Below are 72,089 nucleotides of genomic sequence, written 5' to 3' on the forward strand. Positions count from 1 at the left end.
GGGACACGCTGACACTGCACCGCACCACTCTCTTGTAAACCGCGCTGCCTCGTGATGCAGCGATGCAGGCCGGCGATAACGGTGCAGCTGTTATCCTGATGAGAACCTGGGACATTTATGCTTCCCCGACAACTTCTGTGGTCTCCTCACTCTCAGGTGACCCAGAACTCTCAAAATAATCTGCCGAACTCGGGAACTTGCCAGCCCAATGGATTGGCAGATCTTCCATCTGTGGTTTTTTTTTTTTTGGTGGTGGTGGGGAATACTAAGAAATACATTCTCCTCGAGAGGGTTATAACTCAAATGCATTGTGTTGGGGCTGGAACCTTTTGGTGATGCTCATCCTGGCAGGAACAGCTCATGACACTCAGAACAGGTGACTGGACAATCTTCTTCCAGGGATAAATACAAATCCCAGTCCCCTAAACACACATTTAATATGAAACTCCAAAGGTTATTCAAACTCCTCTGTTGGCTGCAACGTTTAATAAGAGGTCCATTTTCTGTATCTGACATTAACCATAATAATGCTGGGGAAGAAGGAGTCCCAGAGACTGAGCGGTGGGATGCAGAAGACTTTGGCTTCTGGGTACCCAGGTTAAAGCAAACACAGCCTGGCGGGGAGTAGGTGTGGGCAAACACAGCTGTGTTTAGAATGCGCTGATGTCTTGGTCTATTTTTCCAATATTTGTGCTTTGAAAAGAGCTTTCTGCTTGAAATACAGCCTCTCTTGTGCTTGGGGGTCGCATGTGTGGTGGGAGAAAGTTATTCCATCTCTATTTCTGAGGTTCTCAGGGACCGGCTTTCTTCAAGCCATTTTCCCCGCTTTCCCACCCCGCAAAACCCATTTTCTCTGGTTTCAAACTGCTCTATTCTGGAAGAGATAATCGCGAAAAATCTTCTGACCCATTTGCTTGCAAATGCTTTTCTTTGGTAAGAAATATTTGATATTCTTAAAGCTCTTGCCACATAAAGTAGGGTGATTTTCGAATTCTATTTGATCCTTCTAAAAGCTGGCTAGCCTTGTTCTCAGAAAAATTGTAGCATGGGCACACACACACAAAATAGTTCTCATTCCTGATGTTATTTCACGTTTGTAGGCTGTGGCTCACAGGACTATTTGGATGAGAGGGGTGCCTCAGTGTGAGGCTAAAATCACCAATGGCCTTCTGCTTTCTTTCTCCAGAGAGGGTGGGGCAAGGGCAGTCCCTGGCTGAGAATTTGATGGAATCTTTGCATTTAGTAATTTTAAAGGCTGAGTCGGCACTGGTGTAGGTAAGGGAGCTGCAGTTGATATCTACACCTATATTGACCTATCAGTCATACATATACGACTTATCAGTGGCTTGGATTTTTATTTCCAGGTGACCATGGGGCACAATTTGAATTTGGGCATGGGGGAGGGTTGGTGAGGAAGGAAAGGTACTGGTTTTCATAATTATATAGGCTATTAATTTCACAGTGAGAGAGGCAGCCTTGCAGACTATTAACCTAAAATGATAAAACAGTAAGTTATTTTACCAGCCAAATAGGTTTATTTGAGAACAGCAAAGAATTGTGATTTGGGACTTGCAACGATGGTGAGCCACAGGCATGTCTGGTAAGCCAAGGAGAGGAAAACTCTTTTATAGAGAAGGGGGAGTGGAGAGGGGCTGTTATAAACAAAAAGTCCACTGGGGGAAATCGAGAGTTCCAAGTATAGTGACTTTTTATTGGTTGAGTGGTGACACTCTTTCACTGGCTGAGCTGTTGCCAGGCAAGGGGAAAATCTTTCTTCCTTCTGCTGGTAGTAGTAAAGTAGTGTCACTCTCTGCCAGAGATGCAAGGTACATTTCTTTCTTTTGAGATCTGAATCGACATTGAGTGATATATGTATGAGAGCTTCCCCTTCTGGACTCCTGACTCCATTTTAGTGAGGTTTCTCTTTATTTTCACATTTTCCCCTTTTGATCAAGATCTTTCTAAAAAGTATTGCTGATCGAGAGTCAGGTTTTATTTTGGTTTTGTTTTTATTTTTTTGAGGGGGCACCTGCTGTATGCGGAAGTTCCTGGGCCAGGGATTGAAACTGCACCACAGCTGTGACAATGCTGGATCCTTAACCTGCTGTGCTACCAGTGAACTCCCTTGATGTTTTTAAACTAGCAGTCAGTGGCCCTTTGTTGGTTGATGCTAGGAACGACCTTTTCTGGGTGTTGTGCTTCATGTTGGAGGGAAACTATACAGGTTGGAAAACTATTGTGGTCATGTTTGAATAACAAGGAAGGGTAGGAGGGAGATCTCTTAGGCAAATCCCATCTAAAGCTTGTATTTTGAATACAGCAAAGACACACTCAAAACTGAAGGAACTGAGTGCTTTATGAAGACATGGTGCAGAAATAAACATGAAGAATTAAACAGTATTGTTATTTCAAAAGAAACTCCATGAACCAAATGTTTTAGCAATAATACAGCCTATAGGTTGCAAATACAGAAACTTTGAATTTAGATAATCCAGAGTAATTTTATGATCTAGATGAAAGATATTTATAAATTCTAAGCCTTCTAACAGGTCTGGTCAGGATGTCTTGGGAAAGCTATCTCATTGGATGTCATCTGCTTCAATTCTGGGAAATCTTTACCTTCAGATAAACAGATGGTGTGCAGGTCCAGGGAGGATTTGGTACTTTCTTTAGATGGTGTCGTGTAAATTCAGGAGTCTGTTCCCTGGAGTTTGGCAGCCCAAGGGTTGGTTACCAGTACCTGGTAGGGGCCCTTCCAGCAAAGTTCAAAAGAGTCTTTTGGAGATGTCTTTTCCAATAGAGAACATTTCCAGGTTGAAAGGTGTGATGTTTAAGTTTTCATATCCTGAGAGCTGACTATGAAAGGATTGCTTTACCAGGGCATGGTTATTTTCTACCTTTTATTTTTTTGGTCTTGCCTATGGCATGTAGAATTTCCCAGTCCAGGGATCAAACCTGAGCCACAGCAGCGACCTGAGCCGCTGTAGTGACAACCCTAGCTCCTTAACCTGCTGCACCACAAGGGAACCTCAGGGCATAGTTATTTTTAATTAAAGCAATTAGGTGTTTATAATTATTGAAGTATCTCTTTTTATCAGCTGTGGATCAAAAGAAGCAGGGATGGGTGCATTGGGCATCCTGTGACTATCTCAAAGCCTGAGAATTTATGAGGTCTGAAAGGGGTGGATTAGAAGAACAAATGGCAGTGCTTTTGGTCTCTATGAATTTTGCTTATTGGGTCTTAATAGTGCTACTACTATTCGACTAACCCATGGATTGAGGATGGTAGGCACAGTGCAAGGGTAAAACCAGCCAGTCAGACTTGGGGAAGTACCTGACCACTAAATGGGTTCCTCCATCACTAAGAAGTTTGAGAGGGGTTCCCAGGTAGGGATAATTGTTGTAACAAGATATTAGCCACAGAAGAAGCAGTGGCCTAGGTACAAGAGAAAGCTTCAGTCCAGTGAGAAAACACATAGATCATAATTAAAACATGTTTCTGGGAGTTCCCACTGTGGCACATCGGGTTAATGACCCAGCTCCTCTCTGTGGAAGTACTGGTTCATCTCTAGCCCAGCGCAGTGGATTAAGGCTCTGGCATTGCTGAGGTGTGGAATAGGTCACCCCTCTGGTTAAGATTCTGTTCCTGGCTCAGAAACTTCCATATGCTAAGGGGGTGGCCAAAAAAGAAAAAAAATATTTTTATGTCCATAAGATGGGGGCAGCTGAGTGAAATTCATTTGTCAAACCTTGTATGGCCCATTAGGCAATTCAAAATATCCAGGAGCAATGTGAACTGGTTTTCCTGGATTGTATTTTGAGTTGGCGGTTCAAGTGAGGTAGACACCCTTTGTGGCATCGTTCATATTTTCACACCAGTATTGGTTCATGAATGCTATTTTGTCAGTAGACCAGTGGTTCAGTGTGTGTACAGTGGTAAGGAGTGGGGATCTTTTTTTTTTTTTTTCTTTTTGAGGCCATACCTGTGGCATATGAAAGTTCCTGGGCCAGGGGTTAAATGGAAATGCAGCTGCTGGCCTACGCCACAGACACAGCAATGCTGTATCCTTAACTCATTGAAGCGAGGCCAGAGATTGAACCTACATCCTCAAGGACGCTATGTTGGGTTCTCAACCCACTAACCCACAAGGGGAACTCCAGGAGTAGGAATCTTAATGGGAAGTTGTGGGGAAAATGGAGTAACTCAGGCTCTTTCCGCCTAGCCGCCATGTTGTTCTTGGTGAGGAATGACGCAGCAGATATTATGTAAGGATAGCTACACATGTGCATGTGCAGTAGAGAATGATGACAACCACCTCTTATGTAACATTTTGGCAAATTGCCTGCTTTGTTCTGTACCAGAACAGAAGGCCAGTGGGACTTTCTGCACCACTTCTGCAGATTATGAATCAGTGAAGGGATATCTGACCCATGCCCAGTGCCTCGGTGCTTCTTCAGGTTGCCTGAATCCAGATTGAACCTGCCTGGTCTCAAGAGACTGCAGAACAGAGGTGCGCTGTGAATTTTGCCAGTATCACTGGAGATTTTGCCCCTAAGAAGGGTAGGAGCAGTTTCAACAGGAACAAATGATCAGCATTTCCAGAATTATCTCCAGTACCATCAGAGAAAATAAAAGATGTTAAAGCATCATTTAATTCACCTGGCTGGCTATTTTGATGGCTGTGTTAATTCTAGATTTGATGCCCTCTTTTGAGAGAGAGAGATCTGGCATGATAGTTTTCTAAGAAGAAAGAATTTTCCAAGAAGAAGCCTAATAAGTGGAAAGAGATGGAGGAACTAAGGAGAAAAGGGTGTGCATCTCTCAATGGGCCTGAACAGTGGGGGACAGGTTCTGAGACAGGAATCTGTTGGGGTTCGCTAGGGATCCCCACTATTTGAACTGCTTTAGTACTCTGAGGCAGGGGCTGCTTTATAGCAGTGGGATTAATCACCAAGAATGTGGCTCTAGGAGTTCCCGTCCTGGCTCAGCAGTAACGAACCTGAGTAGTGTCCGTGAGGACACTACTGGCCTTGCTCAGTGGGTTAAGGATCTGGTGGTTCTGTGAGCTGGGGTATAGATCACAGGTACGGTGGCTTGGATCCCGAGTTGCTGTGGCTGCGGTATAGGATGGCAACTGCAGCTCCAATTCTACCCCTAGCCTGGGAACTTCTATATGCCACTAGTGTGGCCCTAAAAAGCAAAAAAAAAAAAAAAAAAAAAAAAAAAAAAAAAAAAAAAAATTGCTTCTAGAATCAATAAAGACAGAGCAAGATTCACAGATTCATCCCCTATCTGGGGATTGTTTCTCTGAACTGACTAAGGGAAAAACTGTCAGGAATCCCTGTAGTTCTTCAGAGCCCTCTCATTGGTTATTAGGAAGACAATGGAAAGGCTGACACCTTTAAGTTTGTAAGAAATGCTTAAATCTCTTCCCAATGTCATGGCTCTTTACAATGATAGCAGCAACTGGAATGTTTTGGGTTTGAATTAGGGACTTTCATTTGTCAGAGTTAAAGATTAAGACTTTAGCAGTCTTTCTTCTTGGTGACTCATCTAGGGTATGAGTGAGCTGATTTGCCAAATTAACTAAATCTGGAATGGATCTAATTTCTCATTCCATCCTGGCCCTTTCAACTAAAAGGGAAGATCCCAGTTCAGCCAGTAATAAACATGAAGTTAAAGGCTACTCTAGTGGAAACAACATTTGAAGGAAGGTCAGAATTTTCTTTGAAGACAACCTGAAGTCGATGACAATACTTATGAACAGGTTAATCAGTTTTTTGTATGCAAGTGAGAATTTTGTTCCCATCAGCGGGCTTAGGAAAAGCGACTGGAATTGCTTGGTGGAGATTTCCAGTGAGTCCTCTGGCCTCTTGTCAAGTTATGGGTTTGCTTTTTTAATCCCCTCCAGGAAGTTCCCATAGAGCTAATTTCATCAAGTGTTGGGCTTGACCCTCACCAACAAGCATGTGGACTAACTGATATAAATCTGAGAAACCATGTTAGTAGATATAAATAACTGTTAAATTCCTATTTTTTTTTGTTTTTTTGTTTTTTGTTTTTGTTTAAGGGCTGCATGCAGCATATAGAGGTTCCCAGGCTAGGAGTTTGGGGTTGAATTGGAGCTGTGGCCATTGACCTACACCATAGCCACAGTAAGGCGGGATCTGAGCCACATCTGCCACCTATGCCAAGCTTGTGGGAATGCCAGATCCTTAACTCACTGAGTGAAGCCAGGGATCGAACCCGAATCCTCACGGATACTAGTCAGGTTCTTAATCCATTGAGCCACAATGGAAATGCCCTAAAATTTAGTTTTGATGATTTCAGAGCCATGGCTATCTCCTGCGGTTTTAGGAAAGTCATGTTTGGGAAGTTTAAAACTTTCCTGTAATGGCCATTGATGTTCTAAATTACTTTTGGTTAAGTCAGTCCGTTTAGTTAGAGCATGAGGAGGGACCACGATTTTTAAACATAAAATCAGCCAGGGACCCCGAAGAGGGTGGGACCTCAAAACATTTAGATAACTGAGATCCCATTTTTCAGAAGTTTTTCTCTAGAGCAAAAGAATAATTCTTAAATATCCCACAAGCCAAATAGCAGCGCAGTTCTGATAGGAACAGCTTGATCCCAAAGGAGTCTGACTGAAGTCCAGCACAGTTCCAGTAGGAACAGCCTGATTTCAAGACAGTGAGGCTGAAATGCCAAATGAGTGCTCACAGACGAAACAAGTCCTTAACAGAGAAAGATAAAGCCTTTAAAACAGTGCCTAAATAAACCCCAGAGAGCTTCAAAATGCAAAAGAGTGGAACTCAAAACCAGGAGAAGAACTTTTGCTCAAACTTCAGGGTCAGTTAGAAAGCAGTGAGCTCAGGGGGCTCTGTGGGTACCAACACCTCTTTGCCCAGCAGCCTTAGAGCTGTTGGGGGTCTTCTCTGAATCTCAGTGGAACCTCTATGTAATATTAAGCTAAAAAAAGAAAACTGCCTTTTTTTTTTTTTTTTTTTGCCATGCCTGCAGCATGTGGTAGTTCCTGGCCTAGGGACTGAACCCATGCCACAGCAGTGACCCAAGCTGCTGCAGCAACAATGCTGGATCCTTAACCTGAAACAACAAATTATTTTAACAGCAAAATGTGTTTATCTGGGAGCAGCAAAGAAGTGCAGTTCGGGACATGTGACTGTGGTAAAACATGCTACTCCAGCAAAGCAAAAGAGAGGAAACTCTTTTACAGAGGAGAAAAGGGAAGTTGGGAGGGCCTGTTGTAAGCAAAATTTCATTGGAGGAAACTGGGAGTTCAAAGTGTAGTGAGTTTTTATAGGTTGAGTGGTGGTATGCTTTCATTGGCTGAGCTGTTGCCAGGCGGCGCGGTGGGGGTGGGGGGAATCTTTCTTCCTCTTGCTGGCAGTAATTAAGTGGTGTTACTTCCTTCTGGAGAGGCAAGCTACCTCTCTGTGTTGGGATCTGTAGTGACATTGAGTGGGATGTGTATGAGAGCTCCCCTTTCTGGACTCCTGCCTCCATGTTGGTGAGATTTCTATTAATTTTCATAAGACTAGAGGGCAGGAGTTAAATGAATCATCCAAATTTGGAAGAGGGAATGCAAAATGGTAAGGTAATATAGAATGGGCAGATATAGCAGGCAGCTCAGTTTTGTTTAGTGTGTAAAGTGGTTTTTTTATTTTTAAAAAATCTTTCTTTTTTTTTAATTTTTAATTTTTTTTTTTATTTTCCCTCTGTACAGCAAGGGGGTCAGGTTATCCTAACATGTATACATTACAATTACATTTTTTCCCCACCCTTTGTTCTGTTGCAACATGAGTATCTAGACAAAGTTCTCAATGCTTCTCAGCAGGATCTCCTTGTAAATCTATTGTAAATTGTGTCTGATAAGCTCAAGCTCCCGATCCCTCCCACTCCCTCCCCCTCCCATCAGGCAGCCACAAGTCTTTTCTCCAAGTCCATGATTTTCTTTTCTAAGGAGATGTTCATTTGTGCTGGATATTAGATTCCAGTTATAAGTGATATCATATGGTATTTGTCCTTGTCTTTTTGGCTCATTTCACTCAGTATGAGATTCTCTTGTTCCATCCATGTTGCTGTAAATGGCATTATATCATTCTTTTTTTATGGCTGAGTAGTATTCCATTGTGTATATATACCACATCTTCCAAATCCAACCATCTATTGATGGACATTTGGGTTGTTTCCATGTCCTGGCTATTATGAATAGTGCTGCAATGAACATGCGGATGAATGTGTCTCTTTTAGGTAGAGTAAAAATCTTTCTTTCTTTCTTTTTAAACTTTTTCTTTTTAAGGCTGTGCCTGTGGCATACGGAAGTTCCTGGGGTAGGGGTCAGTTGGAGCTGCAGCAGCTGGCCTATGCCCCAGCCAGAGCAATACCAGATCTGAGCCACATCTGCGACCTACATTGCATCTTGCTGCAATGCTGGATCCTTAACCCACTGAGCGAGGCAAGAGATCAAACCCGTATCTTCAGGGACACACTTTTTTTTCTTTTTAGGGCCGCACCCGCAGCATATGGGAGTTCCCAGGCTAGGTGGCAGTTGCCAGCCTATGCCACAGCCACAGCAACGTGGGATCCGAGCCACATCTGTGACTTATGCCACAGCTCATGGCAAGGACAGATTCTTGATCCACTGAACAAGGCTAGGGATTGAACTTTTATCCTTATGGATGCTAGTGGGGTTCTTAAGGTGCTGAGCCACAAAAGGAACTCCCACGTGTTTGTTTTTAAGTTGAAGTAGTTGCCAAATTACAAAACTCTAGAGACTTTATATAGAAACCCAAACTTCTGTCTTCTTTTAAGCAGTTGGAAGATCTGGCAACACTGGCTCCCCAGTCTGCATGGTAACAGTTGGGGAGGTCGGTAGAAGCTGCTGCCTTTAGGCAAGGATGCCTTACCTAGTTTGCTATAGTTTTGCACCCAGACCATCTCACTCATTGGCATTCACTGTGTGGCCACTCTAGGCCTCTCTTGGCCTGAGAATATCTTGCCAGACTCTTCTGTGGAGCTTGACGTGCCAAAGTCATCACTGACTTTCTGCTCAAGCCTCACTTTCTTTGGGGCATTATTTGAGATGAATAATTTAGATTTGGTAGAACATGTACCTGAGAGGAAGGAGATAGATTTTAGAGTGAGACTAACACCCACGGGTAGGGTTTCTTGAACGTAGGTGAGGAGCCTTAGTCTGGGGTATATTTGTATGTGCTATTAAAGCTGTGCTGTGCTAGCACTTATGCCCTGGCTTCTCGGTGGCTTAACACAGTGAGGGCTTGCTCCTTGCTCATGGCACATGTTCTTTCTCATGGAGGGTGGGCAGCCCTTCTGCATCTTGTAGTGATGCCGTCAGGAACCCAAGGTGACAGCTGGAGGAGAGAGGAAGTTTATGACCAGGTCTGGAAGGGGCACACATCATTTCCAACCCTGTCCCATGGTCTAGAACCCAATCTGGGGCCCTAATGTGGCAGCAAGGTAGGCTGCCCATGGAGTCTTCCTGTGGGCCCAGGAAGAGGAAAAAGAAACAAGATCGGCAAGTGCCTAGCATGGCCTCTGTAGCAGAGGTTAAGGGAAGGCTGGTGTTTGGGAGAAAGGCCAACCTGAGGAGAGGAGGGCGGGGTGAGGAAGCAGGAGGTGCCCCTCACGGAGGAGGGGTGACCTCTCTGGGTCCGTCTTCCCGAGACTGTGGGGAAATCATCTTTAGCACAGAGCTTTGTGTTCTCTTCCAATGTGTAATTGGCTTTGATTCCCCCAACCGTTTCGGGGAAGCTGATACGCATCCCTCTGTGGCCTCAGGTCAAGTGATGCAGAGAAGAAAGTGACAGCACAATGGAGGAAGTGCTGCCTGCCCGCAGCCTTCTCTGCTGACTCCCTAGGGAAGCAGCTGCAGCCATCTGAAGTCTGTGTCCAGGAGGCCCGGGCAGGGACCAGCCACAAAGTGAGTGGTGACCGGCAGGTCCCACAGCAGGGAGCACTTCCCAGTAGAGAGCTCAGGAAGGAGGTAACTGAAGCCTCCTCTTTGTTCATGTCTACCCTAGAAAGCAGACCTTTGTAAGAGGGATGCTCATTGCCTGGGTCCTGCTTTACCATAAAAACAGCTCAAAACCCAGGTCTTCCAGTAGCCTTTAGGGCTGACTAGTACTGTTGACCGAGTGCCTGCACAGCCAGGCACTTCCCAGCTGAACACTTTGCAACCTTGTCTCATTCATCTTCATAGCAACCACTTTACAGGTGAGGAAACAGAGGCTAAGAGAGATTATTGAGCCCGAGGTCACAGAGCTGATGCATGGCACAGCCAAGAGTTTATCTCAAGTCTGTTTGATTCTAAAGCCAGTCTTATACTTTCCTGACTAGCAGTGGGTTACTTGCAGTTAACACCCCTTAAGGGATCCCCAGGAAATGGGCCTCTGTCCATGACTAGTTTAGATCTTCAGACCCTATCCCAGGATCTTAGGAGGCTTGGGATTACTTCTGGGATTCAAGTTGGAATCAAAAGTCCTGCTTTGGGAAGTGTTTTAGAGGCTGGATGTCCTAAAATTCTGGGAGAGCTTAGACAGGAAGTGTTCTAGTTTATTGAGGAATTTGTAGCATTTCTTGATATAAATTTGACAGTGGCCTAGAGATTCTGGCCTAAAATAGATGAAAAAGAGAAAAAAAGGAAGAAGAGAGAAAGGAAGAAATATATAATGTATGTAATATGCAATACATAATATTGTATAAAATATATACAACATACTCATAAGTAACATGATTCAGTTAATATTTAAGTATATATGCCTATATAGCAGGCTCTCTATGTACACATATATATACACACACATTCACTCAAATTATATATATAATAAAACATACACACACACATATATATGCACACATATACATGTGTGTACATGTGTGTGTGTGTATTTGGCCACGCCTGCAGCACGAGGAGGTTCCTGGGTCAGGGATCAAACCTGTGCCAGAGCAGCAACCCAAGCCACAGCAGTGACAATGCTGGATCCTTAACCTGCTAGGCCACCAGGGAACTCCAACTCTCACTCCATTTCTGTAGCAGCTTTTGGACACTCTTCTTTGAATGTGCTGGTGCTGGTGGGAATGCTGAGCGTCAGTACTCATGTGCAAGTTGAGATCAAGGTCAACCGTCAGGTAGGCTGAGAAGCAAGTGAGGAGAGGGCTCATCTCAGAGGCCAGGAACAACTGGATGACACTGCAGGCCTGTTTACATGCAGTATGACAGGGGCCTGACTCTTGAAAGTGGTAAAATGTGGATTTATAGAGTAAATAGTTCAATGTGATAATGCCTTGGGATTACTTGGGATAATAGCAGTAGTTTTGCTCCTTGAGATCTGATGTTCTATTTGGATCTGTCTCATTAAAAACAAACAAAACCAAACAAAACAAAACTGGGAGCTCCTGCTGTGGTGCAGTGAGTTAAGGGTCCAGCATTGTTTCTGCAGCTGCTCAGGTTGCTAAGGAGGTGTGGGTTTGATTCCTGGCCCTGTGCAGTGGGTTAAGGATCTGGTGTTGCTGCAGCTGTGGTGTAGGTTGCAGCTGCTGCTTGGATTTGATCCCTGGCCTAGGAACTTCGATATACTGCAGGCGGGGCCAAAAAATAAATTAAAAAAAACAAAACACTGCCCCGCCACCCTGCCCCAAACTTTGCCTGGGCATGAGTCCTAAAGATGGGTACAGAGCTGGTGGTGTTCTTTTCAGGCACTTAGATGGATGATGACAAAGATGCAGAGCTGCTGATGCCCTCCCTCTGCCCTTCCCTTCTTTCCTTCCTTCCTTCCTCCTTTCTATCCTTCCTCAGTCTTGTATCTTTTCAGCACCTAGGCTTGTAAATTCAGACACTCAGTAGTAAAATTCAGCTTCTTTGGCATTCATTGTACCTGAGGAGTACCTATCAGCGTAACACACAGGGCCTCAGTGGTTTAGAAATGAATTAAAATCAGTAAGTAGGGAGTTCCCATCCTGGCGCAGTGGAAGTGAATCTGACGAGGAACCATGAGGCTTTGGGTTTGATCCCTGGCCTTGCTCCATGGGTTAAAGATCTGGCGTGGCCGTGAGCTGGGGTGTAGGGCACAGACGCTGCTTGGATTTGGTGTTGCTGTGGTTGTGGTGTAGACCAGCAGCTGTAACTCTCATTAGACCCCTATCCTGGGAACCTCCATATGCCTCGGGTGCGGTCCTAAAAAGACAAATGGACACTTGACATTGAAGGTCAATGAAAGCACCAAATTTTTCGTAGTTTCCTTCGAGTACAACATTAAAATGACCTCATTTCAGGGTGTGAGTTTAGTGCTTTTTTTTTTTTTTTTTTTTGCTTTTTAATGAAGACTTCAAGGTGTTGCATTAGGTAAGTCAGGTTGCATTATTTAAAATGCACTGTTTTCTAGGGGGTGGGGGTGGGGGTGGGGTGGTGGGTAGTGGTGATGGGGAGGGTTGGGTGGGAAGGGAGCAGAGGGCGTGTTGGAAATCAGAGAACATCCCTGACAGTTGAAGTGGAATCAATACCTATTTCTTCTTGGGATCCAAGTGTTATCGTTTAATTTCTAGGCATGGGGAGATGCTGGGCATTCCAATTAACCATCCCCCCGCCTTTTGCCCATACAGAGTGTGATAAACACTTCAAACTTAAAAAAGGGAGAGAAGCAAAAGAGAAACCATGAACTAAAATGTAAAAGACAAAAATCCTGTTGCCCTAAAGCTAGTTAGGCTCTTTTATTCAAAACAAAGGATAAGATAACTGCGGTATCCAAAGTCTAAAATGAGGCTGCTTCTGCTTTTTTATTTTTAAATTTTTTTTCCCACTGCTCTCATGGCATATGGAAGTTCCCAGGCTAGGGATTGAACCTGCACCACAGCAGCAACCCGAGCCATTGCAGTGACAATGCCAATCCTTAACCTGCTGAGCAGCAAGGGAACTCTGAGGCTGCTTTTAGAGAGTCAGCAGAATGAGAGGGGGTGATGGACAGGGAAGGGAAGCTGGAAGTCAGGGGCTGGAGTTGTGAGGCCCCTGAACTCTTCTCAGTGGATCCCATCCTTCCAAGAAAGCAGAGGGGAAGACTTAATATCACTTGGACCTGTTATTTGAAGACACCCACTAAATGCCAGTGACTTTAGTGACCTCTAATCCTTGCATTTATGTGACATGGGGATTATTTTCTTCATTTTGTAAAGGTAGAAATAGGGGCTCTGAGAGGCTAAGAAACTTGCCCACTTAATTGCTAACACCATCGGAGCAGTTTGTCACTTTACACATAGTAACTTAACCTTTGCCATCTCCCCATGATTAGCCCACTCTTATTTTTTTTGTGATTTTTTTTTTTTTTTTTTTGTCTTTTGTTGTTGTTGTTGTTGTTGTTGCTATTTCTTGGGCCGCTCCTGCAGCATATGGAGGTTCCCAGGCTAGGGGTTGAATCGGAGCTGTAGCCACCAGCCTACGCCAGAGCTACAGCAACGCGGGATCCGAGCCGCGTCTGCAACCTACACCACAGCTCACGGCAACGCCGGATCGTTAACCCACTGAGCAAGGGCAGGGACCGAACCCGCAACCTCATGGTTCCTAGTCGGATTCGTTAACCACTGCGCCACGACGGGAACTCCAGCCCACTCTTATTTACCCCATTTCACACATGAGGAAGCTGAGGCACCACAGGTCAAGGGGCTCATCCAACATCACATGATCAGTAAATGGGAGGGCGGGGACTCAAACCGAGTCTCTCCAACTCACCAACCTCACATGTTTTCCTACCTCACCCTGTGGCAGCTCAAAAAGCTGAGAAATAACATAAACATCACAAAATCCAGAAAATGGTATACTACTTTTATTAGTTTATTTTCTAGGATACTTCCCCCTGCTACTTTTGGGCAGTTTTTTTTTTTTCGCTTTTTAGGGCCACACTTGTGGCCTAAAAAAAGGTTGAGGTTCCCAGGCTAGTGGTCTAATTGGAGCTGTAGCTGCCAGCCTATGCCACAGCCACAGCAATGCAGGATCTAATCCGTGTCTGCGACCTACACCACAGCTCATGTCAACGCCAGATCTTTAACCCACTGAAGAAGGCCAGGGCTCGAACCCACAACCTCACGGTTACCAGTCGGATTCGTATCTGCCGAGTCATGACGGGAACTCCTGGGCAGTATGTTTCGATTGACTCTTTACATGAAAATAACTTTATAATATCAATTTCTTCTTTTTTGTTCCCAGGCTAGGGGTCGAATTGGAGCTGCAGCTGCCAGTCTATGCCACAGCTACAGCAACACAGGACCTGAGCTGCATCAGCGAGCTACACCACAGCTCGTGGCAATGACAGATCCTTAACCCACTCAGTCAGGTCAGAGATCAAACCTGCATCCTCATGGATACTAGTCGGGTTCTTAACCCATTGAGCCACAACGGGAACTGCATTGTTTTATAATTTTTTCGGCTGTGCCCCTGGCTTATGGAAATTCTCGGATCAAACCAGTACCAGAGCTGGAACCTGAGCCACTGCAGTAATAAGGCCAGGTTCTTAAGCTACTGTACCACAGGAAACTCTGACCAAAGCTTCATTTTATTTTATGCATTTTATTGATGCATAAGTCATGTGATGTTACATGCACACAAACTTGTTTGTATAAAACATAAGATTTTGGCCTATAATAAAGGAGTGATGAGAAATTCTATTTTGCACAATTCTCATCAAAGAAGAAAAAATATCCAGTGGCCTTTATAATTGTATACCATGCATTGTTACATCTATTCCTGACAGAAACTTTTATTTTGACTAGGCTTCAAGGAGAATTGAATCTTCTAGTTACAATTTTACTTGTCTGAAGACTAAAATTCTTTCCATAGGCTAGCTTCTGGTTCCCTCCATTTCAAATCTTACTTTTCTGTTATGCACACAGGGCCAGGTGCTCTACAGAGAGTGACAATACATTCTGGTTTATCTCGGTCAGTTCCAGCAACACCTGATGCCTTGGCATAATTATTAATAGGGACTTTTTTCCCTTCTCCCCAAAGTGTCCTGATGGGAACCCTTGATCAATTTCTCCTTTGATTCCTGGAGGAATGCTTCTGGAGAAGAAAGGAGGTGGCTTGGTCTTATCTCATGAACATGCTTTTGACTGGGCCTCCTGGTAGACCAATGATAGTAGTTTGTTTTTTCTTTTTAGGCATATGAACGTTCACAGGCTAGGGGTCGAATTGAATTTGTAGCTACCGGCTTACACCACAGCCACAGCAATGCAGGATCCAAGCTGCATCTGTGAGCGACAGCAGAGCTCACAGCAATGCCAGATCCTTAACCTGACGAGCGAAGTCAGGGATTGAACCTGTGTTGTCATGGATACTAGTTGGGTTCATTAACCACTGAGCCATGACAGGAACTCCCCACAAAGTCTTTAGCACCATTTAAGTCAGAGACATTTAATTTCCAGGAGACCCAGTTGGAACAAGCACTTGACAGACACTCAGCCAGCTTCTGCTGTTTAGAGACACTGACTATGCCACAAAGCTGTTGACAACACAGAGGACCCAGGAAATAGCACCCTTTTCCCTTTAGCCCTTTGTGTGTTGTTCAGCACAGCGTACTGGAGAATCTATAAGGAGATTAATGATACCAAGATCTAACAATAAAATGCCAGCCACATAGAGATACCCAAAGTGGATATAAAGTCTCTCCCATGATCAAATTCCTAGTGAGAGATTAAACTTCAATAATTAGGTCTCCTTGAAATTTCAAGTCCATAGAATATAAATTTAGACATATATAGCTTTTGCCCTGGAGTTAAACATTCTTATGTTAAAACCCCTAAATCATTGCTTCCAATTTCCTGTTCTGCTGAGTCCCTGGACCCTCCATCCCACCCCAGCACACACGCCAAGTATGATGCAGTTCAAGAAGCACCATTTCTGCTAGGATCTCCCTTATGGTCCAGAGTATCAGCTGAAGGCCAAGTGGACAAAACCTTTTGTAATGAAGCAGGACCCTAAGGGGCCTTCCCAGGACAGAACCACCTCCCTCCCCTCCATATCCTCTGCTTTAGCTCCTCTCTGAAGTACCTAGATACGAGTATCTGATGCACATTTCCTGAGTTGTCTTCCAGAGGCTAAACCACCACTAGATGGAAGAAGTTAACTACTTGATGACCATGAGCACGTAGCCCCCCTGGTGCCTAAGGATTGATGATGCTAACCTCTCTGACACCACCCTGTTACCTCACCATCAACCAATCAGAGAATTGTGCATGAGCTGATCACATGACCTGTACATCCTGCCCTCACCTGGCCTTCAAAAATGCTTTGCCAGAGCCCCTTTGGGGTCTTGGAGTCAGAGGCACTTCTTCTGTTTGTGTTGGTTCCTTTACAGTAAGTGCTGCTCTTTCCTTTAGCCCCGCCTGGCATCAGTAGCCTGGTTTTACTGCACGTGGACTGAGCAGACCCAAGTTTGGTTCAGTCACGCTTTTCCCTATTGGCTCTTTTGCCTTGGCTAAGACCCCAGTGTCTTAGTGTCAGGACAGAGTGGAGAAGACTGCTGCTAGAAGCCATCCAGCAGGCAGCTTTCCTGTCGTGGAAGCAGTCATTTGCCTGAAGATAAAGCCGCCGTAAATGGCAGGAGGAGTCAGAAGTTTTTCCCATGAACACAGGCCAGGGGCTTTCCTACTTCCTGTGGTCTTGGAGGCTCACAGACCTAAGGTTCCATCCCTATACTCTGGTTTCTCTTCAGATTGAGTAAATCTTTCTTCTTTTACTAAGGTTCCATACCTAGAGATTCTGATTAAGTTTTGAGGCAGGGCCTGGGGGTGTTTAACAAGCACCTTAGGGGATTCTCATGAAAACTGTATCCTCTGCATTTGATTGCAAATTCCTGGAGTGTATTCCCAGTTTATAGCATGGCATCTGGAACTTATTAGGCACTCACAGAATAGTTGTGTGTTGAATAAAACACTGTGAATCTGAAAGGTGAGAAGAGATGGCCAAGGATCTGAGGAAGAATTTCGTAACTACTGATAGTTCTCCTGAAGCTTTGTAAAAGGTAAGAGAGTCTTCTCCTTCTTAGAATGTATTTGGTAGTAAGTTCTCAGGTGTTAGGTTTTGACTTGAGGTAGGACTGGGAAGGAAGGGAGAAGGGACATTATAAAGTCAATTCCTTCTAAAATTATTGAGATAATATATGTATATCACATCATCATGTACAGTTGAACTGCGTTACAATTGTTTGTTTTGTTTTGTTTTTTTAAGGCCGCACCCACTGCATATGGGAGTTCTCAGGCTAGGGGTCGAATGGGAGCTGTAGCTGCCGGTCTACGCCACAGCCACGCTGGATCCTTAAGCCACTGAGCAAGGCCAGGGATCAAACTTGCATTCTCATGGTTACCAGTCCAGTTTGTTACAACTGAGCCATGGCAGGAACACCCATGTAACAATTTTATCTGTCAAATAAAGCTGAAAAATTCTTGGGACTGGATGACCCAAAGGTCTGTCAAGCTGTTTGTCAATGAATGTCACTTTCTGTTCAGACCAGTGCCATTAAAAAGTCAATTAGATCATGCATTGGATGCAGAATGTAATTTACTTTCTCGATGATGCATTATCCTACCGTTATGTAGCTACTTCTGATTTTAGCTCCACTTTGACTTCCAACTCTGTTCTGTTAGCTTCTATCACTTATGCCTTGATTTTTAAAAACTTAGGTATTCTGTGCGAATTTCTTTTCTCCATTGAAGTTCTTTGCTTCTTGTTATGCTTTGTTCTTTCTCTCTACCCCTCTCCTGCACACCTCTAACACAGGCAGTTACATCTCCACCGCCAATTTGATTCTCTAAAAAATCACCACAAATCCTTCGATTAAGGAACTTAGCCCAGAGCTATTCATATAGAATGAATTTTAAACTTTTACATGCTCCTAATACAAATTTTTCAGAAAGTCACAGATTTTTGCTTAACTTGACCTAGCCAAGGAGTCCTCAAACATAGGCTAAGGCATGTTTTCCTGCTAGTAGGAAAGCTGTTAGAAGGCTTAACCAGAATAAGAAGTAGTTATGCAGTAACACGTCACCCAAGGTGCTTGGCCCTGTGGCGTCGGGGTTGATAAGGCCATCCTATTGCATGTGGGAGTGAGAGCCTGTGGCTTACCAGCTGCCATCTCGGGGATCAGGTGAGGCTCCCCAGCTGCTGATTTGCAAGTGTGGATTCCCGCAGGGGAGGCTGCCTGCCTCCACTGTCATGTGGGCCACAGTGCAATCACTCTGCCCCAGCTTTTCATTTCTGAATCTTCCATTATGAAAAGAAAACCCGAATTCTAAGATGTTTCAGAAAACTGCATTCTTTGTAGGCATTCTAAATCTTTTGGACTTTTCTTCTTCCACCTGTGAAACAAAAAGCCAGTTCTAAAAATAACTCTGGGCACTGATGGTGTCACATTAGGAGCCAGTCCCCACCACCTCAGTCCCAGAGTCAACAGATGCATATCTTGTACCTTGGCCAATCAGAGAAGTTGGGTCTCAGCCACTGTACTCATCTGCTCGCTCGGCTGGTCTCCTGCAAAGCTATGCAAACCATACCCAGGAAGAGTTTGTTTTCATCCAAAAATTTGTTTCCCATCTTCCATCTGCATTAGTAGTTTATTTGTCTAGAAACCATTTCTCTCCATCTCTTCACTTGTGGTTCTCAAACATTAGCCTGCATCAGAATCACCTGGAGTGTGTTTTAACACAGCCCACCGGGCCCCACCCCTTGAGTTTCTGATTCAGCAGGTTTGGGTCTGGGGAGTCTGAGAACTTGCATCTGTAACAAGTCCCCAAGTGATCCAGCTGCTCTTGCTGGCCCAGGAACTGCACCTTGAGACTCACTATCCTAAACCAGTTTTATTGATTCTGATTAACTACTGGACTGGGATAAATTTAACATACCATCAGGTTAATTTCAAGAACATCAGGTGGAGAAGATGATTAATTAAATTAGATTATATCAATTAGGTCAATTAAAATGCCATCAGATAAATTTAGACACCGTTGGGTCAATTTAAAATACCATCCATCAGAGAGGGTAGTTCACCCACAGGTCCTATGAAAAGGGGCAAAAAACAAACAAACAAAAAAACCCAAAAAACCCAAGAATGAGTGAGAGCTTTGAGACTCTTTTCCATAAATTCTTCAAAAGTATATGAAGAGAGAGGCAGTGAATTGTGCAGTTTGTGTGTTGATAGAACTACACCAGAACAGAAGAATGTGATGATGCATTATTATATCAGCTCAGCTACATCGTGGGTTGGAATGTAACCCTTTACAGCCTGATGGAGGCCCAAGATGCTGATAAGGCAGAGGGTAGTCGTGTCTCTTAATTGAGGAGATGGCTACTGAGGTTCTCTTGGTGCATAATCCCAGACTCAGCATAGCTGCAGAACTGAGATGACAAGACATGGTTCTAAGAGCTGGCAATCCAGTGTGTACGCTTAGTCAGAACTACAGTACAAGGCATAGAAAAGTGCCATGAGGGAAGCAAATATATTATTTTGGATATTCAGAGGAAGACAGGTTCATGTGAAGCTGGGATTGTAGAATAGAGAAAGAGAAGATGGTAAAAAGAAGAGGGGTCTTTTGAGGGGACAGTGAACCTCCTAGGTTAGGAGTGGGGGCTGTTTATTTGGGGCCACTCCTATAGTACCTGGCACATAGGTGGTCACTGAGGGTGGGCGCACGCCTTGAAGAATGAGTGTGACTTGTGTGGATAGAAGAGAGGAGAGGGTCTTCATTAAAAGTATGGGAAATTTTGAGGGGAAAGAGTGAGAAATGTGACAGGGACAATTTGCGCTGTGAAGTGCCCGCTTGAGGAATTTATTTTAGAGGCTTTGGGGGACTCACTGGTGTTTTGGGAACTGGGGAAATGGTCTGCTAAACAACAAGGACGAATTGTGGCCGGGTGAGTCTCAAAGGTTGCATTCAGTGAACACTTGCTGATGTGCTAGGCCCTGTGCTAAGTACTTGAAGGGGAGTATCTTTAATCCTCATTACAGTTCGGACAGATAAGTACATTATTGTTCCCATTTTACAGATGTGGAAACAGAGGCTTAGAAGCCTAAAGGAAGTTGCCCAAGGTGTTGTAACTAGTAAATGGTGGAGCAGGGGTGAGAGCCTGAGGAAGGGGGCTGGAGTCCTCAGCAGGGGACACACTCTGGGGACATCACAGTATTGCAGAGATAGTACCCATGAGGCTGGGCTGTCACCATTGTGAGGGTAAAGGGATCTGGACCAGTCAATGTTCACTCAAAGTTGTTTTTTTTTTTTTTTTTTTTTATGACAGCCTCAGCATATGGAAGTTCCCAGGCCAGGGGCTGAATCTGAGCCATAGCTGCAAACTATCCTTAACCCACTGCCCAGGGCCCGGGATTGAACCCGAGCTGCTGCAGTGACTCAAGTTTTGAGGCTTGACTGCTTGGGGAGAAGGTTATCATCACAGTGCTTTCCAGTACTGATAATATGAGCATCATAAAAAGGATCCATTGTTTTTGAAAAGGACAGCGGAAAACAAAAAATGAAAGCGATACTCAGTTGAAAAGGGTGTGCAGAGAATGAGCGATATGACGTGAAGGGGAGGGGGGTCCTGCCACCCAGGATGTTGCCGATGTGTGAGGGGACAGAGGTAGCATGCACTTTGATCCTGTTTTCAGCACTGGCAATGTTGCCGAATCTCCCCATCTCTCTGCCCGTATACCCCATGAGTTTGTAACTGCAAATGGTACCAGCTCTTTGCACCTCCTTCCTTAAAGAGGTAGAGTCTGTTTCCCCTTCTTTTGAATTCGGCCTGTCCCTGATCATCTTTCATGTGGTTGAAATGATGTTGTACAAGTTCTTTTTTTTTTTTTTTTTTTTTTTTGTCTTTTTGCCTTTTCTAGGGCCGCTCTCGCGGCATATGGAGGTCCCCAGGCTAGGGGTCTAATCGGAGCTGTAGCCGCCCGCCTACGCCAGAGCCACAGCAACGAGGGATCCGAGCCGCGTCTGCAACCTACACCACAGCTCACGGCAACGCCGGATCGTTAACCCACTGAGCAAGGGCAGGGATCGAACCCGCAACCTCGTGGTTCCTAGTCGGATTCCTTAACCACTAAGCCACGACGGGAACTCTGATGTTGTACAAGTTCTAAGCCTGCTTCTTGAGAGGGCTGCATACTTCCGCCTGCTCTCTCGATGTGTGCCCACCCTGTTAGGAGCCTGAGGTAGCCTGTGGAGGGAGACCCCAGGGAGCAGAGCTGAGGCAGCACCAGCTGGGCCTCCAGACAGGTGGGAGAGCCCCTCCTAGGCCACCTGGGCTCACCACCCAACCAACCTTCAGAATCATGAGCAAATGAGTGATTGTTATTTCAAGCCACTACACTTTGGGGTGGTTTGTCACATAACAAACTCGAACTGATTTACCAGGTTACTTAAACCTCTCTCCAGCAGCATCAATAGTTGATTTCCCAGCCGTGTACAGACCCAAAGGGCTGAATGAGTTATTTTATCGCCCCACTGTAAATGTTTGACTTTGCAGTCCTGAAGGGTTTAAATTCATTTCTCCAGATTTTAAAAACAGAACAAAATAAGAAGTCTGACTTAGTGTGTTGCCTGAATGACAGATCTGGGAGGAATTTCTCCTGAGTTCAGGTTTTAAACAACTACACCACTTTGACTTAACCTTGATGAGAAAATTCCCCATAAGTGATCATTACCGTTACCTGTATCTGTGATTTCTAAGCATAAATATAACGTGAATATTCTCACGCCCCATTCTCAGCGGTGTGATTCAGTGAGTCTTGGGAGGGGCCGAGGGGTCTATATTGATAAAAGGACCCAGGTGAGTAATGATGCGGGCCCTTCACTGATCACACTTTGGAAATATCGGCCTGAATATTAAAGATCGAATCTGCAAGAGTCTATGTCTCCTCTCTGGCCTTGCTCTGTGATTTGCCCATAATTACAGGTAATTGGAAACAACTCCTAGAACAGGCCAATGGGCAAACAAATATCAGGACACGGAGAATACCAGTCTCCCATACTTATGCCACATAGATGCCAGATTTACTCATGTAATTCCGTTTGTTTTCTTTGATACTTTCCTTCTAATTGAGGTAGATGGAGGGCATTAGTATAATAAGGGTCCTGCTCTGCCGGCATCTTCTTTAACTTTCATCAGTCATGACAGTCTCATTCCCACTCACCAAGGAGGCTCAAAAAATTACATAGCAAGCAGGGGGCAAAATTAATTGGCGTCTAGATTTCTGTAAGTCTGGCTCCTTTTTTTCTAAGTATCATTCGTGAAAAAGTATGATTTGGATGAGAAGCCTCAAAAGTGTAGAGAAGATAAAGAAGGAGGGAGAAAGGGAGAGAAAGTTATGCTTCGGTTAAAAAAAAAGATAGAGAGTTTGTGAAATGATGAAAAGGTAATGTTTACTGCTATTCTTTCCTCGTTGCCTTCAAATTTTCAAGTTCCTGGAAAATTCGTCCAGGGTGAGGGGAGAACATTAGCTACTTCAGTCTGGTGTATTACTTCCAGGCCTCCTCATGAGTTTGAAAGTGAATTAGAACTTGAGGAGCGACCCTGTCCTTTGTCTGCGTTTGCATGGGGTCAGTTTCTATGCTTCTTGTTGGACTAATTTCACTGGACTTTCACTTAAAAGTCCCTGAAAGAAATAGGCATAGTTGAAGTGAGAAGAGAGTTGGATCTTTAGAAGAATGACTAATTTTCCTCGAGCCCAAGCAGTCTGCTTTAAATTCACCTTTTCGTGGGCATTCCCTTTGGGGGGCTCAGCACTTAATGAACCTGACTAGGATCCAAGAGGATGCGGGTTCGATCCCTTGCCTCGTTCGGTGGGTTAAGGAACTGGCATTGCTGTGAGCTGTGTTGTAGGTCGAAGACGTGGTTGGTTCCCAAATTGATGTGGCTGTGGTGTAGGCTGGCAGTTATAGCTCCAATTAGACCCCTGGCCTGGGAACCTCCATATGACGCAGGTGTGGCCTTAAAAAAAAGGGGGAGGGGAGAAATAAATTCACCTTTTCACTCATTTCCACATCTGCCTAGAATACAGAACTTTTTTCCCCCTTCTGTTTATGATTTTTTAAGGTTTTCATGGTCTCTGTCATTGGAATGAAAAACACAAAACAAGGAGTGCATTCCACAGGGGAAACACCTGATTTTTCTCTATGGTGGAAGGATCAAAATGTGTGGGTGAAAAGGAGAAGAAGGGAGCAAGCTACATGAGCCACAGGTTTTCCTGAAATGTCAAATCACATACGGACTACTTCTCGATGATTTTGGAATAACGGGTGAACATCCATTCAATTTAGTGAAACAAAAAAATCAATCCCTCTGATTGATTGGGTTGGCCTGACCTTCTGACTAAAGCCCTGGTGTTGGAGCCCATGAGGCGGTGGGGTTGGGGGAAGCCAAGAACTCCAAATCAGAGTCGGCCAGGGCAATCTCTTTTTTTCTTGAAAATAAACATGCTCGGGCCTCTTTGCTCCATTTCGGATATGCCTCTGGGGTTCTGAAAAGGCACCAAGATCATTCTGATGGGCCTCCCAAGCCTTGTTGAAGGCCTTTGAGGTAAAGAGCCACATTCAAGCAATTTGAAAGGCTTAAGGTAGGCCTCAGTGGTTTTAATGAAAAGAAAAAAAAAATCTGACTGATGGTTGATTTTTCTGCAAGAGAAAACACAGGCAATACCAGGCTTTTCCTAAAGGATGGCGAGGATAATTTCTTTGAGAGGCCTGGGGGCTGGTGCTTCAACTCGAGTTTTAGTCATCAGTACTGGCAGCACAAATGGGAAACTTGGGTTCCTCAGAATCCTTTGCTTCCCCCCTGGCACATCTTCATCTTTTTTTGGTTTTTAGGGCCGAACCCTTGGCATATGAAGGTGCCCAGGTGCCCAGGCTGGGGGTCCAATCGGAGCTACAGCTGCTGGCCTGCACCACAGCCACAACCATGTCAGATCCAAGCCACCTCTGTGACCTACTCCACAGCTCATGTCAATGTCAGATCATTAGCCCACTGAGCGAGGCCAGGAATCGAACCTGCAACCTCATGGTTCCTAGTCAGATTCACTTCCATTGCGCCATGATAGGAACTCCTACCCTGCGCTTTGGCACCGAGGCCGCTTGCTCTCAGGCTGGCTCCGGCAGTGGGCAGTGACGACGGGCTTCCTCTTTCGAATGTTTGTTTTATGATCTAAAACCCAGCGTCCCCTGGCAGCACAGTAAGCCCTTGCATGACAAGGCTGCATGCCATCCGGGATTTACTAATGGTTAAGTCACGTTACCAACAGAGATTTATGATCAACTTCCCAGTCAATTAAAATTCCAGATATTACTAAGGCAGAATTCAATTAAGGTTAATTGGGGCTTCTGAAAACTGCTTTTCCAAAGGGAAACCATGATGGGATTGTGACTCCTAGTGGGTTTTGATCAGTTTTAAATAACTTTCCATGCCTTTCTTTTCTTGGCACACGATGCCTCTTCTCCCCCCATCTGGCTCCCGCTATTATCATTCGATTCAGATGTTGATTTTCCTGTCATAAGTTATCATGGTGACTTATTTGGTTTCGGCTTTGTCTTTTACTTAAAAACAAACAAACAAACAAAAGCCCCAGAGAAACAAAACAGAAATCCCAATGCTTTCAACAGACCAGAACCCTTAAGAAAATTGCGACCTGAGCTGGGTGGAAACCACAGTGCTCTGACGTGAGAGAAATATAGTCATTTGGAAGATGGTGACAACGTTTCACAAGCAATTATCCAAACTGGAAACATAACCCATCTCTTTTCCTTTGTCATTAAGGTGGATGAAAAGGTTTGCAAACATTGTCAACAATTGGTGGGAGATGCAGCAAGAGGAGGGGGAGAAACAGGTGCCAGCAGGAATTACCATGCAAGTCAGGCTTTCCATTCTACCCGAAATTTTATTTTCTTGTTGTCAAGGGCTATTGTGACAGTTCTTAGCACAGTTGATTGAACTGGGAAAACACATGGGACCGGGCCTTAGTCACCGAATGCGGAACGTGTCTTCTGCAGCTCGCAGAGCAGTCTGGAGAGAGGGGTAAATAATAACGCCTGCAGTGTGTTTCCTCAGAATTTCTAACCTATTGTTCATCACTGGAGATTAATAACACCAAGCTAAAGAGACAGTTTCTGAAACAAAGAAAGGATAAGGGTGTGAGTAGGGGAGAAACATCGCAGCTGCTCAGTTCAGCTCTTCAAGAATTCTTCCAACTTAGCAGAGCTGTGTCTGGGTCACAGTGGATAGGAGCTTGTCAGATACTGCCTCCTTCTTGAATTAGCGACTCCTTTCGAGTTTCCCACACCCCTGTGCAGCTGCTGGCTGGGGCACACTTAGCAGGGGAGGATTTTGTCCCGAGAGTGGCTTGGGAAGTGGCCTCGCTTAGGAGAGCGGAGGAAGGATTTAGGTGAGGCAAGGAGTAAAGGCTTCTGGATCCCTGTGATTTCCTTCTCTGTGCATTTCAGTAGGTGGTAGAGCCGCACTGAGCACCTGCTGTGACAGGTGAAGTTACCTATACGGCTGCTCTCGGTGGCAATGAACACGTCCATGTAGTATCACCTGTTTTAAAGGAGATTCTTTCCAGTGCTTCTTTTATTTGCACACGAGAGGAGTGTTCTGACCCCTCGAAGGAAGGACCTACACTGGAATTTTTTTCTAGGGATGCGATGGTCTCATTGGCACAGTGTTCCCATCCATGGCTTTTTTTTTTCTTTTTCTTTTCTCTCTTGGCCACGCTTATAGCATGTGGAAGTTCCCAGGCCAGGGCTCAAACCCGCACCACAGCAGCAACCTGAGCCCCTGCAGTGACAACACAGGATCCTTAACCCAATGCGCCGCAGGGGAACTCCTCCACTCACTGCTTTTATCTACAGTTGAAGTACAACCTAGGAAGGAAGGTCCCTACTCACATCTTTATCTTTGCCAATTTCATCTTCCCTCTCTTTTTTGAGGCTGACTGGAAAAGGAGAGGTTCTAAAACTGTCGAGAGGTTAAGGGGAAAAGTTTCTGTAATCAGAAATCTGGGGTGTAATTATACGATCACCAGAAGAAAGAAACCTGTGAGTGGAGTAAGTCTCCAGAGTAAGATTTCTAATGAATTCTCTCTGTTCCTTATGGAAAAGAGCCACATTTGTAAAATTAAAAGCCAATGCCTCTTTGATGAGAGGATTTGCAGGCTCTGCTGTCCTTTTTTTCAAATATTGTGTGCTTGAAAAGAAGAGCGAGGAAGCAGAACCTCTAGTCAAGGGCACTGGAGCAGAGCTGGCATCTGCCCCCCCCCCGGCCTCCATCTCACGGCTGTGGGAGCCTTTTTCAGAAAGAACTTGATAGGTGCTACATGCGTGGCTGTTTTGAGGAATATGGCCTTGTCTAGACAACATCAGAATCCCCAGTCAATGCAGAAGAGAAAAATATTTCGGCTGTCTGCTGGCACCTGCAGCCCAAACAGGTGGTTGGCTGGATTTTTCACTCTCCATTCTGATGTCTGGGGGCCACACTGAGATTGCGGGTATGTGTTCTGGCTGACATGAAATGCGGGGACAGCAGCCACCAAGTGCCACAGGCCATGAGGCCACTGTCTACCTGGTGGAACAATCTCTACTGAAAAGCACTTGGAATTTGAGAGGAGACCAGAAACATCTACTTTGTACTCCCAAGTTGCCTGAAATTCATCCTTTGTGGCTACTACTTTGGGTCCAAAATACATGCCTCTGATTAGCAGTCACCTTAGCAAACCAGGAGGAAGGACTAGGGGGTGTTGAGGGGAGTGGGAGCAGTTGTTTGGTGCAGCTGGCGGAGCCCCTACATCCAGAGAGAGCTGGCTAGCTGTTCAAGTTTAGGAAAATTGTGAGCTGGTTGTTAAATACTGGCGTCACTGTTAAGAATTATATAAAGTAATAATTCAGTGGACCATTATTAGAAACATAGGTAATCAATATTCAGTACTCACCATTTCTTGATTATTTTACTATATTTAACAATGGTCTGTGCCTCGAGGCTACTTGCATGTGTGGTACCCGGGTGAGGGTGGGAGGAAGGGAGAAGGGAGGGGTGGAGAGAGAGAGGGAGGGAGGGAGGGAGGGGGAGAGAGAGAGAGAGAGAGAGAGAGAGAGAGAGAGAGAGAGAGAGAGAGAGAGAGAGAGAGCCCTCTAGTGTCTTTTCTTATAAGGGCACTGATCCCATCACAAGGGCTCCACTTTAGGGATCTAATTTCTTCCCAAAGCTCTCATCCCCAAATACCATCACACTGGGGATTAGGGTTTCCTCGGTGTACATTTTAGGACACACACGTAGCAGGGAGAAAATAAACCAGCAGGGGGCGAGCAGGCCGGGTTAGGCTTCTTTGAAGGAGAGGGACTGTTCTCCAGGGATAGGAGATTCTGAGAGAGAAAAGGAGGATCCAGGATAAACCCCGAGGCTTTGCAGTTCTGTCCCAGGCAGGCTGAGGTGGGAGGGGCCTCCCCAGCTCCTCTCCTCTGCCTTCCGCCCAGCCCCTCCCGAGGTCAGCAAGTGTGTTTGGGGATACCCAGCTTCGCTGTTAGGGGAGACTTCAGACAGGCCCTGGATTCCGTGGCTCGGCTTGTGTGATGGATGTCTATGTTCCCCCAAGTTCATGCGTTGAAGCCCTAAAGCCCAATGTGCTCGCCTAGGGAGGTGAGGACCTTTGGAAGATAATTAGGTTAAATGAGGTCATGGCGGTGGAGCCCCCGTAATGGGATTAGGGTCCTTCTTGGAAGAGGAAGAGACCAGAGCCCTCTCTCAGGAGCCTGAACTGAGGAAAGGAGAGGTGTGCTCACATGCAGAAGGCAGCCGCTACAAGCCAGGGAGCCAGCTCTCCTTTGACACTGAATCTGCTGGCATCTTGAACTTCCCAGCCTCCAGAAGTGTGAGAAAGAAATGTCTGTTATGTAAGCCACCCAGCCTGTGGTGTGTTGTTACAGTGGCCTGAGCAGACTAAGGCAGATTATAAGCATAATTTAGTATAAACTAGGTTGGGGGTGATTTCAAGGAATTGGTCTGCTTACAATGAAAGGAACATGTGGGGATTCTGGGGTGCTTTGCACACCCACTCGAATTGCAAGAAGATAATGAGAAAGCTACTGTGCTGGGAACCTGGAGGCCCTGGCTTTAAAGGCAGGCGCTGAGCTTCTAGCTACTGAGTGAATATTGGGCAGCAAACAAGCAGCTTCTGTTCACTCCTGTGCTAAACGGCATATGTTCATGATGGTGTTGCAGTGGTCAAGAGGAAGGGTCTTTGAAAAGGCTAGTGCTGGAATTCCTATGGTATAGCGGTAACAAACCCGACCAGTAGCCATGAGAATGTGAGTTCAATCCCTGGCCTTGCTCGGTGGGTTAAGGATCTGACGTTGCCGTTGCCGTGAGCTGTAGTGTAGGTCGCAGAAACAGCTCCAATCCAGCATTGCTGTGGCTGTGGTGTAGGCCAGCAGCTGTTGTGCTGATTCGACCTCTAGCCTGGGAACCTCCATATGCTGCAGGTGCGGCCCTAAAAAGACAAAAAAAAAAAAAAAAAAAAAAAAAAAGTAATGCTGTGCAGATGGAAGGTGTTAGTCCAGAGGGAGCATTTTGCTTTTTAGAACTGAACTTGTGGCATATGGAGGTTCCCAGGCTAGGGTTGAATAGGAGCTACAGCTGCCAGCCTACACCACAGCCACAGCAACGTAGGATCTGAGCCATGTCTTGACCTACACCACAGCTCATGGCAAAGCTGGATCCCTGAGCCACTGAGCGAGGCCAGGGAGCGAACCCGCATCCTCATGGATACTAGTCGGATTTGTTTCTGCCGCATCACAACGGGAACTCCAAGGGAGGAAGTTTTTAATGTGCAGGCCCAGTGATAAAGGTGATTTAAAAAATTTTTGGAACCCACTGTACCTCTTTCTCCTCATAGCTTTCCTTCATTTCCCCTGATATTTAATTTTCCTCTGGTAACTCTCTTATTTCCTTTATTTTGACCTTCTCTCCTCTCGTCCTCACTCTGCTTTTCTCTCCAAGCTTCTTTCTTCCTCTTTCTCAATTCCCTAACTAATCCTGTGATGGAATCACAGCATTTGGAGTTCATCAGTATGGCCTTTCGTTATTCGCTTGGTGAAACCTTGCTCTCCTCCTGAAATCAGGTTGCTATCATGCAGCTCTCAATGATTTTCTGACTCGGTGGCTCGAATGTTCCTCACCCTGAGAGTGAGGTGTGGAAATTACTGGGGGGTGGGGGTGTCTTTCTTCTGGGGCCAGGCAAGCTGCTGCTTGCAGACAGGGCGCAGTCGAGGCTTAGAATCCTAGTTTTCCTTGAAGGAAGGATGGCAATTAACCTTGGCAGTGAAGCAAAACTCACTTGAATTGGTGCTTGTAAATCTGCCCCTCTTCTTAAGCAAATATGATGGGAAGAATCCAGATTTTCATCAAAAATAAATTAAAAATGGAGTCTTCACATGATGAAGGAATTCTCAAGGAGATTTCTTTAGTGAGTGACTCTTCTTGCCTGTATTTAACGCATGTTTTGATCCGCAGAAATTCATGACCGACAAGGGCTTTTGTTAGCAGGAACTCCCTGAAAACGTGAGGCACAACTGGGTGGAGGGACCACACAGCTCACATCTTCATTAAGTTTATTAACTAGCATTTACTACATCTCATGGAATTTTGACCGCTGTTGAAGTTGCCTTTTTTAAGGGCGGTGGTAAATGCAGGTGAACCTGTTGTTTTACTTCTGCCCATTGGGGCTTAAGACACAACCCATTTATTTGGACTCGTGGCTCTGTTTTCTCTTCCCTTAGGCAGGGATTTTGGTGTCTGTGATGTGTGTGTGAGAAAGTAGGTCACTAATGAAATGCTTCATGCCATGGATACATGATCTGCCGTCTGAACGGTACACAAAGAATGTTTACCAGAGACAGTCCAGGCGGAGAGCCGGAGGCCCAGCTAACCTCAGAAGCTTTCCAGGAATTGCCCAGGATAAATGTGGTGTGAATGCCCAGGTCCCTGAGCTTTGGGATCCTTGTCTGGTGGCAAATTCACACAACGTCCCAAAGGTGACAGTGCTGGGGGTGGATGCATCACCTTCTCTGGGGCAGTTTGCTAGACAGGGGTGAGCTGGGAGAGGCTGGAGGCATTGAAGCTGTTTTTCCACCTTTGCCTCTGCAGGGCTTTGTCTCTGGTACCTACTGCTACCCTCTGATGATTGGGAATGTTGGGCTCCAGGGAGAAGATGCAGATTGAGGTGAGGGACAGAGCCGTGGGGAGTCCCTGCTGTGGAGACGGGGATTGCCCTGGAACACGCTGTCTGCCTTTGTAGTTTCCTTCCCCTCACTGCCTGTGTCAGTCTCGCTCTGCTGCTGTAACAGAGTGGCTGGTGGCTCAAAACAACAGAGATGTGTCCTCTCACCGTTCTGGAGGCCAGAAGTCTGAACTTGGTTTCAGTGGGCTGAGGTCAAGGTGTCTGCAGGCCATGCAACCCCAAGGCTAAGAGGGAGCACCTGTCACTTGCCTACTCCAGCCTCTGGTGGCTGCTCACGTCGCCGCCTTTCTTTGTGTCAGATCTCCCTTTGCCTGCCTCTCGTGAGGCTACTGTGATGGCATTTAGGGCCCACTGAGATGATCCAGGATAATCTCTCCAACTCAAGATCCATAATTTAATCACATCTGCAAAGTTTTTGCCAAGGAAGGTAACATTGACAGATTCCAGGTTTTAGGACCTGACATCTTTGGGGTTGTTCTTCAGCCTCTTCTATCGCCCCTCAATTTTTCAGCAATTGTGTGTTTTAATGTTAGCGTAGCATGGATGGTTTGTAATTCTTGAGTGGCATTGGAAAGCTCTTCCATGGACTTCCTGCCAACTAAAGGCTCTCTAACGTAATAGCGTACAGGTGTGCACGTGGGCACATGTGTGTGTGTGTGTGTGTGATGGAATACCTTGGCAGGGAGCAGCATTTTAGCACAGACATGGCTTCCATTTGCCTTTGTGTGAGGATAATAATCAAACTGAGTCAGTTGATTTTCGTTGGGTTACCCTCACACCCCCCACCCTGGTGCACACTGCTCTGGCCACTTCTTAGTAAAGGAGCCAACGCCTACTTTGCTGATGATGCTGGACCCAGATGGGAGAGACGACTTGCCTGCAGAGATAGGTACTGAGCCAAGACCAGCACTGGTGGCTCCTCACTCATAGCGCAGGGCTGAGTTCTTGCCCCTTGTGCCCCTCTTCAGGTCTCACAACTGGCTTTCACTTATTGAGCTTTGTAGGCTCCAGAGGCTCAGCCTGACCCTCATGCTCATCTTCGGAGCTCATCTTCTGCTTTTTCTTGGGGGCTTTTCTCCTTCCCAATCTAAGTTGGTTGGAGTGGGAGGTTCTTTCTCCATCTCCCCTGTTTCCTGGAGCCAAGGGCCCCCACGCTGCTCACCAAGGGGAAAGAAACAGCCACAGAGATGTAGCACAGGCATTTGATAACAAGCTTATGGCCACAAGTCATGGTCTACAGTTCCATGTTCTCATCCCTCAGGTGTTCTTGGAGGTCCTCCTCACTTTATTTGGCCAGTTTTAGCTACCCAGGTTGGATTGGGCTGGAGGCTGCCTAAACGGCTCAGCTCAGAGCGACTGCTGGGGTTGGCTGATCCTTCTAGCCCTCCTTCCTGATCTCTCTAGGTCTGGGATTCTTAGGTTCCTGGGGTGGCTCTTGGCAATTGCTTTGCACAAATGCTTTGTGCAGGCAGTTGTGTTCCTCTCTTATGCTCTCCACTTCCTCCCTGAAAGCAAAGAGCATGGAGCAGAGTCCAATGGAGGCCACGCTCCCTTGCTTTCTGGATTATACCCCAAGCCCCAGAGTAGTTGCTGTGAGCTCAGGTGAAAGACTCCCATTTCCTGAGCTAGAGACGCCCTCTGTGGTCGTTGACACCAAAGGAAGCCAGGAGGCCTTTGTGACGGGTTTGCCCTTCTGTGTACTCCCCTCTCTCCCTCCTGAACCATTCTTAGGGTGGAGGCATCTCTCAGGAGAGAACGCCCCCCCCCCCGCCCCCACCGCCAGGCTGTCTTCCTTCTCTGATGTGAGCAAATCCCAGAAGAAACTAGTCATATTTACTGCCCGCCTGAAGGCTCCTTGCTGTGGTCCCCGAGGCTCCATTAATATTTTAACCATTATTCATCCATGCGTCCTCCTCTTAGGCTGGGGCGGGGCACACACTCCCTCGCAGCCCATCTCTCTGCACTGTTTTATACCTCCCTCCCATGGTGATCTTGCAGGCTCTAGTCCAGATAATGCTCGCTTTCCCTTCTTTGGAGAAGTCTGACATTTGCCCTAAATTGGCACTTAAAGCTCCTTTAAGATTTCTTTCTTTTTTTGTCTTTTTAAGGCCGCCCCCGCAGCATATGGAGGTTCCCAGGCTAGGAGTCAAATCGGAGCTGTAGCTGCTGGCCTGTACCACAGCCACACCAATGTGGGATCCGAACTGACCTACACCACAGCTCTCGGCCACACCGATCCTTAACCCACTGAACAAGTCCAGGGATTGAACCCATGTCCTCATGGATGCTAGTTGGATTCATTTCCACTTCCCCACAATGGGCACTCCCTCCTTTAAGATTTCTTTGCTTAGCCTTGCAGGAAGACTCCCACCCCTGGAAGGCCTCCTCTCTTCCTTGGCCTGCTTTCTCTGCACCCCTGTGTCTGCTGGCTGCTCCTCACTAGCCAGGCCTTAAGGTGATTTGACTTTGGTCGAATGTCAGCATCTTTTCCCGCCACTGTGAGCTGCCCTCTGACCCGGTCTGGCTCCACTAGTTCACTTTACAGGAACCTGCATCCTTTATCTTCTCCCTCCTTGCAGCTCCCATGACTTTCTCCTCACACCAAGTTCCCGGTCTCGCAGACTGGCCTCTGGTTCACAGCTCCACGTGGAGCAGAGCGAAGGACCCACATCCTCCGGCTCTCGTTGTTGTGGGTGGGGGCCGCCCTTGTGGGTTCCTTCTCCCCCATTTCCTTCTCTCTCTGCTCCTCCCTTCCCCCCTGCCCTCCACGGAGCAGTCTTTACCACTGCATCTTTAAAAAAGAAAATGCTTCCAGATACAGACAATAAAAGACATAATACCCACCGAGGGACCAGGAGATAATTTCCACACATGCATTTTCTGACGGTTTTGGCAAAGCTCCTTCCCAAACATCTGCATTAAACATTCCCCACCACAGGTGTGTGCTTGATGCGGTCTTGGAGTAAATAACACTCAGAATGGTAATCACCAGGCCATCTACCTGATTTACTTCTTGGGAATCCAGGATGGAGGAGGCCTGGAATCCGGGCTCTGGGGCTGCATGGGGCTGGATCTGCTGCTGCCCAGCCGCCCAAGGAGGCAGCCAGTGCTCAGGCCTTCGAAAGAGACAACACTGGTGCTTTAATAGCAGCACAGCCCTGAATATCAACTTGCCATTAATTTAGCCCCCAGACAATCACCCTTTTGGTCTACAGATGAGAAAATGAGGCTCTGAGTCGTCAAAGATTAGACCCGAAGTACCGCCATCCCCTCATCTTTGAGATGAAGAGGACGGACGAACGTTTCGTCTCATTCTCAAAAGGTCTGATTCTATAAAATCACTCCTTCCAAATTTATACACTCTCGCTGATGAGTGCGTCTGCCTCGCTAATTTCTGAGGGATGTGAAGGGTTTTTCTAGCAATCTGCAGGCTGCGCTGAATGCCTCTTTGTGCTTTCTGTCGCGGTCTAAAAGAAAATCTTTGGAATCGTAGCAGCAAAAGAAAAAAAAAAAAACCCATCTGAAAAAGTCTCAGAAAAAGAAAAGTGCCTTCACCGTAGCCTCTGTTCCACAAAAGGAAAAAGATCTTGACATTTTCCCAGGAGTGAATGAGCAGGTGCAGCAATTGTAAGCGTTAATGGCAGGGTCTCCCAAGAGCTCTGGGATAAGGACAGCATCATGACCAAACTTCTCAATGAGCTTTTTAAGGGATGATGTGCAGGTTGGAATCTAGGATGCCATTATGTTTCTGGGGTGAGGAATAAAAAGACTGTTTTAGTGTGTTTCCTGTTCTCCCTTCCTCCTCAGTAGCCTGTGGCTCTACGCATGTCCATATGTATATGTGTGTCTCCCTCTCTTGATCTCATTCTATCCATGTATGTTTCCATCCATCCACCTGCCTTTCTCTCTCTTTATCTCACCTGCTTGCTTTGCCTGCCTTGTCTCATTTTTGTCTTGTCAGGCTGAAATTACTTGTCTTCCCAGTAAGGATGAATAATGAAGCAGTTTTTTTTTTTTTCCACTTGAGGTATGTCAGTCTGGCTCCTGAGTGGACTGTTCAGATAGTTTTCCTTGAATTAAAATTCCAAGTCTGCCCTGAAAGTTGAAGCCTACATCTCTAATGCTTCCTAAGGGTTTTCAGAAATTCCACGACAGGCGATCACAGCTGCTGACTGTGGGGCTCTTTTCTCTGAAGGGTCCCTGGGGCCTTTTAGAGGGATCATCCAGGAGGTGTCCCCTGGTGCCCACTGGTGGTAAGAGTCCCCATCTTCCCATTCAAATTCCCTTTGTATCCTGAGGTGTGGATGGAGTCGGGAGGCTGCAGAATCCCAAGGAGGATCTCCGGATGCTGTCTCTTCCTGAAGGGGATTGGGGTCTTGGAAAGAAGACACATTTGCTGAGAATGATCACAACCCTGAAACCTACAAAAGATAATTTTTTTTTTTTGTGCTTTTTAGGGCCACATGTGGAAGTTCCCAGGCTAGGGGTTGAATCAGAGCTGCAGAGTTACAGCCACAGCAACGCAGGATCTGAGTTGCATCTTCGACCTGTATCACAGCTCATGGCAACGCTGGATCCCTGACCCACTGCGCAAGGCCAGGGGATTGAACCTGCATCCTCATGGATACTAGTTGGATTTGTTACCGCTGAGCCGTAGCAGGAACTCCAAAGAGGGTTTTTGAAGAGCAAGTCATCTTTTCTAGCGCTCTGGCCCTGCTCGTTTGACTTGCTGGAATGTAGTGGCTTGAGCTGATGTTGATCAGGACTGTAGACACTGCTACAAGCATTGTACACACATTTACACACTTAATCCCCACAATGACTCACCAGAACAGATACTATGAAGAGCCCTCTTTTACAGGAAAGGGGTTAATGAGGTAACTGACATCTCTTTGATGGGGAGGCTCACGTTCTGCTCAGGGATTAAAAAGACAAAGGAAATCCCAAAAGTGAATTTTTTTCTCCTACCCACATTTTAAATTCCCCACTGAAAGGCAAAAATAATTTAAAAAATAGGGCAGTAAGAATAAATAGGGCAAGGAGAAAATAGAGCAGTGATGGCTGGTGGCATGGTCTGCCAGGGTGCATGTGAGCCTGGGGGATTGACATCATGTAGAGATCATCCTTGGCCACTGGTTGGCTCTTGAGAATATCTGCAAGACCGTGGGGCCGCTTCGACTTCAGTGTCATGGCCATTCTGGGCTGGTAGTGCCTTTTCTCCATCTCTAGTCACCCCTCTCCCCGCAGGGAAGGAGAGACTTACTGGATACTGCAGGATCCGCGTTTCCATCCCTCTCGACTTGTGCTGCCTTTTACTCTTCAAGTTTCTTGGCTCCTGAGGGGGTGGAGAGGGCAGAAGGAAAAGGGAGCTCTAAGGACCAGCTCCCCATGACCACTTTGCCTCGCGTCTGCGGGCTGGTGCAGGAGCGGGGTTGAGGAGGGGGAGGGGACCGAACCCCAGCCGCTGCTTCTGCCAGGCTGGTGGGAGCTCCATCGCAATCCGTCAATACTGTAAGTGCCTGCTGCCAGCCTCCAGGACAACACCATGAACCGCTTGCGCTTTCCAATGGGCTAAACTTGGCTTCGGTTTTTAAGCCTTTAAACCAGAGCGTGGAGAAAGGAGGCCCCTCCAGCGCAGGATATTGACAGCTTATCTAAATTTAGAGGCCATGTGGAGCGTGATTTTGCATATGTCCCTTCCTGATGCCAGTTGGCACCGCAGAGCTTAGCACAAACCCCGAGCATTTTTTGTGCTGCCACACACTCACATGCACACACACGCACACACACGCACACGCACGCACCCTGTGCCTTCCAGATAGGGAGCTTCATGCAGGTGATGAGGGAGACAGCAAAAGCATTTTACAGACTGGTTTGAAAATGACTTTTCAAAATGCCATGAGATCCGGGTGCAGTTCTCTCTCTGGAATCTATGCGGAAATGCCATGTACCCAGCACAGTGTTCTGAGGCACAACAGTTCCCATATCGGCCAACTCTGTCCTCTGCCAAGCGTGTTCAGAGAATGAGCTTTCACTGCCAGAGCCTCGTTCTCTTCAAATTCCAAGAGGAAAACATTTGCTAGACCTAACAGGATACGGACACTAGATGGCAGTAAAGATCTACGAAACTTTTTTTTTTTTTTTTTTTTTTTTTTTTTTTCCGGTGGGCGCCTGAATCTGTAATTCCGCCCTTAGCTGAAGAATCCTTGTAGACGGGACCTTGATCATAAATCCCACACGCAATAACAGGTTCATAATGCATCCCAGTGACTACATGTTGTATTTTTTTCTCCCTGAGAAATAAAATTTCTCTTTCAATGGAGAAGGATGTTCCTTAACATCTAACATGTGCTAATGTTAAATCTCTTTCCTAGGAAGCCTGCAAAGTAAGCCTTTAATGTGCACTGACCAAGACATCTGGGCAATGTCGGCGGTGAGATGCCGATTGATAGCTTGAGGGACTCAGAACACATAAGCCACAATCTTGGCAGCCTGGATAGAGAGGGTTATTTTTCCCCTAAAAAATGAACATTTGACTTGTCAAAAACGTTTTCTCATTGATCCACGGAGACAGAATCTGCCGGTTAGAGAGGCGAGTTTACAGAAAATCTCCTTCATTTTTGGAAGGGAAGTTCAGGGAAAAGCCGAGACTGATTTCTTCCATTTAAAAGTATTTACCTATGTGAAAGTGAGTGTAAGAATAAAATATTGGCGGGACCGAAATACATTTCTTTTTTGCCCTGACTCTTCCAACCTGGTGGCCTTCCACGTTACCTGGGTACTAGGACTGACAGAACCTTTGCAAAAAAGGCCAAATAAGAGAGTCAACAGCAGAAGCCACAGGAAAGCGTAGCACAGTACGTTCACCAACATCTCAATGGATTCTGAAATCAGCCCTTTTAACAGTGTCCTGCAACCAAAATGGGCTGAAATTTCTTGAGATTGAGGCACCTTTTTGCATCTCTTTACACGTCGATCGTTTATTACATTGAGTCACAATTCCCTTGAAATCTCTACCTGTCTTAGATCCCCAGTTAATTCTCCAGAGTGATGTTGCAGATCTGCATTAGAAGGGCAGGTGCCTGTGTGTCTCCGTCCTTCCTGCACATCCAGTACCTGGCATCGTTCCTGGCACACATCTGGGGTCTCCTCCTACTTGCTCCATGAAGGAAGGGCATGAAGGTCTGGCTGTGGGCCCACCTCAGAGAGGACAGTTCATTCCTATATTTTGTAGGCGTCACATTCTGGAATCTGCTTCTTTCAGATGGACCCCTCCAGATGCAGAGATTTACCTAGAGACCTCGCAAGCTTGGAAAAAGTAGATCAAAATTGTCACACCCCTGTTACAAAAATGGGGAGCAATCCTCTGCCTTTCAGAGAAATCCAACCAAGATTCTTGAAGGTGGCACAAGTTTTTAAAAGAGTTTTTTTTTTTTTTTAATTTTATTACTGTATATCATAAGTAAAAGGCATTTATTCTGTTGGAATTTTTCTTTTCCAGAGTTTGATGATGTTTTCCTGGTTTCCATGATATTACATAACATCTCATATTTAGTGCAGGCCCACGTGGCTATTTGTAAAAGGAATGTCCATGTGCAGTAAGGCACATGTTCCTTTAGACCCTGAGAGAAAAAAAGCAGGAGCTCTTGATGAGCTGAGAGTGGTGTTTCTTTTCCCATTGACGTGCTTTTTGGACAAACTTCATTTCTAGAGACAGAACAGTATAGGAAGCCGATGGATGTGTTCTAGGCTCTGAGTTTCAGAAGACTTCTTCCCTCCTTCCCTTCCCTTCCCCTCTCCTTTTTCCTTCCCCGCTCCCCTCCCCCTTCCTCCCTTCCCTCTCCACCTCCCCCTCCTCTCCTCCAGACAAAGAGATAGGTCTCTTCTTCCCCTTCAAGAAGAGGTGAATCGTGGGCTCTGATCTTCAAATGGGGAAGCGTCCTGTCTCGTTGGGCTTCATCCCCATTCAGTGATGTGGACACACAGGTCAAGGCTGGGGGACGTACTATCTGCTTCCCAACAACTGGGCCCCTGAAGCTGGGATGTGACCACAGCAGGACCAGAAACGGCTGTCTCTTCCCCAGCAGGGAGGGCGCCAGAACTGCCTCCTGCTCCTTCTCCAGCCAAGTGCTCTGCCTTTAGACCTTCTGCTGGCCGTCACACTCAGGAAGCAGGATCCCATTCCAGCTACTCTTTCTTCTGAGGCTTTCTCACTCTGGCTGCAGGAATGCTTTTCTCTGGTCTCCTGAGGTCCCCTTCTGCGCTAGGGCAGCAGCCCTGTTCCACAGGGGGCTTGGCTGGGACTCGGAGGACTCAGCAGCTCTGCTCTGTGCCAAGATAGGGCTTTGTAGGGTGGCCCTAACCCCTCCTTTCTGCCCTCTTGTCATGTCCTTCCAGGCTGAGGGGCTGGGAGCTCTGGAGGGGGTTCTGGGATGGCCTTTGGGACTCTTCTGAGAGGGTTCGTCCCAGTCATCTAGACATCAGATACCAAATTTTTTGGCACCTCAATTGAAATGGAGACAGGAAGAGTCTCATTCTAACATCTTGCTCCTTGGGGCCCGAATGCGATCCTGTTAGTGAAAACCAGATGCGAAAGGATCTCTGACAGCTATAAGGTTCTGTGCAAATGTCACTTACTAGCATCACCATTCTCTGCTAATCCGATAATGGAGTCTCATCACAACCACGACCAGGAAAGAGTAAAAACCCTTTCCAGCGTGAAAGTGTCCATTCGGGAAACAATGTGTAGATTCCACGAGTTTTAGTGAGTGATAGTCTTCGGCAGGGTAGCCGTTAATTTCCAATCCTGAATCAGGCAGAGGGCAGTGGTAAGCGGTGCGCTGTGATGGTGTCGCGGATACGAGCCCTCGCTGCTGAGGGGACATCCCCAATCCGAGTGGCGGGAGGGCAAACAATGGCACATCACGAAATTGTAGAATAATGCTAGTGCTTTCTATCGTCAGCAGTTAATAACTAAAGGAACGAGAGAGGTGGAGGGACAGAGGTATTCCAGGCATGGTACTGCTGCCCTGGTGTGCAAACGGAGAGGGGAGGGACTACATGACATGTGTGTGTGTGTGTGTGCCCATGGTGTGTGGTTTGGTGTGTGTGGTGTGTGCTTATGTGGTGCGTGTGTATGTATGTAGTGTGTGTGTGTGGTCTGTATATATGTGATGAGTATGTGGTGTGGTATGTGTATTGTATGTGTGTATATGTGTGTGTGTGGTCTGTGAGGGTCTGTGTCTGGTGTGTATGTATGTGCTGTGTATTGTGTGTGGTGTGTATGTCATGGGGTGTGTGTGTGTTGTATGTGTATAGTATGTGGTGTGTATGTATGTCGTGTGTGGTTTGTGTGTCGGTGTGGTGTGTATGTGGTATGTGGTTTGTGTGGTTTGTGTGTGTGGTGTGTATGTATGTGGTGTGTGGTTTGTGTGATGTGTAGTGTGTGTGTGGTGGGGTGTGTGATGTGTGCACACATACACATGTATTTACATACCTGTAGATGGGGATAGGTGTCTTTTTTTAAAAATTTTTTATTACTCAAATTTATCACATCTGTAGTTGTATAATGATCTTAACAATCTGATTTCACAGGATTTCCATCCCGCAGCCCAGGCACATCCCCCCACCCCCCAAACTGTCTCCTCCAGAGACCCTAAGTTTTTCAATGTCTGTGCGTCAGCATCTGTTCTGCAAAGAAGTTCAGTCTGTCCTTTTTTCAGATTCCACATGTCAGTGAAAACATTGGATGTTGGTGTCTCATTGTACGGCTGACTTCACTTAGCATGATAGTTTCTAGGTCCATCCATGTTGCAAAAAATGCTGGTGTTTCATTCTTTTTAATGGCTGAGTAATATTCCATTGTGTATATGTACCACATCTTCTGGATCCACTCCTCTGTCGATGGACATTTAGGTTGTTTCCATGTCTCGGCTATTGTAAACAGTGCTGCAATGAACATCAGAGTACATGTGTTTTGCGTGTTGTGGTTTTCTCTGGGTAGATGCCCAGGAGTGGGATTGCTGGATCAAAAGGTAGTTCTATGTTTAGTTTTCTGAGGCATCTCCATACTGCTTTCCATAGTGGTTGCACCAATTTACAATCCCACTAACAGTGTAGTAGGATTCCTTTTTCTCCACACCCTCTCCAGCACTTATTGTTTGTAGACTTTTGGATGATGGCCATTCTGGCTGGTGTAAGGTGGTACCTCATAATGGTTTTGATTTGCATTTCTCTAATGATGAGTGATGTTGAACACCTTTTCATGTGTTTCTTGGCCATCTGTATGTCTTCTTTGGAGAACTGTCTGTTTAGATCTTCTGCCCATTTTTTGATAGGCTTGTTTGTTTTTTTGGTGTTGAGTGGAGGAGGTGCTTATAAATTTTGGAGATTAATGCCTTGTCAGTCGATTCACTTCCAAAGATTTTCTCCCATTCTGTGGGTTGTCTTTTTGTGTTGTTTAGGGTTTCCTTTATTGTGCAGAAACTTTGAAGTTTGAGTAGGTCCCATTTGTTTTTGTTTTTGTTGTCAATACTCTGATAGGTGGATCTGAGAAGATGTTGCTGTCATTTAGGTCAGAGAGTGTTTACCCTAGGTTTTCCTCTAGGAGTTTTATAGTGTCTGGTCTTATGTCTATGTCTTTAATCCATTTGGAGTTTATTTTGTGTATGGTGTTAGGGAGTGTTCTAATTTCATTCTTTTCCATGTGGCTGTCCAGTTTTCCCAGCACCACTTATTGAACAAGCTGTCCTTTCTCCATTGTATATTCTTGCCTCCTTTGTCATAGATTAGTTGGCTGTAGGTGTGTGGGTTTAATTCTGGGCTTTCTGGGGATAGGTGTCTTTAGAGCATTAATTAGATGCTTAGCCGGCCTGATCTGATAGGACATTGAGGGAAGAAAAGTCTTAAGGGCTGATTTTGAGTTAGGGTTTGGTAAGCAGTGAATGTTGGGTCATTTAGGGTTTTTTCAAAACCTATTTCCTGTCACAGAAGCAATGACATAAAGTGGAGATCCCTGCGAGTTTCACAAGGTGGGTTGTGTTTCTGTTGCCCTCATGGCTCCACGAGGCTCTCTGTTTTAGACCAGCCTGGGCCAGAGCAGGGCTTTACTCTCAGCCTGGAACCATCTCAAGTGCTCACATCTGGTCTGATCTGGGGCAAGGCAGTGGCTCTTGAGCATCTAGTGTTGTGCTTGATCCTGGGAGTTTTCCCCAAGAGGCGGGTGGGGTGCACTTGGGTGTGTAAATCAGTATCCATTCAAGGTGACAAACCACGCTTGGCCATGGGTGGACCCCACCATGGGGCCAGGAGAACTTATTCCTCCTCCTCAGAGTTGTGGGCCTTCCTCCTGAGGCCCACAGCTTCTCCTGGTCACCTTCTGGTCCCTGGAGTGTCTCTGCATCTTCTCTCTACCCGAGGAGCCTCGTCTCCCAGTCTTGGTCCATCTTAAACCTTTGCTCTGGTAGCTTATGCCAGAATCTTCTAGCCCTAAATTGGTTACTTGCCACATTCGTCTTCTGTTGTGTGTGACAAAGTCCAGGGTACCAGTGAAAGGTTTTGGAGAGTCCAGTTAGGGGGAGAAATCAAATTATTAATCAATTATTGATTTATAATTTGAGGGAGATCCTGACTTGGCTCAGCGGAGTGAACCCAGCTACCATCCATGAAGACACGGGTTCGATTCCTGGCCTTGCTCAGTGAGTTAAGGATGCGTTGTTGCCATGAACTGTAGTGTAGGTTGCAGACATGACTCGGATCTAGCATTGCTGTGGCTGTGGCGTAGGCTGGCAGCTGCAGGTCAGATTTGACTCCTAGCCTGGGAACTTCTCTATGCCATGGGTGTGGCTCTAAAAAAAGACCAAAAAGATAAAAAAAACCCCACTTTGAACTACCCTCATATAGATAAGTTAAGAGTGAAAGCCCTTCATAACATTCCTTAGAGAAAACCCCTGTTTCCATGTGCCGTACAGTCTTCCATGTTTCTCTAGGCATATGATGACATGGGCAAATAAGACCAGTAATTATGTTTGTATTATTTACAGAAGTGGGCTCTTACTACACGGATTCTTTTACTTTGTGTTCTTTTTCACTTAACACATCTTGGACATCTTGCAAATTGTTAGCCATAGATCAACCTCAGAACCTCTTGGACCAGGGAGGAGAATGTATTTTGGGAAGGCCCCTGGGCAGTTCTGATAGCTACTTCCCACCCCCACTGCCCAGTTGTTGCCCTGCGACCCCTCTGTCATTGATACCCTCCCTCCTTTCTCCATGCCCACAGGGGCTGTGCTTGATGCTGCATTAGCACACTCATTGTTACCTTTTTGATTTAAACAGTGTCCTCTGACCTCTTTCAAAAATCACTTCCTTCCCCCCTTCCTTTCTCTTCCTCCCTCCGTCGTCCTTTCCCTTCTCTTCCCTTCCCTTCCTTCCTTCCCTCCTTTCTTTCTCTCTTTATTTCCTTCTCTCTTTATCGCTAAAAAAAGGCCCCTGAGAAGTTCTCGTCGTGGCACAGCAGAAACAAATCTGACTAGGAACCATGAGGTTGCGGGTTTGATCCCTGGCCTCACTCAGTGGGTTAAGGATCCGGCATTGCCGTGAGCTGTGGTGTAGGTCGCAGACACGGCTTGGATCTGGCGTTGCTGTGGCTCTGGCGTAGGCCAGCAGCTACAGCTCCAATTAGACCCCTAGCCTGGGAGCCTCCATATGCTGTGGGTGCGGCCCTAAAAAAAGACAAAGACAAAAATAAATAAATAAATAAAAGAGCCCCCGACTATAAAGGATCCCATTAATGTGGAAAAGAACCACAGAAAGGCGGTTCTGTACCTTTCCTTTCCTATAGATAGAACCCTAACTTTGATTCCCCCGAGGAAAGAGACACATTAAAATGCCCACTGCCCCTGCGAACTTGGTGGTGCTGCGACTAGGGAGGAACCAGAGGTGGGGGGAGGCTGAGGGCTCTGCAGGGACCTCGGGACTTAGGTGAAGCTCCTCTCATTCCTTGGAAAATAGTGTATCTCTTCTGTCACTGCTGTTAACATTTCTCATAAGGTGCATCTGCGCTTTCTAAGAGCACAGAAGGGAGCGTGCATATGGGACCAGAGCAGCTCTGGGATGCCTGTGATTTCATCACGTCATGAGTGCTGGTGGTGGGAGAGGCGCCAAGCTCACACCTGGCTTCCTAGTCCTCCCCCAAGCCCTGTTGCCTGATGGCTGGTACGCTTGCCTTTAGTAATCGGCCTTACAGTTCTAGGCTGGGGGTGGTGCCTCTAACTCAGCAAGCTCCATCCTCACATAACCCCTGTTATCATCTTCATGATCAGGGGCATCATTAAAATTTCAGCTTTTCCCTGAAACAAGGGATCTAGTTCAGCAAATCTTTTTTCACACTTCAATATTCTGTCTCTTTCTGATCAATAAGGAACAAATGTTGACAAGTCTGATTTTCAGTTTGAGGAGGAAAAATGTCTTTCTGGAGCTAGGAGAGGAAAGATGCATGTGTCATGGCAAGAAGACCTTGGCTTTCACCCTGAGCTTGTGGAAAGGAACTTTAAGGTAACGGGCATTTGGCTTCTTTTGCCTCGGTGACAACTTTTTCTACAAGGGCTTTTTTGCTTAAATTCAAAAATCCAGGCTTGTAGCAAACATCACAAACCATGTTACCAGCAACCCACAAAGGTGAACAAGGAAGATTCCTGGAAAAAGTAAATGACATCCTTTGATTTTTCTTAGGAGTAAGAGATAGGGCTATATGAAGAGATTTCAGAGGAAGCTTTCCTGACCCTTGAATAGGGTTTTCATTCCAGAGAAGGCTAATTCTTCTGCTTCATAGCCATCTAGTATTTTATTTTGTGAGTCTTCTTTTCATCTTCCTGATGAGGAATCTGAGGTACAGGTAGGCTGGGTCAGTCTTAGGAAGCAAATGGCACTGGAAACTTTTGTTCAACTGCTTCTTAAGATAGAGTCTCTGTTAATCTCATTTTCCCGATTCCTCCCGAGTTTGAGATCAGAAGGTGTGTAGACGCGCAGGAGAATGTCAACACAGAGGCAGGAAACCTACCGAGGTTTGGGAGTGACACCTCATGGTGGGGTGGTGGTACAGTTTGGCCTGGCCCTCCCATCACCTGGTAGGTCCTGGTACAGAAAACTCAGGTTTGGGGTGCCCATTGTGGCAAAGTGGAAATGAATTGGACTAAGATCCATGAGGATGTGGGTTTAATGCCTGGCCTTGCTCAGTGGGTCAGGGATCTGGCATTACCAGGAGTTTTAGTGTAGGTCGCAGACGCAGCTTGATGCTGTGTTGTTGTGGCTGTGGCGGAGCCTGGCAGCTACAGCTCCAATTCGACCCCTAGCCTGAGAACTTCCATATGCCATAGGTGCAGCCCTAAAAAGACAAAAACAAAATAAAACAAACAAATAAAAAACACAACAAAACTCAGGTTTGCTGCCCCAGTTAGGCCTTCCCACATCTGCTCTCAAGGTGTTTAAGATGCAGGACAACAAACTGTGGTCAGATAGAATCTTAATTGCGGGCTTCCAATTAAATGGGATGTACCCAAGGCATTTTTTTTCACCCCCAGGAGGTATAGAAGGGGCTTTGGGAGGAATCCATAGGTGACTCTGAATTCTACACTTCTGAGAGGTTTGGAAAAAAGGCCTTCTTCCTGGGGGAGACCAACTCCAACTCAGAGGCAGATATATAGAAACGATTGGCTGGGAGTGTGGGTAACCATTCCGGGTCTGAAAAAGAAAGCCAGGGCTTAACAACTAAGCAACTAACTGCTCCTTGTTAGAAATCAATGCAGTAAATGGAATCGAGCTGGTAGATGAAGCCCCAGCCAAATGGGGCCTGGGCTTTGGACACCTTCGTTTATCAGCAAGGAGTCTAGTTTTGTTTGGTGATAATCAGATAGCAGTTCTGCATGCTGATTGGCTGGGGGGCGTTCTATTCTACAATGAGAAGATAATCAATCATGTTACTGGCTTTTGTCTTGGCGAAGGTATTTAGATTTCCGCCAGCTGGTGAGCTGCCTCAAGGCCACCTGCTTGACTGAAAAATAAAGCGCTGTCTCTTTCCCTTTGCAAGGAGAGAGGAGGAAGTATTGACTTGTGTGATAATTTCAGGTGGATGATTAAATTTGGCCTCTTAGGCTCCAGCTGAAAATTCAATTCAGATGACTGGTTTTTTCTTTTTCATACACCATCGAGCAATCCTGTGTACCACCACGGCTAATGTTCTTGATGCGAATTGCCCCTTCACTTTAACAAAGCACAGGATCCCCAGCCTACTCTCTCCTGTGCCTCCTGGCTACCGGAATGTAATGAGGAAAGGCACTCTTGTTGCGTAAGAATAAGACTCTTACGCAGGCGGGCTCAGAGAGGCTCTCCAAGGAACAAAATTGCTCTGTAGCAGAGAGCACAGTGCCAACTTCTCTGGAGGTAGTTTATAAAATATCCTAGTTGCCTCTGGTGCATTTTAAATTTACAGGGCCATTGGTCACACTTCTGCTGCCCTTTGACTAAAACATCACAACCTCACGTGCCAGATTAGCTATAGGGTTCTATGTGTATGGCTGGCCCCAATTTGGAGGGGCGTTCTTGATGCCCTCCTGCCCCACCTCAAATCCATCACCAGATCCTGCCTTTCTATCTCCACAATCTTTCTCTGAACTTCCTGCTTCTCTCCATCTTCACTAACCTCCAGGAAAAACCTCTACCAATCTCACCTGCACTACTACCAAGGCCTCCCAAGTGGCCTGCCTGCCTCCCTTTTTGCCTCCCCAGATCCATTTCTCTCAGAGCAACTAGGGTACTCTTGAAAAAAATTAAGTCCCAGGAGTTCCCATCGTGGCTCAGTGGTTAAGAAACCCGACTACTATCTGTGGGGATGCAGGTTTGATCCCTGGCCTTGCTCAGTGGGTTAAGGATCTGGTGTTGCTGGGAGCTGGGGTGTAGGTTGCAGACGTGGCTCGGATCTGACATTGCTGTGACTGTGGTGTAGGCCGGCGGCTAAAGCTCCGATTGGACCCCTAGCCTGGGAACCTCCACATGCCACGGGTGCGGCCCTAAAATGACAAAAGACCAAAAAAAAAAAAAAAAATTAAGTCCTGAATCCCCCTTAATTAAGAATTTCTTATAGCCTCTCATGATAGTCCAGAATGATGTTCTCCAATGGAGGCTGCAGGACCTTACGAGCTCTGCCTCTGCCCACCTGTCTGACCTTACCTCACATTTGTCTTCCTCTCCCTCACTCTGCTCTGGCCGGGTCTTCAAAACTCCAAGTTCCCTTTGATCTCAAGGCCTTGGCACTAGGTGTTCCCTGTACCTGGAGAATGTCTTCCGCTAGCCCAGATCTTCACAGGGCATCATCGTATTTATTCTGGCTTCAGCTTAAATGTCAAGTGCAAACTAAAGTAGTTTAGTCCTTCTGCACTGCATTATCCTGTTTTATATTCAAAATAGCACTAACAACAACCATACATTTTTTTCTTCTGTATTTATTTACTGCCTGTTTCCTTTACTAGACTGTAAGCTCTCTTCCAATATGGACTTTGTTGCATTCAGAGTATGCCCAGTGCCTAAAGGAGTGTTTTGTAAATAGCAGGTGTCCGATAAATGTTTATCTGATAAATGAATGAGCAAAGCCTGGCAAAGAAGAGATTTTCCTAAGTGACATGGGAACAGGACGCTTCAGGTGTGGCCTATCATGAGTTTGAGGATGAGGCTGAATGACTTGTTCTTGCAGGTTTATTTTTGATCACTATTCTGAACTTCTAAGTTATCAGATCTTTTCTGAGGCCTAATGTCTGCGATGCTGTTAAGTGTACTCAAACAATGACAGCCTCTTATCTTGAGGAGGTAAGAGGCTGACCTCATTCTCAGCTGATCTGATCAACTGAAAAGCAAAATATGCCATTAATTTTAGGATCCATTATATGTGACATTTTTGTCTTGCTAAAGGTTAGGGGCCAATAGGAGAACTAGAGAAGCTTGCTAACCAATGTATCTTTATTCACATTTGGAAATTAGTTGGCACGGGGGCCAGTCTGTGTATTCACCCTGATTTGAGGTCTAGGTCTTATTTTTCCAGGGGAGGGCTGGTGTCTATGCTGTGTCCTCAAGTGTCTAAAATATCTTATTCATGCATAAACAAAGGGCAGGCACGATTCAGACGGGATGAATCCCTGAACCTTAGAGACAGGAGAAAAATGGAGAGTCGTGATACTTAAAACATTTCTCAGCCCCTGTTGTCAGTACTGGTACCCACTTCAGCACATTTCTGAAATGAACTCTGCGAAGGCTAGGTCAGTAACACCATAAAAAAGAATTTTGCAATTAAAACGGCTTAGAGGGATCACTGGCAAGATGGCCTTTTTTTTTTTTTTTTTTTTAAACCAAGTCACTTAAAGAAGTAAACTCAATAGAAGTATTTCTTTACATCAGTTTTACCATCAGTCAAAATGAAGGCATTCAGGCTGAGAAGAGCCACCATTTGAGAAACTCTACAGGGCAGTTTTTAGAACTCAGCCTTTGCTTGGGAGGCCGTTTTTCACATGATGAAGGCATCTGTGGGGTGACTTCAGTGGTTCTTAACGTTTGATAATCTAAAGGGAAAGATAATAGGATGAGGAACTAAGATATAGATAAAACAGCTCATTGGAAAAGTCCTGCTTTTTATGAATAGCGATAAGCCTTACTATTTTAATTTACCAGATGGATGGTAGTGATTTAACATATTATAATAAAAGAGGGAGTTCCCCTTGTCCCACGGGAGGAGTTTTTAATCAGAAAGTTGACTGGTTCTTTGTGGTCATTTGCAATGACCAGGGGCGCACATGTTCACACAGAGCAGAAATGACCACATAACTCTGTGAGGGGACAACATGGAAAGTTTAGAGAGGATTTGAGCTAGAAAAGCTCAGCCATCAATCTGAACGCTCTCCATTCGCCAACAAGGAAACCGAGATCTGAAAGGATTAAATGATGTTTCAAGTGCCACAGATAGTTAATGAGCAATTGAGGGCTAGTACTGAGCATGGTGAACTACAGTCTTTCTAGACAGAATGGACAATTAGAAAAAAGCCCTGCTATTTCTTTTTCTGCCTTTTTCTAGGGCCGCACCCACGACACATGGAGGTTCCCAGGCAAGGGGGCTAATCAGAGCTGTGGCGTCTGGCCTACGCCACAGCTACAGCAACTCGGGATCTGAGCTGGGTCTGTGACCTACACCACCTCACTGCGATGCTGGATCCTTAGCCCACTGAGGAGGCCAGGGATTGAACCCGAAACCTTCTCGTTCCTAGTCGAATTCGTTAACCACTGAGCCACAATGGGAACTCCAGCCATGCTATTTCTAATGCTGATTATATTGTCTCAGGAACTAGAGCATCTGAGTTTGAACAGAAGATCTTTCACTCTTAGCTGTCTGATCTTAGGTAAATTATTTAACCAATCTGGGTTCCTGTTCCCTGATTTTTGGAAAGTACAAACGTAGGCAGTGGTAAGCTTTAAAAACAATATGTGTAGGAGTTTGCTAGTGGCTCTGTGGGTTAAAGATCTGGCATTGTCACTGCTGTGTCTTGGGTTACTGCTTTGGTGTAGATTTGATCCCTGGCCTGGGAACTTCTGCATGCTATGGGCACGGCCAAAAAACCCACAATATGTGCAAAAGCTAGCGTATAGTAAACACTTGGCAGATGGTAACTGTTCTTGTTATACTAGAAGCAATGTTGTTTACTGGTTTAGAGAGTGAACAGTGGAGTCAGACTGACAGGCTTTGAATCCCGCCTCCACTTCCTATTCTTGGGACCTCATTAGTTCTGTAAACCTTGGGTCTTTCATCTTTATTTTTTACTTATTTATTTATTTACAATTTTTTTTTTTTTGCTTTTAGGGCTGTACCCACGGCATATGGAAGTTCCCAGGCTAGGGGTCCAATTGGAGCTACAGCTGCTGGCCTACACCACAGCAGTGCCGGATCCTTAACCCACGGAGAAAGGCCAGGGATCGAATCTGCAATCTCATGGTTCTTAGATTCGTTTCTGCTGCACCATGATGGGAACTCCCACCTTGAAAACAGTGAAAACAAAATCCTTATTTCACAGAGCTATTGTGGAGAATTAACCATATAATTCATGGAACATGCGTAACTATGCACTGCATGTTGAAAAGTTTGATAAACATTGGTCATTATGATTATTTTAATTTTGCTAGAGAGGCTATAGGGCAGGAGTCAGTAGATTTTTTTCTATAAAGGATCAAATAGTTAATGTCTTGGGCTCTGCATGCCATAAGAGCTTGGCTGCAAATACCTCTGCCACTGTAGCAAGAAAGTAGCCACAGAAAATATGGAAATGAATATGTATGGCTGTGTTCCAATAAAACTTTATTTACAAAAACAAGCAGAGGGCCAGACTTGGCTTGTGGGCCACACTTTGTCAACTCCTGATAAAGGGCAGTTAGATACTCTTGTGCTGTCTTCTAGAGGAAGGCATCTGTTGATATAGGGAAAGAAGCAGGTATCTTTTTTCATGGAAAGAACTAAATAAATCTCCTTTAGGCACCTGTTTCCTATCTTCAGACCCTGTTCATGGCAGAATTTATGAATAGTATATCAAGAGCCTCTTTTTTGCCCTCTGACCACAGCTTGTTCTCTCCCACCAGGCACAGCCAATCAGGTTCATAAAGAGACGAAGAAGAGTCACCTCACAGTCAGATCCACAATACACCCAGGTCCTATGCTGTCCTAGAATTTCATTTCCTGATGTTAGTGTGCAAGATAATGGATATTACTTGCAAATATTGTGTGGTTCTGATATTGGCATGATTTGCACAGTTTTCCTCATTACGAATGCTAGTGGTTTTCAGGTTTTCTTCCCCTGATTTGTGGAAGAGCAGCAGGTGGTTATGCATTGCTTTGGGTCCTAAGCCCCTTCATGAGGAGAAGGTCTTCAGAGACACCGTGTTTTTGGCCTTTGACACCACATGGTGATCTTTCTCCTGTTGTTCCTGAACCCAACAAGCAGAAGGTCAGGTGCTCCACTTCTGGTGATGATTAAAGGTGGCACTTTGCTCCAGAGTGGAGGTGTAATTTTATTAATCTGGTACCAGAGTACATCTTTCAGACAGAGAAAAGAGAAACTTAATCTTGGCCACTTTCACATACCGTATCAAGACAGTTTATTTCCTGTCCACTGACATAGATTCTGGAATTATAGAAAGGAAGGATCTTGGACAGGTGCAAAAATTAGAGAGTGACCTCTAAAAAATAAACACTCAGTTGCTTTATACAAAGCGAGGTGATGGCCAACAATTGTCTTAAGTGGTAGTGAGCTAATCATTAGGGTGAAGGTCCAAGACTTTATCAATAATCTAGGGTTAAGTGTTCCCTACCTGCATGTGTGCAGAGGAAGCTATTTATAGAAAAAAAGGGATCAGGTCCTGTGGTCTCAGCAGAAACCTGTGACCAATTTTCCTTGGTTAGACTACTCTAACCAGGGGAGGGCAGTTGCAAAATTCCACAACATTCAGTGGAAAAGGAAAGTTCTCTCTCATATTTCTTACAGTAAACCATCATATTATTTCAGGACCTTCATAGGCAGATGTTGATAATTAATTTTCCCAGAATCCTCTTTATTGTAGATATTTGACTCTCTTGTGACCACCATCAAATTTGTCATCTTTGGAGTTCTCATGTGGCACTGCAGGTTAAGGATCTGGCCCTGTTGCTGCCATGGTGTGGGTCACTGCTGTGGTGTAGGTTCGATTCCTGGCCTGGGAACTTCCATGTGCCGCGAGTGCGTCCAAAAAACTAGTTTGTCATCTTTAATTAGAATTCTGGGGAGTCAGTAGGATATTACCTTGCCAATTGTCAATTATGAAAATTGTGAATTGTTTTAATTGTGTGAACAGTGTTTCTATAGGTATTAAAATATATTTATTTTCTTGGGCATGCTTTTATTTTGGTCTATCCAGACAATAGGGTTGTCATGCCTTCAAAATGGACTCATTTTATCTTCCATTTCTTCAATGTGCTACTTTCTGATTTCTGAGGTAACATTTAATTGTTCATTAAATTAATTTCATATTAATAAGTGATGAAATCAGGTACGATCTTTTTTTTTTTTTTTTTGCTTAAAAGGTGGATAAAAGGTCAAGGGGGGTGGATTGAGGGCTGATGCTGGGTTGTCACACTCCTCAGGAGGATCCATTTAATGGTAAATGACAATCTCTGTCTCTCTTCACACACACACATACATGTAAACAAATAGCAAACGATGGATAGAAAGTTAATAGTTCTGCTTTTTCAAGGAGTAAATCTTCAAGTGACTGCCATTGCTGTTGCGGGTTTAGGTAGGGAGAGAAAATTGTTCCTACTTTCCTGTTTAAGTCTCTCCTAAGTTCAAGAGTTTTTAGGACGATTTTGATGCAATTCTTTGCCTGCAGAATGTAGATCGAGGTGGGGCTGGCTATATTTCACGGAGACATGAGATCATCACCCTCCTTCCTTTCTTCCTCTTGCAAACTGATTTCTAAGTGTTGAATACATCCCAGGACTAGGATCCATAAAATAGCCTTAACAATTTTACTAGAACTGGTAACTCTTACAAGTTATCTTTTTAAAGTAGGATAATGGAAATAATACAAAATCTATGTGCTCTATACTGGAATTATCCCTGGGGGTCCAGGGGACAGCAGGTATACTTGGTAAATCTTCCAATCCTATTTTTGCTTGGCTTCTTAGAAAATGCTAGGGGAAGTATAGTGGGTGCTTTACAATCACCACAAAAGACCTAGATCCTTTAATTTCACATTTATTGTGATGACAAGCCTTCATTCCTGCTCTACATGCTTATTCCCATCTGCAGCTCAGGACTGAGAGCTGAGAGTTAAAATGACCCTCTTCCTCTATTCGTAACCTCAGGATAAACCATAGAGGCTAGAAAGGAATGCGTTAAGTTCATGTTTGTCCAAAGTCCAAACACCCAGAGAGCTCACATTAGCTGAGCATATTTCTAAAAGTGCTGGGCAGTGATGAACAATTTTCATAATTGTCACCCAGGGCTTAGACTAATCCTGAGGTGCCGTCAGGATTCTCAAAGACAGATTCTTTTCTGTTCGGTCTTAGTATTTGATTTCTTTCATTTGATTTTCTAATTTGCTGAAAATGCATAGAGTATGGTTTATTAAACCTCAGCCAGGATATTTGATTAGCAAGGGCACGGAACATCTAGCCATTTTATATGAATGGGGACAAAAGGAGAAGTAGTCTCTCTCTTGAGGAGGCCACAGGGATGGCTAGGGGTTGAAGATGAGCTGCAGGTGCCAGCCTAGACAGCAGCCACGGCAACGCAGGATCCTTAACCCACTGAGCCAGGGAAGGGATGGAACCAGCATCCTTATGGATACTAGTCAGTTTCCTTACCTGCTGTGCCAGAAGGGGAACTCCCTTCTTTAAAGTAAAGCTGCCGATTGTGAAAAGAGAAGGGGCGTCTCCCCTACCTCGCTACCCACCCGAGTTCAATCACAAAAGGAAACAAGACCACAAAAGAGTTAAGGCCTGACACCAGATTGCTCCTGGGGAGGCTGCGGGCCAGGAAAGCCGCCTCCCCGCTTTAATTACCCGCTGAAGGCGGGGGTGGGAGTCTGCTCGGCGGGAGGCCCTGCCCTACCAGCTTGAACGCTTAGGCTGGAACACGCTCGGGTTTGAATCCTATACACAACCCTCTCTCTGTAGTTGTTATTTTCCTTCCTCACCTCTGGACGCTGCGGCACATTCACTGGAAACATCATCACAGGAGAACTCGGCTCTGACAGAAAGCTCTCCGAAATTATTTCCCCCCCCCCCGCTTCTGGCTTGCACTTGAATAACTCTCCATCAACAGCACGTCTGATTGAGTTGGCATCACAAACCCTTTTGTAGGCTATTTTTTTTTTCTTCAAGAAATATTAAAGTCTGAATAAAATTGGAATAGCTGCCTGGTAATGATCTCATTATATATAAATACAGCAGGGCTCGCAGGGGAGATAATGACTCCCCGGCCCAGGTATGCGGCAGAATACCTATTATCTTGGAGGAGTTGCCCGCTGCCCGCCCTCGTCCACGGCTCCTGCACGCAGCCCGTTCAGTCTCAGGTTCAAGTTGCGGCGAACGGATGGCTGATTGAAGCTGGGAATAGGGTTTTTTTCTTTCCCCCTTCATGACATATGTGAGAAGATGAAAGGAACCTGGGCCGTGTGTTTACTCTTCATTTGGGAGTTTCACATGTTCTGATTGATCGGGAAGACAAAAAGGCAGAAGGAGAGACATTTGGTGCTGGCTGCAATCCATATCCATTCTCCATGTGAAGTTTCCTCGTTTGGTGAGGATAATTGTGATGCGGCAGTTCTGGGTATAGAAGCGACTAAAAGTTTTTTATTTTTTTTTTATTTTTTTTTTTTAAAGAACAGGCCCAGCCACCCAGTTGTTTGAGTTCTTCTACAGCAAAAGAACACACACAGATGGCCGGAGAGGGGTGGGGGCTGGGGTGGGAAAGACCCTTCTAGTGTGGGAGTTGACGGGTTATCAGCCCCAGTCATCTTTCCTGGTTGCCAAGGCATAGGCAGATGAGTTTCGCACATCACAGAGCCACATGTAGGGTTCGGTTCTGACGGGCTAAGCAATCCTGGAAAATTTTTACTCCCCATGGTTAGCATAAAACAAGGGAAATTGGATAGGGGAGATGATAGACCACATTGCTCTCAATGTCCCTGTTAGGTTCTAAAGGGACATTTATTTAAAGGGGGATGGCAGCTGCCACCCTAGACCAGAAAGAGAAGGAGTGTGGAGGAGGAGTAACTTGGCTGTTGCTTCTGGCATGGGCTTTTAAGGCTTATTTTTCCTTTCTGATGTCCATATTAGGCACTATCAAAAATATAAAATAACACTATAAGTATAATTCTTGGCCAGAAGGATGGAATAAATGGCAGAGATATTTTGCCCATAGTTAAAAGTCTGTTATGCAATGTGCATGGTAGGCTGTTGAGCAATGACAACAAAGTCCTATTGACAGAGAGCTACGGCCATACAATCTAAGGAAGAGAGTGTTAGGCAGACCAGACAGGGGCCTGCGTGGTCTGAGGGGAGCCCCTGCTATCAGGTGGCGACATTCTCCTTGAGGGGAGGGTCAGGACAGACGCCCTTGGCCACAATTGGACCCCCACTATACACATGCTGCTCGATACACTTCTAAGTTTGTCCTTAGTTTATTATGTGTTGACATTTGTAATACCTTAGCCTCAGGGAAAGAATCTTCTTTCCTTCCAGTGCCAATACAGTTGGGATCCAGAAGAATGTTCCCTCCCTTGCGCTCTGACTTTCCTGGGTGTGAGTGTTGGGACCCTCCTTCTTGTATTTGCCCATTACTTGTGGCGGCATCTAAGCGAAGCCCTTAGTTCAGTAACTGTAGATCCCCCCACCCCCCTCGATACCCAGTCAGATCTCAGGATGGCTCCGTTTTGATGAGGATGAGGAGGATGACAAGAGTGAGGATGATGATGAGGAAGAGGAGGAGGAGGAGGAAGAGGAGGAGGATAAACTACTATTCTTTGAGAATTTAACATGTGCCAAGCACAGTGCTCCATGCTTTACATACTTTATATCATTTCTGGGAGGTGGACTCTAGCACATCATTTCAAAGTTGATCTTGTGGATAGTAGATGGATGTCCAATGGGCGAAGGACTGGTTTGTGGCTACAAATATTTGGAGGCTGTGGAGGCCTCCTGTGGAAGCAGGACAGGGGGATGATTTACACAGAAGAGAACTCTCTGAAGGAATCCCTTATTTTCTTAGTCCCTTTGCATTTATTTAACTAGTTTTTATGATCACTTCAGTATTCAGCCTCCCTTGTTTGCAACACCGTGGAAATAGGAGGCACAGTCCCTGCCTACAAGGCACCTGTGATCTAGTAGGTGGAGAAGAGTGGAACGTGAAAATACCGCCACGTGGTACAGATTTGGGTTTGTCCTCTCGTCTCCTTTCGCTAGCCTTTATGGGCCTAATCTTCTTTTGAAAAACTAAATGATGGGACTAGATAAGAAGTAGGTAAACTTTTTCTATAAAGGGCCAGAGGGTAAGTCTTTTAGTCTTTTGGGGCCCTACAGTGTTTGTCTGACTACTCCATGCTGCTGTTGTAGCGTGAAAGCAGCCATAGACCATATGTAACAAATAGGCATGGTAAATCAAAATTTATATATAAAAACACTTGTAAATAAAAATCAGGTGGGCTGGATTTAGCCCATGGCTGACCTTGGACCAGCTGATGGCTCTAGGACCTTTCTGACCAGAAAGTGTTATAGTTTCTTCACCTTCCACAGTGATTTCAGCCTTGGAGTATGGAGGCATTTCTTTGGTTTTCCTCTGTTGAGGGAGAGTGTATAAAAAATGGCAATAGAATTCGTCCTGGAGAGGCACCAGGAGGGATTCCCAGCAATGTTCTGATTGAAATCGCAATGGGAAGAAGCCATTAAAAAAGGTGGGGAGAAAGGTCCCATTCATCAGAGATGGGTACTGCTGTTTTCATTGGGGATCTGGCTATTAGCTCAGCAGGAAGACAAGATGGGGTAGGCTGGAAACATGGCTTTTCCAGAGGCAGAATGCTAGAGAATTCTTTTTAGAACAAAATTTTCATTTAATTCCTTATATAAGTCTTAGAATCCAAGGCGTAGTCAATAGGGAAATGTTGCTAGTGTTGGGAAACACAATCTAGCATAACAATCTAACAATCTCAATGATCTAACAGCATCTAAACGTCAATTTCATTTTTGTTGAAAATACACATAAATTTCTATTCGAAAACTGTCTCATTTAGTTTTGCTATCTATTTGAATAGGTTTTTCAAGACCTTTAAACAACTACACAGTCATGGGATGCTTGCTGTTGCATGTAACAAAAATATCTTGTTTGGGAGTTCCAGTTGTGGCTCCGCAGTAATGAACCGACTGGCATCCATGAGGATGAGGGTTCGATCCCTGGCCTCCATCAGTGGGTTAAGGATCGGGCATTGCCATGAACTGTGGTGTAGGTCGCAGATGCGGCTGAGATCCCAAGTTGCTGAGGCTGTGGCGTAGGCCAGCAGCTGCAGCTCTGATTCGACTCCTAGCCTGGGAACCTCCATATGCCATAGGTTCAGCCCTAAAAAGACAAAAACAAAAACAAAACAAAACCCCCCAAACCCCCACCTTCTGCAAATTGACTTAAAAACCAGAACATATGGGTTTAGGATACAACATAATCCAGAGGAATGCTGGCTTCTTCTGGGGAGAGGTCTGATTCAAAATATCAAATGACATCATTAGCTTCTTTTTTTTTTTTTTTTTCATTTCTCCCATCCTTGTCTATCAGCCTTATCTTTAGGCAAACTCCTTCCTAAGTAGTGGGGTGCTATTCCAAGACTCTCTTGTTTATACAACCAAACATAGCAAAGGAACAAGAGCTTCTTTTTTTTTTTGAAGGCTGTGGCACAGTCTCCTCATGTCTCTTTGACCCTGATTGGCCTATGTGCCCATTTCTAAACCAATTTCTGTAGCCTCAGCCATTTAGGGCTCACTACAGAGTTAAGAATGGTAAAGGGGAGGCTCCCCAGAGGAGAGCCGGATTACATGTATTGCAAAGAGGTGGATGGTTTCTGAATAACCAACTGCAGATATCCAGTGCAATGATAAATTTCAGAACACTTTCATGGAAGCGGTCTCATTTGATTTTACAACAACATTATGAGAGTGTGTTAGCTATTACTATTTCCGTTTTCAGAGAACACGAGGGCTTAAGTCACATGACTTATTCAAATTCACACAGTTGGTGAAAGGGCTTGCATTAACTTTCTTCCCCCCCCCACCACTAGACAGCTATTACTTTTGTCTTGGACTAGATGCCTAATAATGTCATCTAAAATAGAATTAGCATTTTAGGGCAGCTGTATCGCAGCAGCTTATACTGATTTTATAGCGAAGTAAGAGCCTGATTTTTCACATGATTGCTGGTAAAATGTACCTAAAATGGCTTTTTGAACCTAAGTGCAGGGCCGCCTTTATTCCTTTAGACCTCATATTAAATTTCCCCCATTGCTCCGGCCTGGCAAGAATTTTTGAGTCATGTGGAATCCAAATTAACTCTCCTTCCACCTATTTTTTTTGAAAAAATTTTTTTTGTTATTTCTCCAATACATTTTTTTTTCTACTGTACAGCATGGAGACCCAGTTACACATACATGTATACCCCTCCCAGCTTTGTGCCGACTTCAAGTTTAAAAAATATACTTTTTTTTTTTTTGTCTTTTGTATTTTTAGGGCCACGCCTGTAGCACATGGAGGCTCCCAGGCTAGGGGTCGAATTGGACCTGTAGCTGCTGGTCTATGCCACATCCACAGTAACTCGGGATCCAAGCTGCGTCTGAGACCTACACACAGCTCATGGCAATGCCAGATCCTTAATCCACTGAGAAAGGCCAGGGATCGAACCTGTGTCCTCAAGGATATTAGTTGGGTTCATTAACCACTGACCTACAATGAGAACTCCACAAATATACAATTCTAATTCACCTTTTAAGAAACTGCTAAAGGGTTGAACAATAGCATATATATATATAATATTGATTAATTACTGATTTTAATCTAGAATTAGATCTCTAGTGATACAGCACTGGACTCTACCTTTGGGTTTGTTCAGTATTTTTATGTATTTATTATTTTATTTATTTTTTTGCTTTCTAGGGCCTCACCCAGGGCATATGGACATTTCCAGGCTAGGGGTCCAGTTGGAGCTGTAGCCGACAGCCTACACCACAGCTCATGGCAACGCCGGATCCCTGATCCACTGAATGAGGCCAGGGATTGAACCAGCCTCCTCATGGATACTAGTCAGATTTGTTTCCACTGAGCCACCACGGGAACACCTGTTTAGTATTTTTATAACTGATACGGATGGAGTCTTAGCTGATAGGTTAAAAATGTAAATCCCCTCACATATGGCATATATCTTCGCATTGGTCCTCTCGTTCCTATTTCTGATTTGAGCAACATTTTGATTGAGGACATCACCGCTTGAAATGAAAAGCCGAATTATTGGCCTGGAGTCTGTGGTAACTGCGATGTTGTGACTCTCCTATTATTTATCCTGGATAGAGTCAGGAAAATTATGGCCATCCCCTTCATGTGAAATTTCTGCCATGAAAATAAGATAATTGCAATGGTGATCAAGCATCAGAACCTGTGAAAATCTGGGAATAAAGGCAACAGAACAGATTCTCCCAGCGACTTGTTTCTTTTTTTTTTCAGATGAGAAAATTGAAATTCTATAATTCACATGTACTTAAATGTAAGTGATAACAAGGATTTGGCCGGAAATATTATCTAAGACTAAGCTTCCCAGGCAGGAGTGGTGGTGGGTGGGTTGCAGAGTCATCTGGGGGTGGGGATGGATGGCAGTGAGGCTTCTACACAAACCCACCCCCATCTTAGAGCTCCCCTTCTTCCTCCTAAGCAGCCCAGGGAAATTCCTGGGCCAGGGATGAATCTGAGCCACAGCTGCAGCAACGCTGGATTCTTAACCCACTGCCGGGCGGCAATTCAAACAGGCGCCTCCACAGGGACAAGCTGGATCACTAACAGCACTGGTCACTGCGGGAACTCCCCATCTTATAGCTTTGATTTGAGGTTAGTTCAAAGCCCTTTCAAGGAGGGTGAGAGATTTTTATGAATATTAAAATCAAGTGTTATTAACCTTTAAAAAGATTGTGAAACAAAGCTGCACAGGTTAATTTCTCTAAAAAAGACTCCGTTTCGAATTGGTTTCAGCCCTGGAGCGGGAGGGTTGTGTCTTTAGCCCCCCTCAGAAAGGTGTGCGAAGGGGACGAAGTCACTTTGCCCGCTGAGTACCAATGCCACCGGCAAAAGCTTTGCAGCCCACCCTGCTCCGCCCCAGGTGAGGGCCATCTTCTCCCCACCAACCACCCGAACCCAGCTGTTCCTGCTCTGCCTTGCTTCTCCCGTCTCCTCTCCCCCACCCTTCGATCTTGTAGAAACGCCATCCTCATGCAGGTATTTTTCCCAGCGAAATTTTGCTTTCTAACGCATGGATACGTTTCACAGAAGATGAACGAACGCGAGTCTCTCCCGTTTGCGTGAAGTGATTAGCCGTGCGTGCTGGAAAAAACCGGTTCTATTTAAAAGGAGAAATATTTAGAGAGCAGACGTCCTTCGCCGCTTCCTTCTCTCAACTGTTCTCAGAAAGCAAGAAAACAGCAGCGGTGCTCGCCTCTGGTTCAGGGCTGTGACCCGCCCTCCTCCCCCACCACGCTCCTTCCTTAGCTACAAGAACAGGTTATCAAGGCGATAATAAGCGAGAAAATGTTCCAGCCTTGTCTTAAGCCTCAGCCACATCGCACTGCTTAAAAGAGGTTAAATGCTTCTGTGAACCCGTGTTTTCCACCCCCGGCCAGGCCGCCCTAAGCCAGGCTGATCCGGCCTGCCTCGCCCCTGCTCCGCAAGAGACTCGCGGTGCAGGATGATTGAGGTGGCCTCAGCCTCCCGGCAGCCGCTGACTGGCACTTGGAAATTCAATCCTCTCAAGGTAATTCCTCCACTTATGAAAAAACTTCTAGCAGTGAACTCTGACTCTGATGCCTCCCACGCCCAGCAGGAGAGAGGCCAGGCCCGGGGTTGGGGCCGGGGGCCCGGTGTTATCCAAGCCGTTTTCCAAGGAAGACTTTTGTGGCGTCATTAGTAGATTTTTAGCTATTTCTAGAACAATAGAAATTGTAATCTTTTTCTTCTGAGGTCTTCTGGATCCCAAATGACCTGGGGCCTGTCTGGACCACCTGTAGGCTACAGGTTGGCCTGGCTTCACCCTCACAGAGAGTAACACTGTGCTTTTGTTTCCTCTTGGCTGGAGCATCCCTCACTGCTTAGAGAGGCACTTTGGTGCCAAGGTTGGAGGCCAAACTGATGGTAAGAGGAGATGTGGAGTTGCCATTTCCCTATGGTCCAAGCTGGTGGAGGTAGACATCCTTGGCAAAGCCAGATGTAGTACCAGGTTTGGAGACATTCCTCTCACTGCAGGGAAGCTGTCCAGAGATTCTGAAATAACCAGCTGCTGTTAAGATTTTTTTTGGGATCATTATTTTCAAGCAGTAACAATTTCCCCTTCTTTTCCATCCTCACCCCAAAGTTGCTCCTGTCCCCAATAGCAGGAAGTCCCCGGTGATGGTTGCAGATGCTACTGCTGAGACAGTCCTCTGCCTCCTCAAGGGGACAGCTTTGTTGTGGGAGGATTTGAATATCCTTGCTTCTCTCCTAAAGCTTCAGGATGTGTTTTGGCAAGTGCAAAATCCAATAGTCATTGAACCCTTGATAATCTTTTATGCCCTGTAGAAGTATGTTTTTATTCATCCGTTTCTTCAGGAGGTAAGAAATAAAGCTGTTCCATCCTAGGCATAAATTAGCATTTCTAACAATGCAGTGCAAAAAATGTAATTTAAATAGAACTGATTAGAATTTTGATAGGGCACCTAGGAACCTCTAAACAAATGCTGATCAGGTAATGAGTGGAACAAGTCATTTATTTTTTAGTGGTTCAGCTATCTATTCAGTGATTGGGTCACAGTTTCCCAAACATATACGGTGACTGTTCATTAATTATTCACTTCTCGCTCAGTAATTGTCCAATTTAACTACAAACTGTGAGCTTATACGCAAAGCCACAGAAGACAGTAGAGGGAAAAAGTAACCATCTAGATAAAAGTATATTTTCTTTTTGTAATAACACTTGCTAATTCAAGGACTCAGAGGGAGAGGAGCTATTGTTAGACTTTGGCCTTGGTCTTGTCTATATGCGTGGACTAAATTGCTCACCATTTGTTAAGCAGGGACATTTAAGCTCCAGAGTGCCAAGCTTTGCAAATGAGGCTGTGCAAGTTGGCCTTCAGCCTGTCTTTGTAGGTAGAGCCTCACCTTTGAGTCAGCAAGCAGTGCGGCGTAAGTCGTGCAGATCAGCTTCAGCATGCTATCAACCGAATCACATGCTTTTCTCCAGGTGCCTCATCTTGGAAAATGTTCTGAATTAATCTGAAAGGTTCATTTGCAGGGTTTTTCTCCATTGATATTTCAGAGGTTTTTCTTTTATCCAGAAGATGAAAATGTTTCCATCTTAGTTCATGTGGAGGTCAGCTCACATCCAGGAAACTTTGGCTCCTTGGCTTCCCAGTGTATCATTAAATTCCATGTTCTGTTTTATTTACTGATGATCTTCACTGGGAAATAAAACAAGTTTATCAGCCCTCTTGTCTTGTTAGAATCTTGGTAATAGTAGGATGTCATTTTCGAGAATGCAGATGAGAAATTAAATCCCAAGAAAGATAATGTTACACAATTCCTGCCCCTACCCCCCCCCCCACCAGAAATGAAGCATGGTCTCAAGGGAAGAATCATCCGTTTGTTATAGTTTTAATGTTGCCTCCCTTGCCCTGGGTATTTTGTGGGTGAAGAACTTCTAAGGATAAGACCCTACAAAGCAGAGCATGCTGTGAATGAGCACCTGTGTTCTGGGCAGGTGTGAGGACAGGCCTAGGGGGCTCCTGTGGTCTGGCGGGCTAATGGTCGGCTCAGCATTTTGTGTGAGTGGCAACTTGTCTTTCTGCAAAGAGAATGTCTTCATTCCTTTGGGTCATGACCAGGTACAAAGCAAGCATCTAAGGCAGAACCCAGCAGAAGCATCTACACTGCTCATCTTTACTGAATGAATAAAGCCAGGGACTAGGTCAGGCCCACCTGCTGGCAGTCGGGTGACAAGCATGTGTAAAGAATTTCCATCATGTATGAAAACAACAGCAAATAGCCCTGTTGGGACAGAATCTTCGTTGCCCAAACTTACTGTACCCATGGGGAAGAAGAAGTTAAAGTTCGTCATTGCTGGAAGAATTTATAGCAGCCTGGCTCTATATTTGCAAAATTCTATGTTTCTTTGAATAGGTGTCAGGCCATTTTACAGCTGAGTAAACTAAGGCAAGGAGCGGTGAAGGGCTTTGCCATACTCACAGAATAATTCTGAGGCCTGGGAGAAGTGAGAAGCAATGGTCCACTGCAAAGCAGTTTTAAATCATCTAGGCCTGAGCATGTCTCTGGGCTTTTCTTTTAAAATAAAGTAAAAAGTCAGAGTTCCCGTTGTGGCTCAGTAGTTAATGAATCCGACTAGGAAGCATGAGGTTGCGGGTTCGATCCCTGGCCTTGCTCAGTGGGTTAAGCATCTGGCATTGCCGTGAGCTGTGGTGTAGGTCACAGACATGGCTCGGATCCCGTGTTGTTGTGGCTCTGGCATAGGCTGTTGGCCACAGCTCTGATTAGACCCCTAGCCTGGGAACCTGTATATGCCATGGGTGTGGCCCTAGAAAAGGCAAAAAAAAAAAGACCAAGGGAAAAAAAAAAAGTAAAAAGTAATTAGAGGAGTTCCCACTGTAGCACAGTGGGTTAAGGACCCAGTGTTGCCGTAGCTGTGGTGGAGGTTGCAGCTGTGGCTTGAACTCGATCCCTGGCCTGGGAACTCCATATGCCATGGGTGTGGCTGAAAAAGGAAAAAAAATGAATTAGATATATTATTAGAGATAGTGGATATTGTTTTCAGCAGTGATGATTCTGGTTCTCATGAATATCACTATTTAGAAATATGCTCAGAGAATTCACTACCTTGAAACAAGCAAACGGGTAAAATATTGTGGTTGGGGTAATTTATTTTCTCTGGCTTTGTTAACTCTTGCACAATTAACTGGATTATTTCCCTAATGTGAACAATGAGTCTATTTGTATTAAAACAATTAATTGGACAGTTGTTCTAGGGTGAACATTTACCCTTATTTTTTCTTCTCCTCATGTCACCTCCCTTTCCACACATGCCTGTCTCACTCTCTGAGAGCAATTCCAAGAGCATAATGTTTACATGAAGATTGTAAGCTCTCAGAATTCATAGCGGGGAACTGTAGCTGTACATTTGTTCTCAGCAGATCTCTGAATATCTTTGGATTTTTATGTTGTGCTTACGTTACAATCACTGAATTCCATGTTATAATGTCTCCATTATTTTGGTGGGCATATTAGAGCTGATTGTTGCTCACAGCAGCCTTTGGCTGCCCCCGGTGAGACCTCCACAGCTTACCTTATCATAATATTGGAAAGCAATTTCTTTTGACTGCTGTGAACCGAAGCCAGAAATCCAAAATGCTGCCACGGTCATTAAGTGATTTCCAATTAGTTAATTGGTTTCACAGGCTGCTTCTTTCTAAACTACACCTTAGATGAAAAGCAGAACCATCCATTTTTGAAAAAGGAAAAATCCTGGGGCCTGTGGGTTTTAAAAACCCAAAGCAAAGCGGACTTCGGAAGAAATACCACTAAAAATACCAGTCCTGAAGAACAGAAAATGTTGTTATTATTCTTATAGAAAAGAATGAATGTCTCTTCTGGCTTTTTTGAATGGTCTAGGGTTTATTTTGCCTACTTTAATTTTGAATCAAAGGCAGGGAGGTATATGATCACAGCAGCACAGAGCATGGAGAGTTTCTAGACCAAGACAGATTCTTCTCTGAGGACACTTCCTGGGCCTCTGTATTGGGTCTCCGGGGCCATGTCTGCCTGGCTGCTCCAGGATGCTCCATTTAGCCTCACGAGCGGTCAGGCCAAGTCCTGGAGAATGGTGCTTAAAGAGGCTGCTTTTTGGAAAGGGAATTGCATGTGGTTGGGTATATGGATGGACAGAAAGAGCGGAGGGAAAAGTGAGAGATTGATCTAGAACATCTCTAGTCAATGCGTGTGTTGTTGATGGTGGGGGCCATAAACAGGATTTTTGAGCAATAGCTGATTTGCACCATAGGATAATATTTATCCAAACAGGGTAAAGAGAGTAAGAATTGCCCAATAGGGTATATCCGTCATCTATCTTCCCTAATAGAACTTGGCTGTAATGGTAGATTAAGTGCCTGAAAAATGAATGCATATTTTCCTATAGACAAAAGAGGCAGTCTGTCAAGTAGGAAGCAACAGAGTGGAGTGATTAAAAGCAGGAACTTTGGACCATGGACTCTGGGAGGAAATCCTGTCAGTCACTTTCCAGTTGTGTGACTTGGGGCAAGTTGCTGGCTCTTTCTATGCTTCAGTCTCCTGGGAGACTGGGGAGAGAAGTACCACCCTCATGTGGTTATCATGCAGGGTGCACAAGTAGTTAAAATCCATAAGTCCCTTGGAACCAGGCTTGATATATAGTTTGTTGAAGAAACCAAATTTTATCATGTGCCATGTTTTGAAAGGTTTGCCTTTTTCTCTCTCCATTGAAAAAACACGCTCCACTTGTAATTACCCCTGAGAACCAATACTCAAGAGAAGGCAGTAGCTGAGATGCTGGTGGCCCATTCAGTTGGTCACGTGACCAAACCCAGGTTTGACCGCTCGCTGCTCCTAAGCCAGTAATTCGAGGGGCAGGTTCAGTAGAAAGGAAAAGTGCTTTGATCAGGAGAGCCAGCAATCTGGGGAGATGGTGGACTCAGGCCTAGAGTCCAACTCTGAAAATTCTGCTCAGCCATGACAGTTTTTAAAGAGGAAAAAGGGGGAGGAATCAGTGAATCGAGGCAGGGGATTAGGTTCTTCATCATTATTCATTGTGTGCAGACTGGCTGACTCTTCGGATGTTATCCTGCCCAAGTGATCTGCCTGCAGGATTGCTAAAGGGGCTGCTGGGGGGTAGAGAGCTAGTATTTTTTAACTGATTAATTCTTTCCAATTTTTTTCTTTTTTTTTTGTCTTTTCTAGGGCTGCTCAAGCGGCATATGGAGGTTCCCAGGCTAGGGGTCTAATCGGAGCTGTAGCTGCCGGCCTATGCCAGAGCCACAGCAACTCAGGATCCAAGCCACGTCTGTAACCTACACCACAGCTCATGGCAACTATGGATCCTTAACCCACTAAGCAAGGCCAGGGATCGAACCTGCAACCTCATGGTTCCTAGTCGGATTCATTAACCACTACACCATGATGGGAACTTCCGCTTTTTTTTTTTAATATAAGAAAAGAATCAACAGGTTAGGCAAGGCTTGGTGTGCATTCAGAAGAGCTTAAGACAGGAGTTAGTTTCAATTGCTTAATGATCTCATTCCTATAATTAGGTTTTTTCTAAATTTTTAAAAATTGACATAGTTGATTTACAACATTGTGTTAGAGAAATTTCTTAATTTTAGCAGAACTCCACTATATCAGTTTTTTTTTTTTTTTTTTGCCACACCCAAGGCATATGGAAGTTCCCGGGCTGGGGATGGAACCTGTGCCATAGCAGCTACCTGGGCCACTACTGTGACAACACTGCATCCTTAACCTGCTGAGCTGCAGAAGAACTCCTAATTAGGTTCTTTTAAGGTTAGAGGGGAACAGAAATGGGCAGAAAGAAAAGAGGCAAAAGAGCTGCTTTCAGTCAGTCCTTTTGTCAGTCAGCCATGTTTCCTGCCATCAGCTCTTTAAGATAATTTCTTTCCTCCAAACTCAGCCTGATCTCTTTGTTAAAGAACAATGTTTATGTTAGAGAAGTAGATCAAATTGGAAGAGTAGAGGAGGCAGTGACTGGAATACAGGGTCAGAAAAAGGCAAAGGACCTCAGTGTGTGTATATGTGTATGGAAGAGAGACAGGGAGAGACAGAGAGATACACACAGATGGACAGGCACTCAGAGAGACACAGGGACACAGAGAGGACAGCTGGGTAGCCACAGAGAATCTTTGGTGAGCGGAAGCCCATGCACCAGAAAGTCAGCACACTGCTGAGAAGGAAATGAGAGACAAGAGGAATACAGGAGGCAATGAAGGGAGCCAGGACAGAAAGCCCTTGACTGGTCTGGTGCCTTTGCGTCTGCTTTAGAAGCAGTTGGTTCATCATTTCAGCAGCCTGGAGTCCTTCAGTGATGACTTTATGGATTAAAATTTAAAACCAAATTAGATGTGTTTACAAAATGGCATCCACACTGGATGGATCCCATGCTGCCCCTGGGCTCACAGTGATTCTGGAACTCTGGGGTGTGCTCCTCTGGTAGACGGTCCTGGTGCCCGTTGGTGTGGGGACAGGGACATGCAGCCACCATTTTTTCCGTGTTGTTTCCCCCCTGCCTAAAAATAGCACTTTAGGGTGATGGGCTGGCACCCACAAATAATGGATTTATGGGCACATATTTCCTGACCTTGGTAGTAATGCTGGTAGAAATTTGTCTGCTTTTGGGGTGTGTTTAAAAAAAAATGTATTTTTAAGTTTCCTTGTGGAGCCCATCCATTTCAGTCCAAAGCATGGTTTGAGGAATACTAAGTCTGAAATCTCCTAATCACACAGGAGGTTTGAGATCATGTGCTTTGAAAGTGAAGTGTTTTCAGGGATGACATGTTCCTCTGCCTCTGTCTCCAGCAGCAACACTGTTTCCTACCACCAAGTTATTTCGGAGAGGGAGGATCTTTTATTCCAGGTTTATGCAATAGAGGACACAGTGTTTTCCACACATATATTTTTTAGAACAGAAGCTGCTCTTTCAAGTTGTTAATCAGTATAAAGGAAAGAAGGCATCAAAGAGAATGCTTCTTGGTCCTGTCTAGAGACGGCAATGCTTTTTCTTGTAATGAAGTGCATTGATGGATTTATTTCTATGGTCCACGAAGATAGTTATGACTCAATAAATATTAAATCAATCAGCCAAATAACCTCTCCCTGCCCTCGAGGAACTTATGATCTGCTGAGACAAGATGAATAACCTGTACCTTTATCCTTTAATGTTTTTTGACTTTCTATTTATGGGGAATAAAATCTCAAGAATTCCCATCCAGGGAGTCTGCAGAGGTTTGGGCTATGATATACTTGAATTCATTTACAAGCAATGAGAAGATTTGGTTGGAGTTGTAACCTGAGCCTTAATAATGCTTGTGAAATTGTTCCTTTATAGAGTCAAGTACTAAAAATAACACCAGGGCTGAAGAAAGTGTGGCTGCTGCTGATGGTCCAAAGAGGTGTATGTTGTGTCTCCAAGGCTAGGGAGAGGGGAGCAAGCACACTGGGACAAGACTGTGCAGTCTGCTAATCACAGGATTTAAAACCACAATTCAGTTGCATGGGATTCCATGCTCATATGCGTGCTTTTCCATTTCAGGAGGCAGCAAGAGCCCACAGTAGAGTCCATGCGCCTCTGAAAGCCTGATTAAATGTGTTGGGGTGCACATGGGATGTTTTACGCTGGATATTATTTATAATGAGACAGGAGCATCTTGGGGGGAATGGAAATACATTAAACCCGCACACTTAATGGATGATCTTTTACTTCTCGAGAGGCTGCATGTTGCTGTGTGGACGCCAGTCGCTCTGGGTAAGCTCTTGGCTTCTTCCTGACCTGCAGTAAAGCTGCTCTCCTGGCTCAAGATGCATTAGAAATAAACAAAAATGCACTTGTTTGAATTGATGCTGAGTGTTAAGTGGTTCCTGGGCTTGTTGTCAGGGTCTCTGCAAAGGGTGGCTATCCTCCGGTTGTGCTGGGGTTTGGGTGACAGGCGTTTAAAACTAAGTGGGCCTGAAGTTTAACTCCTGGAGGCACTTGGTCCTGTGACTGTTTTTTGGCTCTTGAGCCTTTAGGAGAGCCCTGACCCCATAGGAGGGAGGGGGCCAGCCTCCCTCAATGTTTTGTCCCTTCTCACTGCTCTGCCTCTGACCTTGTCCCCTCCACCTGGGATTTCCTGTCTTCTACTTCGAGATGTCCCAACTCAACACATTCTAGAAGAGCCAGCTAAAATGTTACAATGGTCTTCCTTGGTGCCTCCCCGAATGAATTCTTTCCCTTCTTCCCCATCCCAATAAAACACCCAGGGAGCATAGTATCTTAGACAGGCATCGGGTTTGGACCAGTGGAGTCTGAGTTTACATTTCAGGTCTTACGGATACTGGCATGTTTACTTGGTAAGGCTTTCCATCCTCTTTTGGCCTTACTTTTTCTTAACTGTAAAATGGGGACAATGCCACTTATCTTGGGGGTGGGAGGGGCATTAAATGATGTCACCAGGTACAGGGCTGGGCAGAGAATGTTCCATAGATCTCAATTCCTTCATCCTTCATTATTTGTCCAGGTAACTGTAATTCCTGATCTTGTGGTTGGAGAATCTGATGAAAGCCATGGTGTCTTCTCCCAGGGGGGAAAAAAAATTCATGCACACATTTCCATACAATTTTTGGAAATTTAGGGATTCCCTAAAGTCCAAACAAGAGCCCCTTAAGGGTGGCCAATCCCTAGGTTCAACCTCCTCCACCAAATTAGCCACATTTGCAAGACATTTGCAGGGTACCCAGAAAGAGACCTGGCACTTAGGAGGGGCCAAACAAACATGGGTTAATCTCCCCTTTTCTTAAATTGCAGTCAGAAGCAATACCATGCCTGGAGGATATCTAGCTATAATTTTTCCTTCTACTTAGTTTTGAGAAGCTGTCATGGTCAAGTGACAGAAGTACCTCTGAGCGGAGAGTCTAGTCCTTGACTGACATGTCTTCTAGCTGGCCTGCCATACCTGCTTTGAACAAATTTGGCCTTTTCAAAAAATCTTCCCTTTCTTGTCCAACTCTACCCTGCAGTCCTGTGTGCTGCTGTCCAGCCAGGAGACATGTTTTGCTGACATCTCTGTCTTCACTCTCTGTATGGAGTTTACAGCAATTATCCTTCGGTTGGTCCCGGTGTCTGTATTTTGGCAGGCCGCCCTGCCTTCCATGTGACAAGTGCTTTGCAGACAGTGCAGCTGGAGCTGCGCCAAGCCTAATGTCACCCTCATCAGATGTCACCTGGGTCCAGGGGTTACTTCTACCTGCCCCTTCCCTTCACAGTCTGCCCCTGCAGGTTCCCCTGGCACTATGTTTAAAAGCACAAAACGAGGTGCAAGCCTGGCTGTGATCCAGTGTATCTGAGCAGTGTTAGTCGTGAACCTGGATAATTCAGGCACCTCCGGATGTTTTTATAGCCCGTGCTACCTGGATTGGTTTGTCTGGCTGTGTACAGCAAGTAAATGAACTGGATAATCGCCATATTTCTATTCCACTCCGTGCTGTGTAGCCTGCGCCTCTGGAAACAAAAGTTTCCTCTACAACAAAGTCACAAGTGAAGAACAATTATGCCCCTGGGGGTGAATACCTTCATCAGTGTGCCAAGGGATGAGGAAGCAAATTGGCTCAAAATGTACCTTTTTCCCATTTGACTTTCACTTGATATTTCCACTGAACAGCAACAACGACAACCACAAAAACCTCTAAACACAAAAACCAAATCAGTTTCACCACCCTTCCCCCACCCCCACCCCAAAGAATCATCTCTGATTGATGGGCCCCATTCCAGCTGTACAGGTGAGGCTTTACTCTCCGGCTGCATTTTATCTTATCTCTCTGTCTTTTTAGGGCTGCACCCGCAGCATATGGCAGTTCCCAGGCTAGGAACTGTAGCTGCAGCTGTCGGTCTACACCACAGCCACAGCAACGTGGGGTCTGAGCTGCATCTGGGACCTTCATGGCAGCTTATGGCAACGCCAGATCCTTAACCCACTGAGCGAGGCCAGGGTTTAAACCCACATCCTCAGAGATACTAGTTGGGTTCATTACCACTGAGCCAGTATCTGTATCTGAGAGCTCTGGACCCTCTAGGTTACTGTGACCCAGCGTTGCTGTGAGCTGTGGTGTAAGCTGCTGATATGGCTCGGATCTGGCATTGCTGTGACTGTGGTGTAGGCCAGCAGCTGCAGCTCTGAATCAGCCCCTAGCCTGAGAACGTCCATATGCCGTAGGTGCGGCCCTAAAAACCACGACAAACAAAAATGCAGATTCCAAATCAGCTAAATTTCAATAAAATAAAAAAAACTTGAAAACCTTGGACCAAAAAAAAAAAAAAAAATTGCAGATTCCGATTCAGTGGGCCTAGGGAGGGATCTGAAATTCCTCATGTCTAGGAAGCTCCTGGGTGATGCTGTTGCCACTGGTCCAGGGTGGAACCTTGGAGAATTGAGACCAGTGTTGTCTTGTAAGGCATCTGCACACAATGGTCACCCAATCCCAACAGGTGCCAACCTTTGGGGCCCATTAGGCCCTTGACTTGGCCTCCTTTTCATCCCAACCTGATTCTATTTCTTACAGCAAATGCAGGTAGAAAGGCTCTGGTCTTTTGAGAAAAGCAAACACAATTTTCTTGAAATCAAGGCAGAAGCCATCTAAATATAACACATTGCCCACAAAGACACCTCCTTGCCTGCAAGTCCTCATTGACTTCTCACTAGTTATTTAAAGTTCTAAGTAGGAAATTGTTCATCACTCAAAATTTAGGACAGTCTAGAAAAGTGCAATGAATGTTAATTTTCAGAGTCTGGAGCACTTGTCATAGCAAAGAACAAATTTTTGGAGCTTGAATTTAAGACAAGGAAAACTCTAATAATATCCACTCATTCTTTTTTCATTCCTATTAAATCCTATGCTTTTTTTTGTTTGTTTTTGTTTTTTTGTTTTGTTTTTTTGTTTTATATCTCTTAGAAAGCTCCCTGAACGCTTCTGGAAGGAATCTGCTGTATATGTACACATTAATTATGTAAACATTTATGCTTACAACACTGAATGTCTACTATGTGTGAAAAAATTGTGGTGGTGACTTTGCTTCTGAGTTAATACAGCAAGCCATTAACCTCTGTGAGTTTCCATTTTCACATCTGAATGATGAAGGGCTGGATTGGGGGATCCCTCTTTGTCTGGTATTTTACATTCTAAGCACTGGGAGACACTGAAGCAGAAACCTTCTGCCTGTGGCTTTTTACTGCCCAGCACGAAGACTTTTCTTAGCTCTTTGTCTTTCATGGTAGGATGGGGAAAGAACACGTCATTCTGTGCGTGTGTTTCATGGTTTATAGGGCAACAAGTGAGGAATGGAATACAGTTCTCTGTAGCAATGTTGCTTTTTTTTTTTTTCCTTCCCTTTTGAATGAGTTTCCCTATCAGAAAAATCCTACATAGAATTCCTCTATATAAAAGTGAGAAAGGTGAAGGGGTCTGAGGTCCATCCAGGGGCCATCCCTTGGCTTCCTGGAAAGTTCCAGAGATACCCTAGGTCTCTGTGGGAGGTGGGTGGGTCGGGAACCGTTGCATTAAACTGGGTTCTCTAAGGCCCAAATTCCAAGCCACTCTGTGCTGTTTCTATGTAAATAAAGCTGGTGATGAGGAATCTAATTTAGGAAACAAATGTGTAAGGAAGGGTGTGGAAATCTGAGTAGGTCTAGGTAAATAGAAATAAGGAGGATAGAGAGGCTGAGCCTTCTGAGGATGCTGAGGTAGAGAGGTGGCAACTGTGTCAAGCTGACCACCCCTCAGTGGTCCCGATGCAAGGGGTGAATGTGAGTCTTATAATGGAGAGGCTGGCTCCTGGGCTTGTCTTGAAATAGGAATGAGGGGCAGAGGGGGAGCTGGGAGAGGGAGAGGGAGAGAGGAATGTGCCAGCCTGCACTCCCTGGGTCTGGTGGGCAGGAAATGAGGCAGAGCCGCTGGGAGCCCATGATGGGTAGCATGGAGGGGAATTTCCTGTCCTTGCAGTGCATCCCCTTACATTGAGTCGGTTTGGAAGTCCCAATCTGCAAACCACAGGGGCTGAGTCTAGACTCTAAATCGGATATTTCTGACTTGATTGTCTTTGGTGTCTGTGAAACGCTTAAGCACTGACTGAGAAGAAGAATCCTAGTTTTTACTTAGGCCAGTAGAGCATAGGTCC

This window comes from Sus scrofa, chromosome 8 (genome assembly GCF_054392235.1).
Source record: "Sus scrofa isolate SSC_HxYL_T2T_F1_AM1 chromosome 8, Sscrofa_HxYL_maternal_Yorkshire_Landrace_v2.0, whole genome shotgun sequence".
Taxonomy (NCBI): domain Eukaryota; kingdom Metazoa; phylum Chordata; class Mammalia; order Artiodactyla; family Suidae; genus Sus; species Sus scrofa.